Source organism: Gopherus flavomarginatus, chromosome 2, assembly GCF_025201925.1.
Source record: "Gopherus flavomarginatus isolate rGopFla2 chromosome 2, rGopFla2.mat.asm, whole genome shotgun sequence".
Lineage (NCBI taxonomy): Eukaryota > Metazoa > Chordata > Testudines > Testudinidae > Gopherus > Gopherus flavomarginatus.
Window position 1 is genome coordinate 51,255,301 of NC_066618.1, and position 72,089 is coordinate 51,327,389.

The following is a 72,089-nucleotide window of genomic DNA, read 5'->3' on the forward strand; positions in this document are numbered from 1 at the left end:
GTAGAAAACTCATTGAAACATTTGCTTGTTAACCATTCAGTATTATAGATTCTCACCTTGCATGCTGGGCTATCACATCCAACTGAAGTTGTTTTGCAGACGGCTGGTGAAAACTGAAAGAGTGTTTTCAGTAGCTCACTAACACACTATCAGCAGCTCATGTTGTTGCATTATTTAGTATTGAGTGAATCTTTACTGTAATTGCACTTGCACTTCTGCTTGCATTTTTATAGAAATCAAGAAGTCCTTCACAGATGCCATTGTCCTCTGAAAAGCACCTTACTGTTATAGGACAACTGAGGTGTTCTGTGAGAATGGATTCCACTTTGTATTTTCAAAGAGGTGGTCAAGTTGCTTTATTAATCAATGTGTAATACGGGAAAATAATGTTGATGTAATCTGACCACTAACTAATGCTTCAGCTAATGGTGACTACCTTGTGGTCAATTCAAAAGTGCTAGACTGGGAGTTTAGTCTTAATTCCCGCACAAAGCAAGGGGTAGTAAGAAGCTGCTCTGCTCCAGGAGCAGAATCCCCAACACAATTCCTTCGCTGGTTACCCTCTTGGAGTGACGGAAGTAGTCTGTTACTGGTGTAGGTCAGTAGCCAATTATTTCCTCCACTACACTGGCTCATTTAGGTTGGCTAGTGATTTGAAGGAAAGAAGTGGAGCCAGAGTTCTCTCTATCCATTCTTGGCCCCTGCCACCCACTTTTCCAACACTGGGTGAGGGGGACTATCCATAAGAAACAATCTTGCTAACAACGCCTACAGGCCAAAACTCCCCAATTTGTTAATGTCTTGATTTCATTTCATCTTAATTTGGGGAATTATTGAAATAATTTTAAATACTGAATGTTGAGGGAATGTAGTGTCAGAAAAGTTAAGGTGTTTGATTTGAAAAACAGTAAGATAAATTACGATTTAAAAAATAATGGTGTCCTGAATTGGCAAAGGAGTCAGATCAAAGTGTAAATGCGTATTTTCTAAAGTAAGGCCAGATTTGCCCTGCTAAATCTGGAGGCAGATTATGCCAAGAAATATTATTCTGGACTACATAAAATATTAGAAATATTAGAAAGATCCATTGTAGGGAAGTGATATTCAAAGGTGAAAGCTGTTATTCAACCAGAAGAGATGTTTTGTAATTTAAATTACTCTGAATACGCTTGAACAAGCTTATATTATAACAGGAAGGGGGCTTGGGTTTTTTTAAAAAACACATATAACTTCAGTTAATGTACTTTGAAAATACTGGGTTTTTTTTAAATAAGTTCATTTCCATGCAGATTAACTTGTACAAAAAACCTAATAAGCTTTTACAAACTTTGCAGTTTGAAAATGGTAATTTTCAGCCTCATTTCCTGAAGGATAAGTCATTATATGCAGACAAATGTATTTGCTTCCTTGATAAAGACTTGCAAAATTTTCAAACCAGTGCATTCACTGTACATAATTTGATGTAAGGAGGTTTTACTTTTCAACTGAAATCCTCTTTTCATTTTTAGAAACTGCTCAATTTGCTACTGCCTCCTCTGAGTTAGATACAGCCCAGATACTATAGTTTTGAGCTTTTTTGTCTCTTTTAACTAGTTAAGTTAACTTGGAGTTCTACTTCAGTTGTCATTTCTCAGGAACAGGAATAGGTTTTGAAACTGTCTTAGGCTGAGATCCAGATCCTGCGGAAGTTAATGAGAGTCTTTCTATTGACTTCAAGGAGAGTTAGGCCTATAAAGACAGAGCAATGAGAAAGCTGGTTGGCATAAAAACGGATTTCAATTTTTGTCTGAAATGTGAACCAGCCCAAAATAGGCTGCATGCCTCTGGTAGAAATATTATGAGAAAAATGTCTCCTGACTCTTCTGGCCCATCTGAAACTGAGACAAGCCTGATTGTTCTGTTTTGACTGAAGGATGTGAGCAGTCAATAGGATTACATTAGATTTAACCTAATTCACAAAATGGAACCAGTCTCCAAAGTCTATTTCTGACCAGACTTCTCCAAACTCACTCTAGTGTTCTCAAGTATGTATTGCATTGAAAAGCTCAGTTTGTATTAGCTACAGCACTGAATTATAGCTGAAAGGAATTCAGATAAAGCTGAGATAACTATTCACAAATTTGGGCTTCTCGCTGTCACCCCAAGCAAACCAATTTGCCGAAGCTCTGAAGGTTTGCTCATTTGTATTGCAGTCACCATCTGGTGGACAAAAGGACATTCTCACCAGCAGCTATCTGATGATGTTGACAATGGACCTGCATGCAGTCTTGAGTTGTAGATGTCTTCTAACAACCAAAGAATTGTGAAAGTAACCAGTATAAAATTGCTAGCATTTGTAGAGTGGTCCTCTTTCTCAGTTATACAGCCTTGAGCAAGTGGGTACAATTCTGCTCTCACTGACACCCCTGTCACACCAGCATAAATCAGTTGACTTCAGTGACGTTGCTTTTGCTTTGCCTCAGTGTAAAAGACCTCAGAATCAAGCCAGCCATCTGCAGGTGAGGAGGATTTTCTCTGTTGCTGGATAGTGAATCCAAAGTTTTCTGTAGCATATTCATTGGAGCTAACAAACCACATGGACTGAAGGTTTTTTTCCAAAACTGATAGGGTTTTTCAAGGATGTTGGTCTTCAACTGAAAAATAGCAAAATTCATAGTATCTGACATTTGTATTATTGTAGTGCAGACAACATATAAAATAAGGCAAGACTGAGCTTAGATATGTGATTTTGGGAGTTTTTAAAGCTCAGTGCTGTTTATCTGAACTGCTTGACTTAAAAGCAAACAGTGGTGTGTTTTGTTGGTGGTGGTGTTTTTTTTGTTTGTTTTTTTTTGTAGTTGGATTTAACATTCCTACAATATCGTATAATTTTGACAATGCTTGTTCCTAAATCTTTGTCATCTTTTCAAGGTTTAAATCTGAAAACCCATGATAAAAAAATAAAATATGGATGCTTTTTAAAACTACTGTACTAGTTACTCATGACCAGCCTGTTGATTCAGATATTCATGACATTTTTGGACTCCTGAATCTGAACACTATCTGAACAAACAAATCTACCCTTACTACATTAATCAGGCCCCAGGACCTTCTGAAATGAACACCTTAACAGACACCAGAACCTTACCCCCTTGCTGTTATCTTCAGAGGGAGTGGGCCAATGAAGTTAGTGACACAACCAAAGGGGCAGGAAAGCCCAGGAAATATTCACTGGGAGAATCAGTAAAGGCCCAACTTGCTGGTCTTCCCAAAGATGAAGGATGAGAGAAATGGCCAGCCAGTCACCCCTGAAAGATTTAAAAGGGAGTGCACGGGTTTAGTCAACTGTCCCTGGAGGATGTCAGGAGACAAGCAGATAAAGGCTACCAAACCAGACCTAGATTCTAGGGCCTAGAAGATAAAACCAATTAAGAGAGAGTGCCCAGGAGAGAAAGGGAGAGCAGACATAAGATGATCCAATGGCTGGAAGTTATCATGAGTAAAATTTAACCTTGAAATGAGATGCAATTTCCTATCAATGAGGGTAATTAAACATTGGAACGGTTTACTAGGGGAAGTGGTGGACTCATCATTTGAAGTCCTTAAAGCAAGATTCGGTCTCTTTCTGCAATAAAGTATCAGAGGGCTAGCCGTGTTAGTCTGGATCTGTAAAAGCAGCAAAGAATCCTGTGGCACCTTATAGACTAACAGACGTTTTGGAGCATGAGCTTTCGTGGGTGAATACCCACTTCGTCAGATGCATGCTCATGCTCCAAAACGTCTGTTAGTCTATAAGGTGCCACAGGACTCTGCTGCTTCTAGGATAAACGCTTTTATCCAGCATCTGGGAAAAAATCTGTGCCCTTTGTGTGCTGGGCTGGAGGGTCATAGTGGTCCCTTCTCACTTTGGAGTTTCTGAATCTATGTATTCCCCTGTTCATTCCCTTCCATCATGGGCCATGGAGAGAACAGGAAGCTCTGCATTGCCCACAACACACTCATAACACTTGCAGCAATGCATTCATGCTTCAGTCAGTCTCCTGTAGGCATCAATGAGGATTTTTTCTCCAGGGATTGGCCACAGCTACAGACAGGACACTGGATGGGGAAGACCAGTGATACAGAAAAATATCTTTCTCAGATGCTTGGCTGATGTATCTTTGTCATAAACAGCTTGTTAAGGATTAATGTCTCTTGTACCTGTAAAGGGTTACAAGCAGGGAATGGGACACCTGACCAGAAGACCAATCAGAAGACAAGATACTTTTAAATTTGGGCGGAGGGAAGCTTTTGTTTGTGTTCTTTGTCTGTTGTGTGTTCTTCTCTCGGAGGGTCTGAGAGAGACCAGACATTACTACAGGATCTCTAAGTTTCTTTTCTAATAGTAAGTAAAAACAGGCAGTTTAGGTTTTTTTGATTGTTTTACTCTATTTGCAATTGTGGATCTGGCTGGTTAACTTTTATATGTGTAGTTGCTGGGAATATTTTGATTTGTATTGGTACTGGGGGGACAGTCTCTTTCTGGTGTCTGTAAGCTATAGGACCCTGTAATATTTACATCTTGAAGTTACAGAGATAATTCTTTACTTTTTCCTTTCTTTTATTAAAAGATTTCTTTTTTTTAGAGAACCTGATTGATTTTTTTTCTTTGTTTCCCTTGTGTTATTCCAGGGGATTGGGATAACTCACCATGATGGGTGGGGGGGAGAGATGGGAGGGGGAGGGATAGAATCTCTCTTTGTTTTCCTTGAATCTGTTTGCCTCTTTGTGGAAGGGAAGGGAGATGCTTCTCTGTATGGTGATTTAGAGGTTGGATCAGTATCTCTCAGGATAGCCCAGGGAGGGAAATTCTGGGAGGGGGAAAGGTGGAGGAATGGTTTATTTCTCCTTGTTTTAAGAATCCAAGGCATCTGGGTTCTTGGGGTCCCCAGGGAAGGTTGGGGAGGTCAGAGTGCCCCAAAACACTATATTTTTGGGTGGTGGCAGTGCTATCAGATCTAAGCTGGTAATTAAGCTTAGAGGATTCAGGTGCTAGTATCTCATTTTCTGAACTCTAAGGTTCAGATCTGAGAAGGAATGCTATGACATGGTTGGCAGCTCAGTGGGATAGATAAGAATCCAAAAGCCAGTAAGATTATAAATTTGCTTCTCTGCTAGCTGGTTATAAGCAGAGGGAAGGGTTTATTTTTTTAAACTGCAGCCAGAGAAATTTTTTTTTCCTTGCTCCATTCTAGCTGTGCATAGGGAGGGCTATTAAAGTTTAACGACGGTCGTTTGTTAGACAAAGCAGCCTGAAGTGGTCAGCAACGCACTCCAGCCAGGACACATTTGTAAATGAAAGAGAGTTTTCTTTTGCTTTTTAACTCTTTCGGGAGAGGCTAGTAAGTTAAAAAGGACTCTGTTGCTAAGCAACCCCAGGAAGCCAACAGAGAACCAGCAGTTCAGGCAGTAAACACCAGAGGGCACCCCAACACAAGAGAACAGGAACCATGACTAGCAAGGACCTGAAACAGGAACTGGCAAGACTAGAGGCAGAGAAACAAATCAGAAATGCAGACCACAAGCGAGACATGGAAAAGAAACTACAAGAACTAGAAATAAAACAAAAAGAGATGGAACTGAGAGAAAGAGAAGAAAAAATCAAAGAGGAAACCTACAAAAGAGAGCAAGCAGCCAAAGAGGAAGCCTTCAAAAGAGAGCAAGCAGCCATAGAGGCTGCCCACAGGAGGGCGCTGGAACTCCAGAGGGAGATCCACCGGCAGGCCCTGGAATTAGAACAGGCTAAGCAACAGAACACAGCCAATCCTAACAACACTTCACCAGTTGTTCCACATTCCAAGAAATTCCCCACCTCCAAGGCAGGTGATGACACTGAGGCCTTCTTAGAAAATTTTGAAAGAGCCTGCCTTGGGTACAGCATCTCTGAAGACCAGTACATGGTAGAATTGAGGCCACTGCTCAGTGAACCCTTAGCAGAGGTGGCGGCTGAAATGCCTAAGGAGAAAATGAATGATTATAAACTTTTTCAAACCAAGGCCAGATACAGAATGGGGATAACACCTGAACATGCCCGTCGGCTGTTCAGAAACCTAAAGTGGAAACCAGATGTGTCATTCCCCTGACACGCCTACCACATTGCAAAGAATTATGAAGCCTGGATATCAGGAACAAAAGTTAACAATATGGATGAGCTGCATCTCCTGATACAAATGGAGAAGTTCTTAGATGGTATTCCTGAGGAAATAGAGAGGTACAACCTAGATGGGAAACCCAAAATGGTAATCGAGGTGGGGGAGATTGGAGCCAAATCGATGGAAGTGGCAGAAAAGAAAAAAGCTACTGTCAAGGGGAATGAATACCCCAGAGGGCACACCGACAATAAACCCTACAACCGAGGGCAGCCAAAGACCCTACCTACAACCCAAGGAAAGCCACAGACACTCTATTCTTCCACTTCACCAGTCTCCAGTAACCCACCTCGACCCAGTGACTAGTCAGCTGGAAGATGTTTGAGTGTAATGAACTGGGACATATAAAGGCCAACTGCCAAAAGAACCCCAACTGAGTGCAGTTCATTACACCACCATCACACCAAAGATCCTCAGGCCCAGATGCCTCTCAAATACCCTTAGAGCGAAGGGAAATTTTGAGAGTGGGCGGAAAGAAGGTTACCGTGTGGAGAGACACGGGGGCACAAGTGTCAGCTATCCACCAATCCTTCATTGACCCCAAATTCATCAACCCAAAGGCCAAAGTGACAATTTACCCCTTCATGTCACAAGCTGTAGACTTGCCTACAGCTGAACTTCCTGTCCAGTACAAAGGCTGGTCAGGAATGTGGACTTTTCAGTCTATGACAATTATCCCATCCCCATGCTACTGGGGGAAGATTTGGCCAACCAGGTGAAGAGGGCCAAGAGAGTGGGAATGGTTACACGTAGCCGAACCAGGCAAGCTTCCAGACCCATTCCTGTTCCTGAGCCGTCCACTGAGGCCCCGACTGTGTTAACAGAGACCCAGACAGAGATAGTGGACCCGGATCCCCTGCCAACAACTGAAACAGCCACAGTGACTCCAGTCCCAAACCAGGAACTGGAAAAGCAGCCAGCACCAGAACCGGTGCCAGCACTGACGACAGTGCTTGCAAATCCATCTTCAACCCCAACGCCAGAGGGCGCCAGTGAGCCTGAAGTGGCAGAAGCAGCAGACAACCACACCCAAGAGGCTCAACCAGAGCCTGAAATATCCTCTGGTGCACCAGTGGAGAGCGGTTCACCAGCAACGGAAACAACCCCATCACCTACATCGCTTCCAGAGGGACCAAGCCCAAGTCCACAGTCTAAGGAAGAACTGGTGTCTCCAGCTTCAAGGGAACAGTTCCAGACTGAGCAGGAAGCAGATGACAGCCCTCAGAAAGCTTGGGCAGCGGCACGGAGCACCCCACCAACTCTCAGCTCTTCTAATCGATCCCGGTTTGTTGTAGAACAAGGACTTTTATACAAGGAGACTCTTTCTGGTGGACACCAGGAAGACTGGCATCCGTAAAAACAGTTGGTGGTTCCAACTAAGTACCGGGAAAAGCTCTTAAGCTTAGCCCATGATCATCCCAGTGGCCATGCTGGGGTGAACAGAACCAAGGACTGGTTGGGGAAGTCCTTCCACTGGGAGGAGATGGGCAAGGATGTTGCCAAGTATGTCCGGTCTTGTGAGGTGTGCCAAAGAGTGGGAAAGCCCCAAGACCAGGTCAAGGCCCCTCTCCAGCCACTCCCCATAATTGAGGTCCCATATCAGCAAGTAGCTGTGGATATTCTGGGTCCTTTCCCAAAAAAGATACACAGAGGAAAGCAGTACGTACTGACTTTCGTGGACTTTGCTACCCGATGGCCGGAAGCAGTAGCCCTAGGCAACACCAGGGCTAAAGCTGTGTGCCTGGCCCTAACAGACATTTTTGCCAGGGTAGGTTGGCCCTCTGACATCCTTACAGATTCAGGATCTAATTTCCTGGCAGGGATCATGAAAGAACTGTGGGACACTCCTGGGGTGAACCACTTGGTTGCCACCCTGTACCACTATCAAACCAATGGCCTGGAGGGGAAAGGTTTAATGGAACTTTGGGGGCCATGATACGTAAATTTGTCAATGAACACTCCAATGATTGGGACCTAGTGTTGCAACAGTTGCTTTTTGCCTACAGGGCTGTACCACATCCCAGTTTAGGGTTTTCACCATTTGAACTTGTGTATGGTCATGAGGTTAAGGGGCCATTACAGCTGGTGAAGCAGCAATGGGAGGGGTTTACGCCTTCTCCAGGGACTAACATTCTGGACTTTGTAAGCAACCTACAAAACACCTTCCAACACTCTTTAGCCCTTGCTAAAGAAAACCTAAAGGATGCTCAAAAAGAGCAAAAGGCCTGGTATGACAGACATACCAGAGAACGTTCCTTCAAGGTAGGAGACCAGGTTATGGTCTTGAAGGCGCAACAGGCCCATAAGATGGAAGCATCATGGGAAGGGCCATTCACGGTCCAAGAGCACCTGGGAGCTGTTAGCTACCTCGACAATCTTGCTCACATGATCAGCATCAAACTGACCACCAAATTTGGGTTCAGGAAGTAATTCCCCTCCCCAGGTTGGATTGGCAAGGAACTCAGGGGGTGTCATAAACAGATAGCTAAGGGTTAATGTTCTTTTACCTGTAAAGGGTTAACACAGGGAACCTGAAACACCTGACCAGAGGACCAATCAGGAAACAAGACTTTTTCAAATCTGGGTGGAGGGAAGTTTTGGGTGTGAGTTCTTTGTTCTTTGTCTTGTGTCTGTACCCTCTCGGCTCTGAGAGTGATTTTTCTACCTCCAGGCTTTCTAACCTTCTATTTCCAAGTTGTAAGTACAAGGATAGTAAGACAATAGGTTTATATTGTTTTCTTTTGTATTTACATGTGTGTAGTTGCTGGAAGGTTTTAAATTGTATTCTTTTTGGATAAGGCTGTTTATTCATTTTTCTTTTAAGCAATTGACCCTGTATATTGTCATCTTATTACAGAGACTATTTTTAATGTCTTTTTCTTTCTTTTTATATAAAGCTTTCTTTTTAAGACCTGTTGGAGTTTTTCTTTAGTGGGGACTCCAGGGAATTGAGTCTGCAGCTCACCAGGGAATTGGTTGGAGGAAGAAGTCAAGGGGAAAATCTCTTTGTGTTAGATTTACTAAGCCTGACTTTGCATTCCCTCTGGGTGAGGGGGAGAGATTAGATCTCTCGGTACTTGTGTTTCCAGGACTGGAAGCAGGGAATCTCCTAGGGTCTTCCAGGGAGGGGAGCCTGGGAGGAAGTAACCAGGAAACAAGGGGCGGGGGTTATTTCCCATTGTTGTAAGACTCAAGGCATCTGAGTCTGGGGGTCCCCCAGGGAAGGTTTTGGGGATGCCACAGTGAGCTAGGCACTGTATAATTCCTGGCTGGTGGAAGCTTTACCAGGTCCAAGCTGGTAACTAAGCTTGGAGGTTTTCATGCTAACACCCATATTTTGGACGCTAAGGTCCAGATCTGGGAAAAAATGTTATGACAGGGGGCTTGTCCTTCTGCTGCAGCACAGACTGGATTGCTTGCTAGGATCATGTGGAGATACCTCATCTAATCAGTTCCCTGCCATTGAAGGGGCCTTGGGCATAGCTGGCATCTCAGTCTCTCTTGTTCTCTGTCTATGGCATATAACAATTTAGTCTCCTGAGGACTGAAATTCTTTAGTCTCACACAAGTTATTGGGCTCATAATAGGAGTAGCTGGGTGAAATTTGATGGTCTGTGATATACAGGAGAGCAGAATACACAATCTCTTGATCCTGTCTAACCTTAAACTCTGTGAAAATATTCATGGGTGTTCTGGGATCTTTTGAGTGATCCTGTGAAAAAAGGGCTCAAGATAACTTCTTTCACTGGGGGTTGCCTCACTCCTGAAGTCCATAGGAGTAGACTAGTTGGGGCTGCCTCCAGGGAGCCTTTTCTCTCCCTCAGATGCTAGAGGACTGTCCGAGAGGCATTTCCTCCCACTCTATATTGAAGCTAGGGAAAGAGAGTGGTGGCTCTTCTCCCTCCTGTTGGAGGCAGAGAGTATGGTGTGTCCATTCAAAGGGGAGGAGGGCTTTTTTCTCCTGCCCCCCCCAGTGGAGACCAGCATGGTGGTTGTGTGCTGTGGTGAAATTAGGCCATTCATTTCCTCCTCTACAACTGATACGGGGAGGTGGGCTCAGCCAGGCAGCAAAGAATTAGCATGAGTCCCATGTTGGTCAGCAGAATATCATGCAAGCAAAAAGCATTAATATTCATGCTGTTTGAAAAACTTCATGTTCAATAATTCATTCATTCATTCCCAATGGCTATATAAACCGATTAGTTGATTTATCTTATGATGAAGGCCAGATATGTGGTGTCAGCAATTCATTTTACAGTTTTCTTTATTCAAAGATTATCTGCAAGCACTGACAGAACTATCTGAATCCAATATTCTAGAATTTTATCAGTGGTGACGTTCTAGCGGTTCTATTTAGACATGAGAATAGGCACCGTGAAGTATACTGTTTGGAGGTCAATGACTCCACTCTGTGTCTTTCATTACAAGGAAGCCTCAATAAGACATATATTCTGAGTTTCACGCTCCCTGATATATAGTTCGCTGTATTCTGGGATAAATTGCTACTGCTCTTTAACATGTCCATTTATCTGAAGCATAGAAATTGCCATAATGAATCAAAGCAGTGCTCCATGTAGTCCAGTATCACGTCTCCAACAATGGCCAATACACATGTTCGGAAGAGGATGTGGAGTATTAGATGGACTACATGGGCCAAAGTTACTGTAACATAACCCAGTTACTGTCCAACATTAAACCGTGTTCAACAACATCTTTGTTTTGTATACAGAGACCTCAGCCTGCTTAGTACCATGGCAAACACACTATTAAAATCCTTTTAACCTTTTATTAAAGATACCAAAAAGAAGGAAAATTAGTTAAAGCATTTACAATGTGAAATATTAAGTAAGGTTTTCATTTTAACAACATTTCTGTTCCCTTTTCCTTTAGCTGGAGAGAATTTTTAGATGGAAACTCCCCTTGTTTAATACTCTCTTAGATGGATTCAGGATGGTAATAGCAGTTCTTTCAGGGGAAAAGAGAAGAAGCTGGTTGAGCTGGGCTGGAGCTGCAGCTACTGCTGCTGTTAAAGTCTGATCCCATTTCATCCCAGATGGTGGTTGGGATTCAGCTGGAGCTGGAGCTGGTGAAATATCTGGATCCATCTCTCTGGCCTGGTCTGGTCAAGAGAAGGGCAAAGAAGATGAGGAGTCCCAGTAGATGGTGGGAGTGGCAGCCATGATAGTGAAGCTCTTTCCAGTAGCCTCTGTCTGTTCTTTCTGTTCTTTCCCCCCAAAGTCTCTTTAAGGACCCTGTCATGGTATAATTCCCCACTCTGAACCTTAGCGTCCAAAAGATGGGGTACCAGCATGAATTCCTTTAAGCTTAATTACCAGCTTAGTACTTGTAGCGCTGCCACCAACCAGGAATTACAGTGCCTGGTACACTCTGGTCTCCCCAAAACCTTGCCTGGGGACCCCAAGACCCAGACCCTCTGGATCTTAACACAAGGAAAGTAAACCCTTTCCCTCACTGTTGCCTCTCCTAGGCTTCCTCTCCCTGGGTTCCCCTGGAAGATTACTGTGATTCAAACTCCTTGAATCTTAAAACAGAGAGGAAAATGCACCTTCTCCCTTCCTTCTCTCTTCCCCTCCCAGATTCTCCCTGAGAGAGAAAGTAATCCTAACACAGAGAGAAAATAACCTCTCTCCCCCTTCCCTCCTTTCTCCCCACCAGTTCCCTGGTGGATCCAGACCCCATCCCCTGGGGTCTCAACCAGAATAAAAAAATACAATCAGGTTCTTAAACAAGAAACTTTTAATTAAAGAAAGAAAAAACAGTAAAAATTATCTTTGTAAATTTAAGATGGAATAGGTACAGGGTTTTTCAGCTATAGACACTGGGAATACCCTCCCAGCCTAAGTATACAACTACCAATTAAAATCCTTTCAGCAAAATACACATTTGCAAATAAAGAAAACAACCATAAGCCTAACTTGCTTTATCTACCTAGTACTCACTATTCTGAACTTATAAAAGCCTGTTTTAGAGAGATTGGAGAGAAACCTGGTTGCACGTCTGATCCCTCTGAGCCCCCAGAGTGAACAACAACCAAAAACTAACAGCACACACAAAAACTTCCCTCCCTCAAGATTTGAAAGTATCCTGTCCCCTGATTGGTCCTCTGGTCAGGTGACAGCCTGGCTCACTGATCTTGTTAACCCTTTACAGGCAAAAGAGATATGAAGTACTTCTGTTCCATTAACTCTTAACTATCCGTTTATGACAGACCCCAAAAAGGAGCTAGTGTGTGGCATATTTTACCCTCATTATTTTGTCCACCAATTAAATCCATTTCCATAAGGTCAAAGTTGGCTTTGGTAGCTTTGTTTCCATGTTTTCTTGTTTACCAAGTATGATCTTATGACAGTCCTTGACTCAAATCAGAAGGTCATTTTTGTTTGGACTAATTAAATTTGTCTGGCTTTCTTGCACCTGTTCATAACATTTATTTATTGAAAACAACTTGATTATTTTCCAAGTTTAATTTTTAGGCAGGCAAAAATCAGATTATTATGACATCTTATGAACTTTCACATACTTTTCATAGTTGAGTTTAAGGTAAATGTTTAGATCCAATAATCACAGAAGTTGTAAAGCCACCCATAGTGACAATTATGCAATAACTTGTTCATGGAGAAGTTTTCTCCAGGCAATTAACAAATTGACACATATGTCAATCTATAACACATCTAAAAATGCTGAAATCTGGCAAGGCAATTCTGGAATGCCAAAAATTCAAAAGTCCGAAGCGCAGTCAATGCGATGCAACAAGAATAGACTTTTGGGACAAACAGTATCAGGTGTCTGTCTGGGGAATCTCAAGGGGGAGCTGAATGCAAATGCTCAATTTTAGTTATGCAAAAACCTATCCTTTTGAAACTATGCCATGAAACAGGGACCGTTGTCTGCTGATTACCTTTTCCCCGAGTCTGAAGACGAAGCTGTATAAAGGAAAGACTAAAATATTCTTGGGGATGCTTTTTCTGTGCTAAGGCTGTTATGAACTTGTAACCACAGGAAAATCCTCTGTGGGGTTTGAAGAACTGAGTCCTACCAGAACCCTTGTTGTAGCTGATCTCTGGTAAGCTTATTAGCATGTGTGGGGTTCTTTTACTGATTTTTTAATACGTTTTTTCTCTAATGCTTTCACCATAAGAATAAGGTGCTTGCTTATAAAGGCCTATGTGATAACTTTTAACTGCTGCATTACATTGTTTGCAAGCCTCCAGAGAGAAAGCAAAGTGCAGATGCTGGCCTTTTTAGGCAACCTGGGTCACTGAGAATATCACAGAGTAGGCAGGGAACTGTGCAGCCTGGAAAACCCCCAGTCAGAAGAGAGAGAGACTCTCTACTCAAGAGAGGTGATGGCTAAGGAGCTGGGAAACTGGAGTATATGCCCTTGGTTGACCACAGAGGGAAACACAAGTGTAGTTGCCCTGAATTGTGATGCATATATTTCAGTGAATACTGAGGGGGGGGGAAGGAAATTCCCAGTCTTTCTGCCACATTGACAAGTAAAGCCCCATAATCCCTACTCAAACCTTGTCTACATAAAATACCATATTTGTCTAAGGCCTAGTCTTCACTACGGAGAGATTAACTCTGCTCAATCAATGCAGCAAGGGTCAATTTAGCGGGTCTAGTGAAGACTCACTAAATAGATGACAGAGCATTCTCTGGTTGACCCTGGTACTCCACCTCTCCAAGAAGAATAAGAGAAGTCGACTGGAGCGTGTCTCCCATTGATGCAGCTCAGTGAAGACACCGGGGTAGGGTGACCAGGCAGCAAGTGTGAAAAATCTGGACGGGGGGTGGGGGGTAATAGGTGCCTATGTAAGAAAAAGCTCCCAAAATTGGGACTGTCCCTATAAAATCGGGACATCTGGTCACCCTACGCTGGGGTAAGTCAACCTAAGCTATGTCGACTCCAGCTACGTTATTCAAGCCCTGAGTTTTGTAAAAGACTGTATACAATATACCACAGTCGCTCTGTGCATCTAATGTATAATTCAATCTTACATGGAGCTGGGTCAATATCATTCAAGGTAGGTCAAAATTCAATTTACCTGTTGACTAAATGTTAAAGGGATATATGGGAAGTCATGTAAAAGCTGCTTCATACTCACTGTTGATGTTGCAGACAGGGACTGTGAAAAGCAGAAGAAAGTTTTACATGAAATATATAACTTTCCTTAAGGAAATAGTGGTGCTTGGAGAAAATTGCATGATTGACAGCCCTGAAGACTAAGGTCCAGATAAGGTCTGTATGTGGCGTGTTCAGCACAATTCAGAAAGGGTTGAGGGCATGAGTACTTTTTCCTGAAGCCTCAAGAACTTTCAGGTTAGAGGGGTTGGATCTGCATACCCCTGGACTTGATCTCACTGTTATGAAATTTATGAGATCTGCCAGGGAAAGCAGGCCAGGGACCAAGGGGCAGAAAGGTAATTGCTTTTCTGGATAGACAACTGGTGTTCTAGCTGGGATTTCAGCACGTGCAGTTACCTGTGTAAACTTGCTGCTGCTTTTAACCATCTCTGTTCAAGGTAAAACAAGACTTTTGTAAATAATCAGACAAGGAAATATCCATCGCTCGATAACATTTCTTCCAGACAGATATTGACCTATCCACAAAATGCTAATATTCAACAATAGAAGAACAAAATCAGTGAAAAAAAATCATGCCTAATGGCCAACTTCCCCCTACTTTATTGGGAAGCACTTTTGTTGAAGACTGGAAAGCACAAGAGATCCTCAAATAATGAGCACTCTGCAGAATGCATATGAATGACTTGGAGGTGGCCTTTTAATAAAGGTGGGGCAGAAATGTAATCAGGAGACTTGGGGATGCTTTTGGGTGTCCTTAAGATGGGCTATTACCTGTCTTTTTTACAGTTTTCACTGTGGTGCCTGTGATGAAGCAAGCATTAATATGTTCGTGGCATTTTCTCTAGTTAATGTGACATGACTTCTCTCCTTTCATTAAAAGTTTTTCTTCTACATTCAGACTCTGTACTTGAGAGAGAGGAAGTATTGCTTCTCAGAGACGCTCAGGGATGGTGTGTAATTGTCCCAGGTTACTGGGTGGGGGCCCGAGCTGGTTCTGTGTTGTATTGTTGAAAAGAAATCCCTAGATATTGAACCCAGCCCTGGTTGCTGCCGGCTCTACTTGGCAGAAGGGTATTATATTTATGAGATCATCTCATTTTGAAAGTATTAAGGAAACAACACACTATCTTGACAGATCCAAAAAGGAGAGTACAGATAATTAAAAGTGCTATGTGAGAGAGTAGGAGAGTTCTTCTCTCATGGAGAGAGAAGACTCTTGAGTTCAGGGAGCTCTAAAGTGCAGCAGCTATTTACTGCTATTTCTGATGTAGTTTCAAGTCAATTCTCTTGAAAGTTGCCATTGATTTTTCTAAATGCCAAAAGACTGACTTATGAACCTCCTCGGTTCTGTTTTTATGTAAAACTCAAGCTATGGTTGGAAAGACAAAAATATTTAATATGCTCAAAGGGATCTTCATTAAACAGGAGATTTCCAAATTGTTACATGAGGAAGGGAGAAAAAAAACTGAAAAAGGCAGATTGTTTGCATTCTGATTTCCATTACAGATTTAAAAGATAGATGGTGAATAATCTGAGAACTGGGTATTTAAATAAAGATAATTTGATTTCCCCTCTGATTTGCGGATTAATTTCTCCCATCCATTTCCTCTTTGTGGCTCTTTATTCCCAATGGAGATGTATGCTAACAGAAGAGGAACAAACTGTCATGTTTCCTGCCAATACCAGTCATTAATCCATAGCTATTTTATAATCTCCTTGACTTTTTTTTCAACAGTTACATTCAGTCTTGCACAAATATTTTTGTGCCAGCATGCCAGGCATATTCAGAGCTAATGTGGCTCATTACAGTTTTGTAAGCTGTGATGTTGTAGCCATGTTGGTCACAGGATATGAGAGAGATGAGCTGGGTGAGGTGATCTTTTATTGGACATGTTGTGATATAGGCATATGTAAGACCCATGGATCTTTAAAAATGTGTTGATCAGCGTAGCAGTGGAGATATGTCTACAGGTTTTGCATATGTTGTTCTGGCAGGGGTCTGGTGCCACTTTGAGGTAGTATGTCCTGGTTTCTGGGGAGCTTGCTTCTATGATGGGTTCAGAGAGGTTGGCGGGGGAGGATTGTTTGAAGGCCAGAAGGTGGGGCTCAGGAAAGATTTATTTCAAGATGTGGTCCCCATCGAGTATGGATTGTGTTTGATGATACCCTGTATGGCTTCCAGTGTGGGGAGGTAGGTGACAACTAGAGTTGTATGTTGTAGGCTGTTTTATTTCTGTACTGAAGCAGTTTCTCTTGGGGTAAATTGCATCATAGAACATGCCACTGAATACCTAGTGTAGTTCTGGATCTCGCTCATATTCTGCCAACATCGGATGACCACTGCCAAGATAAAGGCCAGGACCAATATAATCCACAAACTAGCCAGGATGGCTGGGGAGCAGATGCTGACACCTTGAAGCTTCCTTGGCCCTTGTTTTCTCAGCAGCTGAATATTGCACACCAGTAGGGGCAGGTAGCATACATACAAAACTTGTTGATGTGCAATTAAACATTGCTACAAGAACCCCCATAGGAGTATTTAAGTCAGTATGGCTTGTCTGGCTCCCTGTTCACACATATCTTACCACCATCCCTCTGAAGAGCAGCATCAATGTATGAGAATATAAATGCACAAAAGTGAACCCAGACTTGCCCATCTATGAAGATCTCCATCCCTTCCCCCCCCCCCCCCCCCCCCCACCCAAGATGCCACCTTAAGTCCAGGAACTCCTTCTGGTTAGCAGCCAAATCTTTAAAAACATTGGGACTGTCACCAAAAAATAAGTGGCAGAGGCCATGGGGCACTAGCAGGGTCAAGAATCAAGACCTGATCAAGGATCCTACAGACCAACCTTCTGGCTTCACCAAATCACATATGGATCACAGCAAACCACATCAGAATCTCAGATGCACATAGCAGTTACTTACTACACAAATGGAAAATGAAGGACAGCCTACTATAGGAATCTAGAGAAGACATCCAAACCATGGAACATCCAGTCAACTGCTGCCCTCTGAGATCTTTCTCTGGAGGGACAGCCTTCCATGTAACCAGAAGCTCTAGAGTCAATGACAAACTTCAACGTCGACTTTTTATGTTGCTTTTTAAGTTCACCATATGAAAGAAGACTGTAGTATCACAGTGCCCTGACGACAAAAATCTTGATCTTTTTATAGAGATGGGTGGGAGATTTTAGAGTGGGAAAGATTTTTATTTTTTTGTGCTCTACAAAAATAATTGCGATGAAAGTGCTCATGCAGTGTGTGGGTTTCCAAATGTACTAAGTGTTTCTAAATACCGATGCTTTTGTCTCAGTTTTTGTTTCACAAAAGACCTTTTGAACAGTTTTGTCAGTAATTAAAATATATTTAACAATTATTAGAAGTTTTAGAGGCAGAGATTGATTTTTATATAGTTGACATACAGTATAAGTCATTAGCTTAGTGTCTTTACTACATATATGTCATCCATCTCAAGTTTTCATTTTGTTCTGTTGCTATGCTTTGCTTGGGTGCACATGTTGGGGTCTAGGCAAATGAATTTCAAGATTTTAGTTCACAAAAATCAAAGTTTTGCCTGTGCAAGAGAGAGGTAAGGAATAGGGAATAGAGCTCTGTACAGCGAAGTACAGAACAATGTGGCTGAGTTAGTACTGCTGAAAGAACCACACATTATGTATTTTTATTCTGCTATGAATATTTAAGCCATAACTTTACATTGACTCATGAGCAAATCCTTTCCATGTTCCTGTGCAGAGTCCCATGAAACCATTGGGAGCAAAGCAAACTGGGTTTGGCCCCTAGTTTTTGCATTTCTTTATTTAATTTCCCAGAGGGGGAAAAAAAGAAAAGTACATTTACTGAGTGCACGTTCAAACAAATAACTTCCATTTACAATATTTTTTATACTAGAAATGAATTCTGCTATTAGTTCCCAGATCCTTTGCTTGTTTGAGTAAATAACATCATTCTACAAGGACTAAAAATGACTCAAAACAGCAAAGAAAAGAGACATTTTAATATAATTCAAAGCTAAAAACTGCCTATTCTGTCATAGATCAAATCCTGATGTCCTTAATTAGGGAAAGATTATCTCTTGCCCTATATCTCCTTGTCTCCTACAGTATGGCTCCATGGACCATCATCTGCAGGGCCATTATTCCCTTCCCATGCAGGTGGGTGGGGAGTGAACAGCTTTGGTTCTGCATCCCTTCCCTGTCAAGGTGTTGGTTCTGTGGCAAATTAGTTCCTCCTTTGCACAGGCTCAGCTCCACTGGCTGACACAGCAGGAGAGGGGGAAGCCAAGGCTATACTTGTTCCTATACTCACAGTGGATTACTTCTTTCCTGGAGCAAGGAGAGAACCAGAGAATGAATTGTAACTCTGAGTCACAATTCGGCTTCCTGGTCTGCACCTGGAACAGGGCGGCTATGTGCTTCTCTCTCACGGCAAATTATAACACAATGCACCATCGGCTTCTGTTTATTCAGTTTGTTTACTTATTACCCGGAGTTCAGAAATCACTTCCACGGGAGTCTGCTCAAATGAGGACTAAGGGGAGGAAATGAATAAGGACTTCAGTCTTTGGCCCTTTCAAAATCAAAAGAACTCCTCTGGCAGTACAAAGGACAGAAATACAGTCCAATACCAGTAGCTAAGTGTGCACACCTCAGAAAAGTAGCCTATCAAGGAAAAATGGTATTTTTCTGTTCTAGTTCTAAGCCCTTGTGTGTTCTGACAGTGGAAAGACTGACACAACTATAATTGTGGCTGTGCTGGAGCCTCGAGAATATTTTGTAATGTGGAAGGCTGAAGATAGGTTAAAAGGGGTTATTAGGCTACAGTGTGCTTTCCTGTGTGGACTTTACCCAGCATATTCCAAACACTGTTTATTAAATAGCTGCCTTTATGTTCAGCATTCTTGAGTAAACAGAAGCGGAGAATGGTTTAAATTGAACCTGCTGTTGGCAGCACCACTGTAATATATCACTTGGTCATATTAATCAAAACTCTAGCCTTTCAGAATGGTCCCATTTTCTCCTCTACACCAGGAATCTCTCATTCCCTTTTCGTATTAAAACATTTTAAATAAGATGTTGCTGGGGAACTTGGCAAAAAATGTGATTTTTGAGAGTAACCTTAATTTTGCAAAATAAAAAAAAAAGGCAAATAAGCTTAGCTTTGTACTCCCAGTCCTGCTTTTTTAAAGCCCAATTTAATTTTTATAGTAATGGTAAAGTTTTTTGAATCCTACTGCGAAATCTTACTTCATGAGCAAGTTGTTGATGCTTCACTGGAACTTTTTGAAATAGTCCATTTAGAAATGCAAGGTTGTTTATGCTGTATGTACATCATAGGCCCATAAAGATAATGGAGCAAATAATTAAGCAATCAATTTGCAAACACCTAGAAGATAAATAAGGTGATAAATAACAGTCAACATAGATTTGTCAAGAAGAAATTATGTCAAACCAACTGAATAGCTTTCTTTGGCAGGGTAACAAGCCTTGTAGATGGGGGAAGTAATATGTCGTATATCTTGACTTTAGCAAGGCTTTTGATACTGTCTCGCATGACCAGCTCACAAACAAACTAGGGAAATACAGCCTAGATGGAGCTACACCTCTACCCCGATATAACGCTGTCCTTGGGAGCCAAAAAATCTTATCACGTTATAGGTGAAACTGCATTATATCAAACTTGCTTTGATCCATCAGAGTGCGCAGCCTCACCCCCCTGGAGCACTGCTTTTACTGCATTATATCTGAATTCATGGGGTATAGTACAGTGCTACCCCATTATATCGGGGTAAGGTGTACTATAAAGTAAGAGTATAACTGGTTGGAAAACAGTTCCCAGAGAGTAGTTATCAGTGGTTCACAGTCATGCTGGAAGGACATAACAAGTGGGGTCCTGCAGGGATTAGTTCTGGGTCTGGTTCTGTTCAATGTCTTCATCAGTGATTTAGATAATGCCATAGAGAGTACACTTATAAAGTTTGTGAATGATACCAAATTGGAAGGGGTTGCAAGTGCTTTGGAGGATAGAATTAAAATTCAAAATGATCTGGACAAACTGGAGAAATGGTCTGAAGTAAATAGGATGAAATTCAATAAAGACAAATGCTAAGTACTCCATTTAGGAAGGAACAATCAGTTGAAAACATGCAAAATGGGAAATGACAGCCTAGGAAGGAGTGCTGCAAAAAGGGATCTGGGGGTCATACTGAATGACAGGCTAAATATGAGTCAACAGTGCAGCACTGTTGCAAAAAAAGCAAACATAATTCTGGGATGTATTAGCAGGAGTGTTGTAAGCAAGACACAAGTAATTCTTCTGCTCTACTCCACACTGATAAGGGTCTCAACTGAAGTATTGTGTCCAGTTCTGGGTCCCATATTGCAGGAAAGACGTGGACAAATTGGAGAAAGTCCAAAGAAGAGCAACAAAAATAATTAAAGTACTAGAAAACATGATCTATGACAGAAGATGGAAAAAATTGAGTTTGTTTAGTCTGGAGAAGAGAAGACAGAGAGGATATGATAACAGTTTTTAAGTACATAAAAAGGTTGCTACAAGGAAGAGGGAGAAAAATTGTTCTCCTTAGCCTATGAGAATAGGACAAGAAACAATGGGCTTAAATTGCAGCAAGTAGGGTTTAGGTTGGACATTAGGAAAAAATTCCTAACTGTCAGAGTGGTTAAGCACTGGAATAAATTGCCTAGGGAGGTTGTGGAATCTCCATCATTGGAGATTTTTAAGAGCAGGTTAGAAAAACACCTGTCAAGGATGATCTAGAAGATAATACTTAATCCTGCCATGGGTGCAGGGGACTGGACTAGATGACCTCTTGAGGTCCCTTCCAGTCCTATGATTCTATGCTTCTATAATATAGTTGTCCTTTTTACTAAAAGAGTAAGAACACATGCTTTTCCTTTAATAATAATATGCTCTATCTGCATGTTCTCGTCTTTGGTCATAAACTACTATTTGTTATATTCTATTTCCACCATAATGTCTGATAGTGTTATTGATTCTGGCAGGGCAAAAAGGGCAGGAAGAAATTAACTCTTAAATAGCAGAGATTATATCTATAAAATGTATAGAATTTATATAATTTCAAACAACTCAGGCTCCTTGATCATTAAGAATGAACAGGGAAATACAGAATCTGTTTTCCAATTTTAATTATAATTTTCTTATTTGAGAAAAATCCTTATGAGACCGGGAGAAAAAGGTGAAACACTAACAGTTTAATAGCACAATGTGTTGTTTAGACTTAAGAGAACACTAGCTTTCATTATTTCAGAGACTGACTCTACTTTGGAGCAGTTAAACTTGACATTGGTAAAGGGGTAACAACTCCAGCCAGCTATGACAGACCCTTTAATTCCATGAAATGACAGGGTTCCTTCAGCACCTCGCACCAAGGAGCAGACCTCCAGGGTGGAAGAAGTTTAACCAGTTGGAAGTAGCTGGTAGATCATGATTGGAAAAACTGCCTGGGTTTTCTAAAGAAAAGGGAGGAGGTAGAATGGGAACATTGTGTGGTTATCTCTCTTGCCCTTTCATTACTTTGACTTTGCAGCTCCTGAATTCTTGAAGGTGAGAGTTTGTAAGTTTATACAATATATTTTACCTCTTATTTGTAAGTTTCTTCCTGCAATGCCAAAAACCATAATTTTTAGTAGTGTTTTCTGTACAGTCTAATTTGATTTTAACCTGACCTCTATTGCACTGTGGTCTAAAATAATGGAAATGCTCTATTTATAGTCCCTTGTGACTGCATCATACTTTATGGGCATTCACTCTCAAAATGGCTTTTGAAGGCACATGGCCAAAGCACTGAGATTGGATTGGTTGTTCCCCATTAGTGTCACACACAGGAATTAGATACTAAAGCTGCAAAGGGCTCCTATTGATTTAGTTCCATAAGAAGATAGGGAGTCTGTACTGTGGTTCAATCTCCATTAAAAGTTTGGGACTTTGTCATAAGAGGTATGGCACGAGCTCTACAAGAGATGTCTACCAGATGGATTCTTCTGAGTTTTCCATGAGGTATCTCAAGTTCTTCAAGTAGACAAAGCTATAAAAGTAAACTATTTACAGGTAGATGATACAATATCGTAACTTCTTCAGACACCCACACTTCTCAGTTGTACCTCATCTTAGTCTCAGAGTAACCTATATTCCACACAAGTGTAGTGTTTGCTCACTTTTCTCATTGGAAGTTATTTCTCAGCAATGAAAAAAAGATATCCTGAAAGCCTTAAGGGGCCTGTGTGTGTGTGTGTGTGTGTGTGTGTTTGTGTGTGTGTGTGTGTTTGTGTGGTATTTTCCTTTTAAGTTCTGAGTCATCAGCAATATGAATGTGAAGGCAACTAGCAGTAGCAATGCTCAAGTTGAATCTGATATGGTATTGGAAGGGGAGACGCAGAGGAAAACAAAGACATGCAATGGGAACAATGACCACAGAAGGAGATGAAAATGGAAAGATGTAGACTGTGCGTTCATAACATGTATACCTAGGCACACCCCCGGATATTTCTATCTAATGAAAGGTGTTCACATTTTTCATTCTGACCAGTCCTCTCACACCTCTAGCTGTGTGTGCTACTCATTCCCTTATCCTTGCTTCCATTGTTATTAATGTATTTATTTACATTCTGGTACTACCTAAATGCTCCAACCAGTAGAGCTCCATTGTGCTAGTGTCATAAACAGATAGCTAAGGGTTAATGTCTCTTTCACCTGAAACACCTGACCAGAGGACCAATCAGGAAACCGGATTTTTTCAACTCTGGGTGGAGGGAAGTTTGTGTCTGAGGGTATGTCTACATCTACAATTTTGCAGCGCTGGTTGTTACAGCTGTATTAGTACAGCTGTATAGGGCCAGTGCTGCAGAGTGGCCACACTTACAGCAACCAGCGCTGCAAGTGGTGTTAGATGTGGCCACACTGCAGCGCTGTTGGGCGGCTTCAAGGGGGGTTCGGGGAACGCGAGAGCAAACCGGGGAAGGAGACCAGCTTCTCCGCGGTTTGCTCTCGCGTTCCCCGAACCACCCTGCAAACCGCAGGGAAGGAGACCTGCTTGCTCGGGGGTTCGGGGAACGCGAGAGCAAACCGGGGAAGGAGACCTGCTTGATTACCAGAGGCTTCCTCAGGTATACTGGGATACCTGCTTATTCCACGGAGGTCAAGAAAAGCGCTGGTAAGTGTCTACACTTGATTACCAGCGCTGGATCACCAGCGCTGGATCCTCTACACCCGAGACAAAACGGGAGTACGGCCAGCGCTGCAAACAGGGAGTTGCAGCGCTGGTGTTGCCCTGCAGATGTGTACACCTCCTAAGTTGCAGCGCTGTAACCCCCTCACCAGCGCTGCAACTTTGTGATGTAGACAAGCCCTGAGTCTTTGTTTTCTGTCTACCTGCTTTCTCTGAGCTTTGGAGAAGTATTTCTGCTTTCTAATCTTCTGTTTCCAAGTTGTGAGTACCAAAGAGTTTGTTTCTTTTGTATTTACATGAATATAGTGCTGGAGTGCTTTGATTTGTATTCTTTTTGAATAAGGCTATTTATTCAATATTCTTTTAAGCAATTGACCCTGTATTTGTCACCTTAATGCAGAGAGACTATTTGTATGTATTTTTCTTTCTTTCTTATATAAAGCTTTCTTTTAAGACCTGTTGAAGTTTTCTTTACTGGGAAACTTCAGGGAAATTGAGTCTGTACTCACCAGGGAATTGGTGGGAGGAAGAAGTCAGAGGGAGATCTGTGTGTGTTAGATTTACTAGTCTGATTTTGCATTCCCTCTGGGTGAAGAGGAAAGTGCTTTTGTTTCCAGGACTGGAATTACAGAGGGTGGACTCCCTCTGCTTGGATTCACGGAGGTTGCTTCTGTGTATCTCTCCAGGAGCACCTGGAGGGGGGAAGGGGAAAAGGATTATTTCCCTTTGTTGTGAGACTCAAGGGATTTGGGTCTTGGGGTCCCCAGGGAAGGTTTTTCAGGGGGACCAGAGTGCCCCAAAACACTCTGATTTTTTGGGTGGTGGCAGCAGTACCATCTCCAAGATGGTAACTAAGCTTGGAGGTTTTCATGCTAACCCCCATATTTTGGACGCTAAGGTCCAAATGCACTGTACAGACATGGAAGAGACGACAACCCCACCCAAAGAATTTATAATCTAAAAACAAAAGACAGACAGACAATTTCTCTTGCTACATACTCTTTCCCTAATATGAGTTTGTACCATCCATGTTATGGAAGTTTATCCATTTTTTCAAACTTTCAGATACAAGTATCAATGCTGAAATTTCAGAGGAATTCTATACAACAGGAAATTTTTGTGAAGTCATAGTTAAGGCTATGATTTAGTCATGGGTACTTTTAGTAAAAGTCATGAACAGGTCACATGACCTGCCCTTGACTTATATTACAAATATTCCTGACTAAATCTTGTGGAGCCTGTGCCTGGGGGGATGCTCTGGGGAGCCACTGGAGGGGCCTCCAGGGGGCTACTGCTGGAGGGGGAGGCTGCTGACTAGCGGCTGCCCCTGCCGCCCTGAAACCACTGCCTGGTGCTGCTGAGCAGTGGCTGCTTCAACCACCTGGGAACTGCTATCAGGGGCTGCCTCACAGTGGCTGCTCTGGCCACCCTGGGACTGCTGCTCAGGCGGTTCCCAGGGCTAGCTGCCTGAGAACCACCTGAGCGGCAGCCAGTGCAACTGGCTCCGGGGTGGCCCCAGAGACTGGCTGCAGAGTCAAACACATCAAACATGTGACAAACACAGAGCCCTAGTCATAGGAAATAACTCAAAGTTCAACATCCAAGGAAGTTAGAAGGTGGAAAAGAGCTATGAGGTCATCCAGTACGTCTCCTTGCAAAATGGGATATTTCCCTACAGCATTTTTTTCGTCTAGCCACGTTTGAAAAATCATAATGATGGAGCTTCCACAGATGCCCCTGATGACTATTCCATAGCAAAAAGGATATAATTGCAAGAATTTTTTCCTGATAGACTGCATGCCAAACATTTGCTGCTCCAATGTTAAGTAGAAAAATAATCTCTCTCTTACTGGGCCTGTAGAAAATATTTTGTACATTTTCATGCTAGTTTAGCATTTGAAAAATAATTATTTACATGAGTCAGAGAGAGAGGCTGTAGAGTATGGCACACAAAGCCAATCTATGTAATATTCAAACTACTGCATCAATTCTGATGATGAATGTAAATTTGTCAAGTAGCAAAATAAGTCTTCAGCTAAACAAACCTAATTTCATTCTCATATTTTAAAACAGTGCATAAGATCACTTGCTGTTCTATGTTACAAACAGGAGGTCAATGCTTGGGAATAAATATTGTATTCCTTCTTGCCAAACTCATGGGGAAACAAAAGGGAAAGTGGTACTTACCCTGGTAGCACCCAGCTCCGAGAATGTTGCTGGTGTCCATTCAGAGTGAACTACCTAGTTATGAACTCAGTGGTAAGGTGCCATCAGAGGAGACCATCAGCAAGCGCATGCCCCCTAGGACCTGAGTCCCCTGTAGTCAACGGAAATCTTTGGAAGAAACAAAACTAAAGGATAATTCTGTGTAAAAAGAAACAGAATTATCCCACTACACTTAGGAGTTTCTTGTTGTCGTCCTGCTTAAATATATTCTGAAAATGTTTCTTTGGATCTATTTGGTTGGAAAGAGGTGATGGTCCAAATTCTTTGCAAAAGGGTTTCATCATCATTGTTTCATATTGATTGTTAGGGTAAACAGAAAATGCTAACTGCTTTCCTACACATTCTTCTATGGTAGCAATTCATATGTTTTGATTCTGAAGGATATTGCTGGCAAAATGCTTCTGTTCGTTATGGCAATGATGTAGTGGAAGTAATCACAGTTTGGCTTGGTTTCAATTAGTTGGGTTTTTTTTCTTTTTGCCCTGCTGATAGAGGGCCTGAGCGAAAGCTCCTTTGAAGGCAGTAACTCTCATAGACTTCAGCAGACAATGGATTAGATCCATATAGCTCCACTTCAGTACCAGTGATGGGCTTCTAGAACAAAACAATTGTATGATGTGCTGATTAGTGTGTGAGACCATGTTCTTGAAGTGAGTGAATTTTGTGTTCCTGTTAGGTAATGAATAACAATAAACAGCACAAGTGGGAGATAGTCCTCTGAGGTTTAGAGACCAGAAAGGAATATAGATACGTGTAAGGCAACCAAACAATAAATTAGGTACAGCCAATCTACTATTTACTATGCTGATGCCGATGACAGTTTCAGATACAGGAAATCCTCAACATGACCTTGAAGACAAAAAAGCAACCGTCTTCACATTTTTTTAGACCTCAAAGATTTGATTCAGCTTCTAGGTTTAGGCAAAGGTTGAGGTCAGTCAGGGCTTGTCTATAGAAACAGTCAGTGTGTGACAAGCTGGAATGTAAATCTACCTCACACTAGCCTGCCACACACTAGCTGTGCATGTGGGCCCTGCTGCATCCCACTAAAAGTTCCCTTGTATGTTTGGATGCACTCCAGCTGGATCAGGATGGTACACAGTAGATTGACACCTCTGTTTGCCATACACTAGCTGTTCATATATATGTGTGTGACCGAAAGCACCAATGTACATATTCTTTTAATAATCTTGTACAAAATATGCCTTGTGGGGTATCATTTGAGAACTAATAACTTACTGGTTAATATGTTGAAATGTATGAAACAACATTATATGTAAAGGTATGAATTCCCACATACTCAAACCCACACAGCCTGACTAGGCAAAAGCTGTTAAACATGTCTGTCCTAAACAAAGGAATGTGTGTTTACCTCAATTTCCATATAAGTGGTATACAGGGTGCTTGAGACAGCAAGAGGGGGAAAGGGCAGGACACAAGGCAAATCTGCATTTCAGCATATACAGGAGAGAAGAAAGAGCCTGGAGTCACCTTCACCACCAGACTCCATGTCACCTTCTTTACTGTTTAAATAAACTGTGCTTTAAGGGGTAATCCTCTGAAGAATCCACTTCAAAGGGTTATTGGACTATAAAAGTAAGACAAAAACACACCAAAGGCATCTCTCCCTCTCCCTATCTTTCTGTCTTACACCTAAGATGACAAAGGAACCAGCCCTTTGACTTGAGGGTTGATCCTGACCTGTGGATTCGGTCAGCCTTGTTGCTGGGAACATGTGGTAAGGATTTCACCTTGAACCAAGTCTAGCCTGTTAAGTTTGTTACTAGACAGCCTTTTTTTTCCTCTTGTAACCATTTCTCCATTTCTAACTTAGTTCTGGACACTTGAATTCACCTAAAATCTATCTTTGTGGTTCAATAAACTTTTTTATTTTTTAATCAAAACTAATCCAATGCAGTGTTTAAACTGAACTGTTTGGTAATTCCAGTTAAAGTTGCAAACTCTTGAATATTGACCCTTTACAAGGACAATGGGCCTCTAATCTCTGAACTGTCCAGGAGAGGGCTGGACAGTGCAGAACACACGTTTTTGGGGGAAATTGGGACTCTGAGTCTAGTAACCAAGGCTGGTGGAAGCCAGAGTGTGACTGGAGTGTTGCTGGCAGGCTGCTGGGGTCAGAGCTCCTGGGCCAGAGTTGCAGCTATACACAGACATTCAGGGTGTGACCTGCATGTTAGGCTGTTTGTCAGAAGCCCAGGTTGGGAGCTACAACAGCAAAACATTGTGCGGTGTCCACGGTTACAGGGCAGGCAGTGACAACCTGTCACTTATCTGGATTGTATCCCCAAAATGTGACAATAAACACTCAGTATTTGGGTAGGACAAGAGAAAGAACGAACCACACATGACATACTATTCACTTGACCTAACGTACTGCTGGAAGTATTAATGACACTACAGTGATGAAGGTGATATAAGAAGCTGTATAGAACAGAATAGAATATTTTATCCAAACCAGTTTGACCATTCCTGTTTTCACAAACATAGTATAAATACGTGTATGGAAAGACAGCTTGTATGTATTGTAACATTTAGTTGCCTTTTTTTTTAACTCTCTCACAGCACCTGATGATTCATGTTTGAACATAGTTTGTAATACCTACCCTTTAACTTGTGCTGCAATGTACAGCAAATGTATCAATTTATCTTAACACATCACATTATCAGTGCCTTAAAAAACTTTGTTACAGTAAATCAGACATTTGGCTAAAATAACTACTATTTAGTGGGCCACTTAAAATCCCTAGATTTTTCCACCTAGTCAAATAGAAAATTAACTGAAGTCAATGGAGTTGTGTCCAGCTATGGCAGCAGTTAGTTTGGCCGTTTAAGTGCAGAATATCATTTTAGCTATCATGGAACAATGGAGTTAGACTAGCAGTGAATTTGGCCCCAGATATTTTAACACCTCTGCAAACAGATCAAATGATGGAAAATAATTTCATTTTCAGACGTGTGGAACACTCAACTCCCCTGAGGCCAATGACCGTTGTGGGTGCTTAGCACCTGTGAAAGTTAGGTCAAAATATTATTGTTCATTAAATAGCTCTGTCTATGTGATCCTGGATGAAACGATACAAAGCCAGTCTCTGAATTCCCTCCTTCCCAACTCTTCCCTTGGATGTATATGCAGAATTCTCAAGAGCATTGCATCTATTAGGATAACAATGAAAGTTTGAATACATGAGTTCCTATACTGGATACTTTACTTTTCTAAATCAATCCATCTCCCCTAATTAATGATTTTTTTTAATCCTGAGGAGAAGCTACTAGGAAATTAGCTAAGAGTGTTATTCATGGGTCCCTCTTCAGTGTTGTCTCCTAACTCCTGTTCATCCCAAGGTATAACTTTGCAGTGAAATTTAACTGTTTCTCATCGCAGCCAACCCACCCATCTTCTCGCACACAAAAATCCCCCAACGTCCAAAAATCATGGATTTATAGACAACTGCCCATGGATTTATGTACATATTGGGCCTAATTATACTCTTATGCTACTGTGAATAAGCGGTAATCTCGCTGAAATCAGTGGAGTCACACTGGTGATTAACTTAGTGTGTGTGGAGAATGAAATGTCATGGTGATGAGCAAAATATAGGGACTAGAATAGAATCAGCGACTTATGCGCATTTGCATGCATTGTTGAAAGAAATACTATTTGTAAAATACTTTGGGAGCAGAGGGGATGAAAAGCACTAGTGCACATGTAAGAACTTACTTTTTATTTTTATTTTACACATATACTAGCTTTAACCTCAGCTTTGATTTATTCTTTAGTTTGATTGTCAGGTGTCAGCTTCTCATATCCTTCCATCTTGGTGGACGGAAGAGCAGATCATTAAACAGTCAAGGCCACGTATCAATCTTTTCAACAGCCTGCTTCTCAAGTGTCACTGCTCTAATCAGCTATGAGTCTGTACGTTCACCCCATAGCTGAGCCTGCTTTTTTGTTTCTTTCCATTCTGTTTTCCAGTCCTAACTTTTAAACACTGAGGGCCGGCTCCTGCAAGGTTCTAGGTGCCCACAATTGCTGCAGTATGGAATGGTGATGGAGGGTGCTCTGCATCTTGCAGAATCAAGACTCAAAAGAACAAGAAGAGCCCACACTTCTTGAATGTTTTGGCTCTTTATGACGTATTTAGTACAAAGCAACACAGTAAGTGCTTTTGGTTCCCGTTGCCAAGGTGCATTAAAAAGACGCTGCTGGCCGAATTGACTAGCCGCTTCATTTGTGCAGCACAGAATCTGCTGAGCGATAGAGGAACATACAAACAACGAGTTGGAGTTAAGCAAAGAAAATAAAGGTGACCACAGTTGTATGAATTTTGGCTCTGGTTTTATAAATGCCAACTTTGTCTCAATATGTGCCCCTCTCCTTTTTTAAATTTCTCGTCTCTTTTTCTTTCCTTAGGTGAGAGATTAGTCAGTACTGCCATCATTATTTGCATCAGAGAAGCACCCACAGGCCTCAGCTGAGAGTGAAGTCCCATGGGGTTAGGCACTGTACATACACACAGTAAGAGGTAGCTACTGCCCTGTAGAAACTGCAACTCAAAAGAAACAAGACAGACAAGGGAAAATGGGAACATTTTTTTATCATTCAATAAGTGTCAGAAAAAAATCTGTAATTTCTGAACGTTTTTCCCCCCTGGCTCTTCAGAGACTTATAACTGCAGATATTAGCATAATGGTCACAGAAAAATATATGGAGGCAGAGTCCTCAATTCCTTACTGTCCTCACAGATTCAATTTTATCTTTCTTTAACAAGGTAACAGCAGCCACCTATTTTCCATTTTTTCTATCAAACTTCCCATGAATCAGAGATATTTGACAGCTAGGAATAAGGAACATGAAGTGGGCAAGCTAAGCAAATAAACACACTTCACCTCAGTTAATACTTGAGGACTCCAATTCACTTCCTAGAGGTTAACAGAAAGTAGTCATTTATTTACTGGAGTGTCAGAGGAGAGCTCATGCGTTTTATATGTGGAACATGACTTGGATTTCTTAATGACTGAGGAGAGGTGAACCATGCAATAAACAGTTGTCGATAACTAGCTTCCCCTCCCCCCCCCCCACTACCTCTGTCTATACAATCAGGGAAATTACAGCACAGAAGGAAACATTAAAAAAAAAGACTGCCTGCTTGGTGAAATCACTTATTTGTGACAATTGGTTTGGAACGTCAATTGCTCTGGAAAGTGTGTATTTAAAAATGAGTATATGGTATATGTGAACTTTTGTAAAGAAAATCGTAGGACGAATCACTTAAGTATAACAAATAAAGTGTAAAACAAAACACAGAGAAACAATGCTAATCAACAGAATTAACCTTACTAGATCTTTATCCGGTATTCTTTGTATGGATGATTTCCATCTAGCTGGTTCTGTTACAGTGGTTGTTGGGTGTAGTCTATAGTTAGGGAAATACAAACAGTGCTTGTAAAGTTCACTTTAACATATTTCTACTACAATGCATCCATTTCAGATGTCCTTAATGCACTCACTCTAACTAGAATATCTCCACATTAGTTTGCTCACAATCACAAAACACTTAACAGCCTAAGCGGGAGTCATACCTTTAATAGGCAGCAGGTTTAAAGCAAACAAAAGGAAGTATTTCTTCACACAACGCACAGCCAACCTGTGGAACTCTTTGCCAGAGGATGTTGTGAAGGCCAAGACTATGACAGGGTTCAAAAAAGAACTAGAAAAGTTCATGGAGGATAGGTCCATCAATGGTCATTAGCCAGGATGGGCAGGGATGGTGTCCCTAGCCTCTCTTTGCCAGAAGCTGGGAATGGGTGACAGGGGATGGATCACTTGATGATTCCCTGATCTGTTCATTCCCTCTGAAGCACCTGGCATTGGCCACTGTCAGAAGGCAGGATACTGGGCTAGATGGACCTTTGGTCTAATCCAGTTTGGTCATTCTTATTATTTATTGGCCAATGTCTGTATTAGTAAGAGTCTGAGACAGTGAAATCAATTGTCTCTACCAATGCGATACTTTTGCTTTGTATGTAATTTACTAGTTTTTTTAAAAAAAAAATTCTATCATGTGGAATTATATTGATACCCATGTGGGTCATCAGCAGTGTTGGAACCTTTAGATGCACAGCACAGTCCTCTGCCACTTGAGCTAATGGAGTAACTGATAGCAGTAGTAGGTTGTAATCATCTAGAAGAAGATGAGAAGCACACTTTGCCACAGGGTTTCACAGATATTTGCTGACAGCAGAGCAATATTGAGACTCAGGAATAGTGAGTTCAGTCACAGATTCTGAAAAATTGTTCTCTAGTAGGCACAGACCTTTCTGCCCTGTGTCCTCCAGCCTGTATCTGTGCCAGTCCTGCCTCTTTCTTCCCTACCCCATAGGCTCTTCAGAGACTTATAACTGCAGATATTAGCATAATGGTCACAGAAATGGTCACAGAAAAATCTACTCTTTCTGACCCCCAACCCACAGAGAACACTTATCCTCTCCATCACTTCCTCCTCCATTCTGTCTGGGTGCAAGAAGAGGGGGAGGACCACTGGGAGCACAGGAGAATGTTTCTCTGCTCTCAGTTCTTGTGTCTGGTGCCATGAAGTCCTATCAGGAGCAGTAATTGTAGGGAAAATCCTGCTTAGTTCCTGCAGCCCTGGGTCAGTGCGGATTGACTCTTCAGGGAGGTTAGCTGCCAAATGCTAACAAGTCTTTACCGTACATGTGCAAACTGCTATTTTTTCTAAGGCCCAGGCAATAAGGGAACATGACAAGTACCCGTAGCATGGAGCTGCTGGCATCTGCCACCTCTTTGTCCTAACAAGCAGCTGTGCAGCCACGCCGGCAGGTTCAAATAAGGGGACCAGCAGCATGCTGGTTTAAAAAGTTATATGGCACACAGATCCTTATGTGACAGGGCAACTTATTATGTTTGGCTGGCTAGCCCGCTCCTGCCACCTGACTCTTCATCTGACCTTTTACTTGCTTATGAGACTGTCCAATAGGCCTAATGTCCTACCCCACAAATCAATGCTGGAGGCATCTTTTTCAGGGGTGAGGAGGTATTCTCTCACCTCAGCACACAGCCTTGAGACTGAGAGCTCTATTCACCCCTCTCCAGCCTTTGCCACTGTCCCTTTGACTCTGAGCCTGACAGTTGTCTCTGAGTGCACGAGGTAGAAGGAAATTCCCATTTGTGTGTAGCAGAGGTGCCAGTGATAATTGATTAGAAATGATCAAATGTTTGCATGAAACCCTGCAAGGTGAAAGCAGCAAGTTGTGCATCTCTCTGCTGCTGCCCCTCTCCCTGGCTGCTGGGGGTGATTCTGGCCCATAAGCAGTGAAAGGAAGAATAATAACACTGCTCTACAGCCAAATTGCTTCTGAAATAAATGTAATCCAACTTTACTAATTCTGGGTCACTGAGAACAAAAATGATGCTTAAAATTGTTGATTGGCTCTAGTTTTCAAGATATGCTATTGGGTCAGTATATACGACCCTTGACTTGGGAATGGCGGAGGATAAGTGAGTTATAAAGGGAAAGGATCTCAATTTAAACCAGAAATGACTAAAATACATCTTTGACTGGATCTATGAATAAATCTATGACTGGGTTTGGACAGTACTTGCTTTTTAGGCAAAACAATGAATGATGCAATCTGAAGCTAGTATTGCATCATACATGCTATGAATTGCATCATGTTATTCCTAGAAGTCATGGATGATGCAATCATAATGAAGCTTACATCACTCTGCTGAATAAATTATATCAGCTCTAGAAATCATACAGTGTTGTGCTCTCTTATTTGTCAGTGTTTGATTTTGCAAAGGGACACATTTCTGTTTAGCCAAAGTGAGCAGAGATGCCTCGTACTTGTGTGAACAGTGCAGATAACTTCTGCTATGTTTGTGGTGAAGTGACTTTTGCATCACAGAAGCGCAGTATAACCACTATGGTTAAGAAAGCCTATCACCTTTATTTTGGCTGCAAAATTGGAGATCAGGACAAGAGATGGGCCCCACACATATGCTGCAACACTTGTGCAACAAATCTTGGCCAGTGGTTGAACAGGAAAAGGAAATCTATGCCTTTTGCAGTGCCAATGATTTGGAGAGAGCCAACAGATCATATCAGCAATTGTTACTTCTGCATGGTGCCTCCAGTTGGGAAAGGTGTGTCAAAGAAGAAAAAGTGGACGGTGCATTATCCAAACATTCCATCAGCTATACGCCCAGTACCCCACGGAGAAGGACTGCCGGTTCCTGATGCACCAGAATCATTCTCACTTGAGTCAGACGAGGAAGAGGAAGAGGAAGAGGATGAAACTTCTGGTCCTGAACCATCAATGTCACAGGACCCACATTTTCTCCCATCCTCCTCCTCTGAACCACACCTCATAACACAAGGTGAACTGAATGACCTTGTCAGGGATTTGGAACTACCTAAGAGTAAGGCAGAGCTGTTTGGCTCCAGACTACAGCAGTGGAATCTCCTGGCAGGCTATCAGGGCAAATGGAGCCCATCAGTGCTTGCAGACTATAGCTGGACAGTGACAAGAGATGCTCCATTTAATGAATACAAGAGACAAGCCAAGAAGCGCCGAGTAGACACTGAATAGGACTAAACTCTATACATAATAATTTTTTGTCTTTTGTTTCATAATAAATTTTATTTATATAACCCTTTTGCTGATTTTTAAAGTGTTACATAAACAGGACAGGTGAAATATTATCATGTAAAGCAACCATAAACACATGAAAAGACCTAGGTTTACAATTTATGATTTAAACTCTACTATCTACACAATGTACATAGACATAAAATGTAAAAACTTAAATATCTTAGAAACAGTAGCCAATCAGTTGTTTCAATTGTCATATTTGAATTCAGCACATCAAAATACATAATAAATATCACATTTTATCTCTGAAGCAGACAACTTCTCAAAAATTGTAGACCAGTGTAATTAATACAAAGATTCAGAACCAGTGAAAATCTGGAACAGACTAAGATTAAGTTTTCATTCATCCTGACCTGTATTTCTAAAACATGAAGTTAGTTACATCTGCTTGCCTTTAAATATTCCAATGGATATTAAACCACATGAATTTTCAGTATATCAGCAAACACAAGTTCAGCAGAAACCTGCTCCCAGTGCTCAATGGTTTACAGGCCCACATCCTAAGATATCTATAACCTGTATAATGTATAGTTCTATATAAACATGTACACTATATCTCCTAGGTGATGCTCATGTCTAATTCATAACAAACGAGTTCCCCAATGCACTAATCAGTCATAAATCAAGAGATGTTTTAGATATTTAAGTAAAAGAGATTTTTTTTCTTCCTCAAAGACCATAACGTGGTATACAACCAGTATGATCTAGTGGTTAGTACACTTGACTACACATCATGAGTTCTTATCCCAGCTCCATCACTGACCTGCTGTCTGACCTTGGCCTTGTCACTTCCCCATTCTAGTCCTTTGTTTCTCCTCATTACCTTTGTCTCTTGTCTATTTAAATTGTAAACTCTTCTGGGCAGGAACTGTCTTTTACTCTGTGTTTGTGCAGTGCCCATTCAGCTTGGTTGGGGCTATTAGGTGTTACTGTAATACAAATAATACCCACAGTACTGAGCGATGTAGGGAGGCAACAGACCATTCCAATACTAGAGCATGGGATGGGGAGTCAGGAGATCTGGAGTACAGTCGTAGCTCTAACACTAACTAGATGTGACTTTGATCAAATCACTCACAGTACTCCCATCTATGAACAAAAATTATGAAAATGATCTATACTGTGTTAGTTTGCCTAGGGAAGTTAAGCATAATGAAAAGTACACTGCATCTGGAATAGTTGTTTGGAGCTGTTAAAGTGAATGTCAACAATACATTAAATGCTCTTTACCCTAAAATAATTAAAATGGAGGACTTTGTAGATTCTAATGTACCTTTAAAACTGACATTAAAGAACATGAAATTGCTCCAGCTGAAGATACCCTTAAAGCTTTTACACGTGCATTTAATCAAGAAAGTACACTGCTCCGCACAAACTGAGTTTTTAGTGAACAGCTCTTCCAATAAAAGTTAGCAAATATTGGAATTGCCAAGGCATGATGTGCTGCTAGTCTGTACCAGCAGCTGATGAACACCCTATGTCTGTTTAGCTGTTCTTGTTGGTGAATGGAGTGCAGAGTCACTCCCCTGTCCACTTGCTCTCATTGAAGGTTAACAGGTGGAATGGCCCAGTGACAACTGAACCATATATTTCCAAGTCTGCTTTTCTTTATAATTTTAAGAATATTTTTCTCTTTTCTGTTTTTATGGCTGTTGCTGTTTACGATAAGAAGAAGAATGTTACTTAAGATTGCTGATGTGATTCCAAACAGCTTCGTTCAGATCTACCTGAGTTTGATAACTCAAACTGCTGTTTCTCAGCCGAATGGTTCTAATTATTTTGTCAAGTTCACGGTTTAATTACTGTATTGTATGTGTTTAATGGGGACTGGTCCTAGAGGGTTCAAGTCCAGTACCTGTCAAGGCTTAGGGTGTGTCTGCTTTGCAAGCAGAGGCATACTGCTGCATATGTGGACATACCTGAGCTAGCTTTGATCTAACTATAGCAGTGAAGCTGCCTGAACCCACTCAGGACCCTGGTTAAGTACTTGAGCAGCTAATCTGTGCTGCTGTGGCTTCACTAGTGTGGTTGTTTGAGCTAGCTAGATCAAAGCTAGTTAGGTGTGTCTACCCATACTGCAGTTACAAGGCCTGACAGCAGTACACTTTGAGATACAAGGAGGGGCTTGGCTGCAGCGGGTCTGAGCATGATCTCTGCCCTCCCCAAGGTTAGCCCTCCTCATGCTGGTCTGACCAAACTTACCCTCGCTAAGCAGAGAAGGAAATTTTGCAAATGGAGATGTGCCAACAAGAAGCTAATACTTTGAAATCATTGGCTAAAAGGTGCTATGTAAGTGTAAAGTGTTAATGGTGATATAGATTTTTATTCATTTTATACAAACTAGGTCCTCCATCCCGGGCTAAAAACAGCTAAAGTTAGATTTTCAAAATAGTTCCTACAAAATCCCCTGTTTAGGTACCTATATGAACTAGACAGATTTTCAAAAGTGCTCAGCCACCATTAGCTCCTGTTGTTTTCACTGAGCACTTCTGAAAATCCAGCCCCAATTGTATAAGCTAAGCACTTTTGAAAGTCTGCCCCTTGTTCTTTATCTGGCTATTGTTGAAACATTTAAGCTCAGTGAACCTGTACTGAATGAAGAGAGACAAGTATTGGTGGATATCTAATTTTTATATATATATATATATATATACATATATATATATATATATATATATATATATATATATATATATATATATATGTATATATATATATATATAGTATCACTAAAACAATTTCTTTTTCAATAAGAAGACCATTTTTGGAAATAGAAGAATAAATATGTATAAACATTTAGAGATATGGTACATACATACATTTACCTGATTAAGAAGAAGTCAGATACATAGCAAGTTGGTAGTCAAAAGCATGAAACCAAAGGTGTATGTATCTGCATAATATTGGATGTCGACTACAGAGGGCACTGTCTAATGTGCCAAATTCATCCCTGGTATAATCCCAATGATTTCAATGGTCTAATGCCAGATATAAATGTGGCCCAAGAATGTAAGAAGTTCAAATACATAAAGAGATATTAGTATAGAATTCAAAGATATTAAACCTTACCTTCTGCTTTAACATTACGCCTGAAATTCAAGAACTGCAGACACATACATAATTCACAGCTCAAGAGAGTTTCAGAAAACAGCCTTTCGACGTTCCTAGGGGAAATGTGATGATGCTGGTGTGTTCTTACAAATAAGCCTTTTGGAGTTGTTTCATGATTTCCAGCCCATCTTACACTGAAGCAGCATTTTCCAGCCTCCCAGAAAAAAGTTAAGTCTTTGGTCTATTTTTGTCTCAAGATGAAGATATTCTGTATACACTTCAAAGCAATTTTTAAATGAAGATACTAAAGCCCTGATCAAAAGCAGATACTGGAAAAAGAAATAAGTTTGCATGTTCGTTTGATTTATGACTTTCTCACCAACATTTGACCTTTCTTAACTCTATTCTTTGAACAGTTGCTTGTATTGTTTGCACCGGACACTTCTTTAATATTTGCTGTAGCTAACCTTAAACTGGGGGAAGTTGTGGTTCATCCCTGAAATCCTCATATTATACAGCATTGGAACATGTATGCTTGGGCTAAGAGTATTGTTAGGTTTGTGTTTCTTGGCTTTATCTAGGGGTAGTGGATGCTGTCTGAAGATTCAGGGTGAAAAAGCTGTCAGGGATTGATTAGAATCAGGGTCCCTTCTACTAGGTACTTCACTAATGCAAAGGAAAGATAATCCCACTCCAAAAAGTTTACAAATAAATAACGATACTTAGCATATATGTACATGGCACACCCCTCTGACCTCTCATAACAATACTTACCTCTTATACAATGCTTTTCATCCATTGACCTCAACATGCTTTACGAAGCTCAATATCATTATCCCCGTTTTACAGATGGGGAAACAGATAAAGGTTATGTAACTCAGTTCTCCCATGGCAGAGTTGGGAATAGAACCTAAATTTGCTGAGTCCTAATCTAGTGTGCTAGCCACTATACCCCACTGCCTTCTATATTTTGTCTTATTGGCTTGTATTGTGTACATTGTGCTGTATATTGTTACGAATTAGGCCAAAAGGCCACACGTAGTTCATTGCTAGGCTGAGGCATAAAGACCAAAGTTACGCAGAATGTCTGAATACCACAAATATTTTATTACACTCAAGCGAGGTGCCGCCCTGCATCAGAAGCTTTTATAAGGGTTTATATACCTTTCAGTAGTACATGCTGCCCCCGTGCATCATAAGCTTTAGCCAATAAACAAGTCATTTAGCTATTCAACCTATCATAACCGAATGTTTTTGCATGTCAGTTAGTGCTTAGGCAAGCAGTTATTTTACACACCAGAACCTTCCTGAACCGTTAAGTTGTTTTTTTCCTTTTTATCTTATCTTAACATCTTTCTTCCTTTTATGGTTTTATTATGTTTCAGCATTGCCCTAGTGCCGACCCCGGTAGGTGATGTGCTTGCTTTCCCTTAATGGCATCCCTATGCTGCCAAAATGGAGTTACTTATGCTAACCGCCCTTAACAATATAAAGGCTCAATGTAGGGGTGTCATAAACAGATAGTCAAGGGTTCATAGAACAGAAGTACTTCATGTCTGTTTTGCCTGTAAAGGGTTAAGTTCAGTGAGCCTGGCTGTCACCTGACCAGAAGACCAATCAGGGGACAGGATACTTTCAAATCTTGAGGGAGGGAAGTTTGTGCATGTGCTGTTAGTTTTTGGTTGTTGTTCACTTTGGGGGCTCAGAGGGACCAGACATGCAACCAGGTTTCTCTCCAATCTCTCCGATACAGGCTCTTATAAGTTCAGAATAGTGAGTACTAGGTAGATAAAGTGAGATAGACTTATGGTTGTTTTCTTTATTTGCAAATGTGTATTTGGCTGGAAGGAGTTCAAATTTGTATTTTGCTAAAAGGATTTTAATTTGTGCTTGTATACTTAGGCTGGGAGGGTATTCCCAGTGTCTGTAGCTGAAAGATCCTGTAACATATTCCATCTTAAATTAACAAAGATAATTTTTACTGTTTTTCCCTCTTTAATTAAAAGCTTTTCTTGTTTAAGAACCTGATTGTTTTTTTATTCTGGTGAGACCCTAGGGGACTGGGTCTGGATCCACCAGGAAATTGGTGGGGAGAAAGGAGGGACGGGGGAGAGAAAGGTTAATTTTCTCTCTGTGTTAGGATTACTTTCTCTCTCAGGGAGAGTCTGGGAGGGGGAGAGAGAAGGAGGGGGGAAGGTGGATTTCCTCTCTGTTTTAAGATTCAAGGAGTTTAAATCACAGTGATCTTCCAGGGTAACCCAGGGAGGGGAAGCCTGGGAGAGGCAACGATGGGGGAAAGGGTTTACTTTCCTTGTGGTAAGAACCATAGGGTCTGGGTCTTGGGGTTCCCTGGGCAAGGTCTTGGGGGGACCAGAGTGTACCTGGAATTCCTGCTTGGTGGCAGCGCTACAGGTTCTAAGCTGGTAATTAAGCTTAGAGGAATTCATGCTGGTGCCCCATCTTTTGGACACTAAGGTTCAGAGTGGGGAATTATACCATGACAAGGCGTTCAAAGAGTTCTTCAGAGAAAACTAGCTTGTTTGTGTATGTTGTGAAGACAGTTGTCTGGTATATTAATTCTTTCTGAAAATATGTGAACTCAGCCGTTGCAATTATTACCCAGCTTTGTCACACCTCTCTCTGCATTCCAAGATGACCCATTGCTAACAATGGATGTTAGCAACAGATGCAGCTGAGCCATTGCTTAGCATGATGTGTCCTTGCAGTTAAATCACGTTTAGCATCAGTTCAGCTTCATCTGTTGTCAGCAATGCTTAATTTTCATAGTGTGGACAAGGCTTCTGAGTGGTTTGCAATGAGATGCAAGGCTGTGTGATCCCATTGTGAACTAAAGTTGGAAAGGTTTGTTGTATAGTCAGTCAATTAGATCAGAAGCGCTATCTGAAATCACAGTAGAAAGGAGCTCAAAAGACCTGGCTAGCTTTCTGTAGCTTGTCTTTTAATCTTTCAAAAAAGAAATCCAATATTTTTATTATTATTGTTTCAAAGAGACTGTGCTGAACTAGTAGGAAATTTTGGATTAATCAGTAAAGAGAAAATATTGGTGAAGGCAGTGAGAGAAACTACTTTTTCCTGAGGACAGTTTAAACAGAAGAGGCCTGAGAGAAGGATCAGAAGGGTGGCTGCTAGAGGTGGCAAGGGATGATGAAGAGGCTAATGGAGCCAGACAGTTACAGGAGTTTTGTTCCTTTTTCCTAAGATGTGCTGAATATTCTATTCCCATTTGCTTTAGTGGGAGTTGAGCATACACAGCACCTCACAGGATAAATCCACTGGTGAGAGAGAGAAAAACCTACTGTTAATAATACAATGTTATACAATGCTTTTCATCCATCGATCTCAATGTGCTTTACAAAGCACAGTATCATTATCCCCATTTTACAGACGGGGAAACAGATAAAGTTATGTAACTCAGTTCTCCTATGGCAGAGTTGAGAATAGAACCTACATTTGCTGAGTCCTAATTCAGTGTGTAAACATCATTAATCAATGAATAATAAGGTGTCCTAGACACATACTTGAAGAAGATAGATAACTTGAAAGGAATGTAACTGGAGCAAAATCTTCCCATACAAAGCTTAAACGTCATAGTTGCCATATCAGTATTTGTTGGAACTGTAGTTTGCTGATTCAGAGTCACTTAAAACCCATAATGAATCTGACTAGACCTAGATTCTGTTCTTAGTTACATTCATATTGAAATCATTGAGGTTGCATGGATGTAAAAGACTAGAATTTGGCCTAGAGATATTCAAGACTAATGATCTTCTAATGATTACTTCCTTCTAATAAGCTCATTTTAGTCTCCTTGCTGCTGTTTCTACGGCTTGGCTCCCAAGCCCTCAAGAATTCATTCCTGCCATGTTTGTTTATTTATGTAGTTGATGGCACTACTCTATAAATAGACAGTTTTGCATCTTCTTTTCTTGTTTTCACCTAAACCCTGCAGGATGGAGCCCTTGTTAGTCTGTGGACACTAACCCTCATTCTTGTAGTCTCAGAAGCAAAAAGCTTTATCGTTGGAGCTCAAAATAGTTAACAATGATCCCTCTGAGTGAACATTTCCATGAGAGGGTATAGTGTAGTGTTCTTGCCACCAGCGCACTCCCTTGTGTCAAGATGTGATGTTGCAGGATTTTCATCTCCAGTGCCCTCTACAGGATATCTATTTTGGCACTAGGGTTACCAGGTGTCCAGTTTTCAACCCAAACACCCAGTCGAAAAGGGATCCTGGTGGCTCCAGTAAGCACCATTGACCGGGCTCTTAAAAGTCCGGTCAGCAGCACAGTGGGGCTAAGGCAGGCTCCTTGCCTGCCCTGGCTCTGTGTGGCTCCCAGAAGCAGCCGTCATTTCTCTCCAGATCCTAGGCAGAGGCGCAGCCAGAGGGGCTCTGTGCATTGCCCCTTCCCTGAGCGCTGACTCCAGAGCTCCCATTGGCTGGGAACCACAGCCGATGGGAGCTGCAAGGACAGCACCTGCGGATGGGGGCAGCACGCTGAACTGCTTGGCCATGCCTCCACCTAGGAGCTGGACATGCTGGCCACTTCCAGGAGCCACCTGATGTGAGCGCCGCCCAGAGCCCGCACCTCAAACCGCCTACTTCACCCCAACCCTTTGCTCCAGGTTGGAACCCCTTCCCGCATCCTTACTCCCTTCTAGAGCCTCCACCCCTCCCACGCACCAACCCCCTGCCCCATCCTTGAGCCCCCCCGCACCCAGACTCCCTCCCAGAGCCCACACCCCCTTCTGCACTCCGAACCCCTCAGCTCCAACCCCACACCAGAGACTGTACCCGCAGCCAAATCCCTCGCTGCCCCCTGCACCCCAACCCCCTGCCCCAGCTCAGAGCCCCACCCCTGCCGCAGCCCCCCACACCCTGAATCCCTCATTTTTGGCCCCACCCCAGAGCCCACACCCCCTCCCACACCCCAAACTCCTGCCCAGCGAGGGTGGGGGACAGCAAGTGATGGAAAGAGTGGGAGTATGGCCTTGGAGAAGGGGTGAGATGGGGCCTCAGGAGGGTAGGGCAGGGGCGTTCGGTTTTCTGCAATCAGAAAGATGGCAACCCTACTTGGCACATCACTCAGTCTTCCAGCTGAGAAGCAGTTTGTCCAAACCCCTTCTGGGGTAACAAATATCCAGGTATAGTTTAAAGTCCCAAAAATTCAACTTCTGAGCCCTGTGCTCAACCCTTTCCTAGGTCTCTCTCATGTCTTTCTGCAGCTCTGTTCTCAAGCACTCCTACCTAGACAAAGTTTTTCTGAGGCCTCCAGTGATTTCTGGTCCTTCATACACTAGACTTCCTGTAGCTTCTCCCTTCAAACTGAATGCTCTTAGCCTATTTATAAGGCCCAGGTGCCTATTGTGCTGTCCCCTGATCCTTCCTTAGTTCCCTCTTCCTTGTCTAACAAGTAATTGCCTAATTACTATCCAGGTGAAGTGAATGTCATTAACCAGGCCTTTAATCCTTTCTTGTCCATGATAGGTTTCACTCCATCACAAGGCCTTTGTGAGGGCATTGGCCAGTTAGAAGAGCATGACAGCAGAGCTCTTGAGGACAGAGAAGGCCAAGAAGCAATACAGGGACTTTGGTTATGGACTGCTGTCCTGAGATTCATATGGACCTTGTGACATCCATAGGCAGGGCTGGCCCTACACCAAATTACATCCCAAAAACAGTACCCTGAGCCCAATGCCCCCCAAGCCTGCCCTCTAGACAGTTGCATGGGTCACTTGCCCCTAAATCCAGCCCTGTCCACAGGTTTAGGGGGCAAAGCTCCTCTTTGTTTTACTGGAGGAGTGGGGCCAAGTCCTGCTCAAAGAACTCTGAGAATTTTGAAATGTCATCTTCTACTTTTCTGTATAGATTTACAGACCCAAATAGATTTGTCAAGTAGTTTCAATTATATAGTGAACATTATAACCATCACATGAAAATCATAAAGCAAATTATGTCCTTTCCTATGGGTAATAATTTATGTCTCTGAGTTCATTTAATCGTTGAAAGTCAGCTTCCTGCAATAGTTCCGTCATATAGAAGGTCTAATGTCAAAATGCCTCTTTGCATTTCTGTAAATGAGTTTGCAAAAAAGAGTGCAGATATTGTTTGTGATCAAAAATCTATTAAGCGTTAAAAAATAAGAATGGGCCAGATCTTCAGCTGGTATAAATCTGTGTAGCTCCATTGACTCCAATCATGCTATGATGAGTTTCTGGTTTTAAAACCCATGGTTTTAAACCTATGTAAATGAAGACAATAATTACTTTAGAGTGTATCGTAAAATAATGTCTTTTTTTAAAATAACTCCAGATATACATGTACAGGCAGACTCTTTCAGCTATTTTACCAAGATCTGACCTTGCCATGATCAATATACATAACTTCCATTGACACCAGTCTGAGTTCTACACATGGTCTCCTAGCTTTTGAGTCAAGAAAAAATATGGTTCATTTAATAAGATTGTTCAAAAAAATTGACATAGGCAAGATTTTCTCTTTTTAAAGCATCTTAGCTATTAATAGTTTTTCCTGAAGCACAAGTTACTGCAGTCATACAGTTCAGGAGCAACACACACGCACACACTCTGTGGAACTTACTCTGATTTTAGAACCTAGTTCTCTTAGTGCCTCCTTCCTGTAATATTTGGTCTTTTCTATTACCATTGTCAGCACTGTTTATGTTCCCTACCAATGAAGGACAATTTGAAGTCTTTTAAATAGAGCTATATTTTTAAGTAGTGACTAACTGTTGTTTTAGAAAATTATTTGCACTAGATCCTCAGTAGAAAATGTAACCACAGTATTTCTGTGAAATTGGGTATTTCCTTCCTTGTTGCTCTGTATGGTTTCTGTGATGTGGTGAAATATACATTGTTTCAAAGTTCATAAATACATTTTTAAAAAAAAATAAAATAATTTATTTTGGATCCCTGAAGTAGTCGACTCTTCAAACCTGGTCACTCTTCTAATCCTCAGCCTCATGACCTCAAGTTTCATAAAGTGTCCAACCTATGTTAAAAAGCAATGACAGAATAGCACAAATAGCAGAGAAACAATAGATCTGTTCTAATGGTGCAGCAATGGCCAAATGATTTTGGGAAGAAAAAGAAAATTGAAAGCACATAATACTGTTCTTGGCCCAAATTGGTTTTAACTGGGCTGCTTTGACTAATCAGCTATGGCAGAGATACACGAAGGTCAAAGGTTCATCAATGCAAAGTGATCAAAAGAAGCCCTTTGAAAAATGTATTCTTGCCTTTGTCACTGTAATGCTACTTTTAATTTCATTAAGTTTAGTGACAACTACGTAAACAGAATTCTCTTTAAGAGACTAATGCTGTATCAGAGGATATTATGAGCTTTTAATGAACTAACTTACCTTTTCTCTCTTTCAAAAAATAACGCTGTAATCTGAGAAACAAATATATAGTTTTGATCTTTCAGTACTGTGGTCCATGTAGCTGGAAAAGGTACTTAGCCATATTAACGTTTCCCATCAAAAGAAAGTTTCTTTCAAAATACTATCACTAAAAAGGACATAAAAAAAACAAAGAAAGAATGTTCCCATTTTTCCCCCTGTAATACAGAAGTTTGGGTGGATACATTAGCAATTTATACACTCCAATAAGATGTGACTTTTTAATTACATGATTTGACAAGAAACAGAGAATGAGGACAAAGCAATCATCAAAAAAATCCAGATACAGAGAAAGATAGTATATGGCAATAGATAAATCTAATTAATTTCATCTGCATACCAAAGGATCTGAGTCCCTTTAAATATATTAATTTTATTTGATTACCTTAGTTACATTGTTAGCAAAAATTTAGCCATGTGGCTGATGGTACAACTAGCTTCTCTTTGGTAATCAAGTATAACTGAAGTATGATTTTACAGCTCCCTAATCCACTAAAATACATTTTTGCCTATTCTAGCAGTTAATAAAATATTAGATTCAGAACAGTATCTTTTAAACAGGCTTATGTGCCATTAACAATTTTTGTTCGCTCTTCATAAATAACAAGACCCTCTGGCATTAAGTCTGTCTTATGAAAGTCCTTTCACTCTTCCAAACACAGAGAACAGGCTGATCCTGTATGCCGAGCACTAAGGCAATATAATAAAAGGAGACGCTGCTTGTGGCAATCCAGAACTGTCATCAATTTGGATTCTGCCAAACATGGGAACATATGCACACTCACTAATAAAACCCAACTGATAGTTAAGAATCAGGCAGTGACCAACTGTTCAATACCACCTAAAGTCATCTCAAAACAAAACTTGGAAGGGGGTGAACACTTGAGATTTCACCAACCTTTCAAAATTGTCTGTGGGTGGGGAGGGTTCACAAAACTAGCTCATGTTTGTGAACCTTTCCCCCTGTTATTTAAAACATCTTTCCTTGATTTTCCAACTATATGGAAGGCAAGGCAATAAAAGGAAGAAAGGCACAAAGGAGTGCTCTATCTAGCATATATTTACTGTACTTTCCAGTAGACCAGACAATGTATTTTTCTCCCTTTTCTGCTCCTTTTCTTTGATTTTAATTCGGATGCCTTTCTGCTCCATTTGCCACTTCTTTTTCCTCCATGCTGCCTCCCAGATTCCCTTTTTGCAGTAGCTCCTTAGGGAACATTTCTCAATGACAGCAGCTGAGTTGAAATTTTGACCTCATGGTTTTCAAGTGGGTTCAGAATTGTGCACACTGAGATCATCCATTCCTACACAAACATCCTGACATTTTTCTCAACCTATTTCTTCTAATTGCAAGGCTTCATCTTGCAAATACCATCAAGCATAGTCCTGTAAGTTGTAGTCAGTGTGGAATTACTTATGGTAGTAAGGATTATACACAGTGTTAGCAGGCCCAGACCCTATGTTTGTAAAGGAGGGGGAAGGAGGGCAAGGTAACAAAAATATGATCACACAGTTACATGGTTTAGCTCAGGGGTCGGCAGCCTATCAGAAGTGGTGTGCTGAGTCTTCATTTATTAACTCTGATTTAAGGTTTCACGTGCCAGTAACACATTTTAACGTTTTTAGAAGGTCTCTTTCTGTAAGCCTATAATATATAACTATTGTTGTATGTAAAGTAAATAAAATTTTTAAAATGTTTAAGAAGCTTCTTTTAAAAGTAATTTAAAATTCAGAGCCCCCTGGACCAGGGGCCAGGACCTGGGCAGTGAGTGACACTGAAAATCAGCTCATGTGCCGCCTTCGGGTAGGTTGCCTACCCCTGGTTTAGCTATTGAATAATTTGTTGGTTCTAAATCAGCTTACGTTTCGTTTAATACAGGAATTCAGCTATCTTCAACTGCAATTCAACCTAGCCATCATTGATCCGGTAGAGCTGATTTCTCTAGTGAGTCTCAAGTGCTCAACTTGACATAAATCTGGATGTCAGTCTTTCACTGTGTGCTTGTTCGAATGCAGTCCCATAGACCAAATTGATTCAATTGGCAAACAAAATATACTGTAATATACTTGGAAAAAATTTTGAAGGAGAAAGTAGTTAAGGACATTGAGGTCAATGGTAATTGGGACAAATTACAACATGGTTTTACTAAAGGTAGATCATGCCAAACCAACCTGATCTCCTTCTTTGAGAAGCTGACAGATTATTTAGACAAAGGAAATGTGGTAGACCTAATTTACCTCGATTTCAGTAAGGCATTTGACACGGTTCCACATGTGGAATTATTAGTCAAATTGGAAAAGATGGGGATCAATATGAAAATTGAAAGGTGGATAAGGAACTGGTTAAAGGGGAGACTACAACGGGTTGTACTGAAGGGTGAACTGTCAGGCTGGAAGGAGGTTACTAGTGGAGTTCCTCAAGGATCGGTTTTGGAACCAATCTTGTTTAACCTTTTTATTACTGACCTTGGCACAAAAAGTGAGAATGTGCTAATAAAGTTTGCGGATAACATGAATCTGGGGGGTATTGCTAACACGGAGATGGACTGTGACATCATACAGGAAGATCTGGATGACTTTGTAAACTGGAGTAATAGTAATCGGATGAAATTTAATAGTGAAAAGTGCAAGGTCATGCACTTAGGGATTAATAAGAACTTTAGATATACATTGGGGACACATCAGTTGGAAGCGACAGAGGAGGAGAAGGACCTTTGGGTATTGGTAGATCGCAGGATGACTATGAGCCGCCAATGTGATATGGCCGTTAAAAAAGCTAATGCGGTTTTAGGATGCATCAGGTGAGGTATTTCCAGCAAAGATAAGGAGGTGTTAGTACCGTTATATAAGGCACTGGTGAGACCCCACCTGGAATACTGTGTGCAGTTCTGGTCTCCCATGTTTAAGAAGGATGAATTCAAACTGGAACAGGTTCAGAGATGGGCTACTAGTATGATCTGAGGAATGGAAAACCTGTCATATGAAAGGCGATTCAAAGAGCTTGGCTTGTTTAGTCTAGCCAAAAGAAGGCTGAGGGGGGATATGCTTGCTCTTTATAAATATATCAGAGGGATTAATATTAGGGAGGGAGAGGAATTATTTAAGCTTAGTACCAATGTAGATACAAGAACAAATGGGTATAAACTGGACACTAGGAAGTTTAGCCTTGAAATTAGACAAAGGTTTCTAACCATTAGAGGAGTGAAGTTCTGGAACAGCCTTCCAAGGGGAGTAGTGGGGGCAAAAGACATATCTGGCTTTAAGATTAAGCTTGGTAAGTTTATGGAAGGGATGGCATGATGGGAGAGCCTAATTTTGGCAATTGATCTTTGATTATCAGCCGATAAGTATGCCCAGTGGTCGGTGATGGGATGTTGGATGGGATGGGATCTGAGTTACTGCAGAGAATTCTTTTCTGAGTGCTGGCTAGTGAGTCTTGCCCACATGCTCAGGGTTTAGCTGATCGCCATATTTGGGGTTTGGGAAGGAATTTTCCTCCAGGGAAGATTGGCAGAGGCCCTGGAGGTTTTTCACCTTCCTCTGCAGCGTGGGGCATGGGTCACTTGCTGGTGGATTCTCTGCAGCTTGAGGTCTTCAAACCACAATTTGAAGACTTCAATAACTCAGACATAGGTTAGGGGTTTGTTAGAGAAGTGGATGGGTAGGGTTCTGTGGCCTGCTTTGTGCAGGGGGTTGGACTAGATGATCACATTGGTCCCTTCTGACCCTAGAATCTATGAGTCTATGAGTCTATAACAACAAATCAGAGTCAGTGGGCATCACATTGTCCAACATCCTTCCACAATCCAACATGCACAGTACTATATAGGCAATAATTGGTATGCTGGCATTCTTTATTTCTAGAGATATATTAACATGAGTAGAAATAGAATTGACAATGTTACCCTTACAGAGGTCAGCTGTGTAATGCTATGATACACAAGTTTGAGAAATGAACACTCATGCAGTTTTCTGAAAACCACCATTAAAAAAAAAAGCGATTTCACCCATATTCAATGTAGCTGGAGAAAAGTTGCCGAAGGGCTCATTTTCTGGCAGAAATATGGCTCAGATATTTGCTGGTTTTTGTGGCTCTCGAGCAGATACCTTGAAACCACCATGCTAAGTGCTTTAGAAATGCCTTTTGTTAGGCAGAAGTATGTAAAGGAGACAGAGTTTTTAACCATTAGGAACTGGACCAACCACTCCTATGGGATTGGTTCAGGGAGGTGAACTTTTGCTTTTCATGATAATTCCCCCCTTTGCACACAGTTCAGAGTGGTGTTGGGAGCACAGCCTCCAACCCCATAAATGTTAAAAATCTCCAGGGAAGGGGACCCTCCCCCCAAGGTGTGGAGGCAGGAGGAAGCCACAATGTGGAGCGCTCTGTGCTGCTACTTCACTGCAGTGTTTTCCCGAGGAATTGAAATTAGAACGGGTGTTCAAATTTATGGGGCAGTGGAGGGGCAGGGGTGAGGGCCAAGACGGGAGACTGTGAGAGGCCAAAGGTGTGCTGTACATTTTCATCAGAAAGGCAACTTGGCACTACATTTTAAACATCATGAAACATCAATATACCTCAGCATTTGAATGCATGATGATTTATTGTTGTTTATAGATCATAATTTGAAATTATTTGGTCAGCCAACATCGCCGAAACAAATGCACCGACATTGTCATAACAAACACAGCTGTGTGAGGAAGCTAGGTTTTTTTCAATACTTTTCAAACCTATTATGCTTTTTCAGGTACAAGTATTTTACCATATACTGTATATGCTTTTAAAGTGTATTAATGTTTCAATTTCAATTCAAATTTCCAACCAACTAAACTAGAAAATGTTTAAAACAACTAGAGCTAGCTCAAACATGACTAAATTGGCAACACTGCATGTAACTAGTTGGCCACTGGGGGTAGGAGGAGTTGAGGTGTGTGTGTAGGGAAATCCCTGGTTCACTGCCTGCCCAAATCAGAGGGACAGCAGCTGCTGAGGATCCAGCCAAAGGCATCACTACCCCGTATTCACCCATTTAATCCTTGATCCACTATTTGTTTTATTTCTGCATGCAAAGTTGAAGTGGGTGAGCTAGTCGTATCTCTAACTGCTGCATCAAGATCTAAGTACTTTCGAGCAAATTCATATGTTCAGATGTTCAATCTTTTTAGCCTTATGGTATTTTATTTTTCTTTGTGTGTGGAATAGGGATACATTCTTTCCTCCTTTGAGCAGCTCTCCTTTCAACAGTTTCCTCCTCTTCCCCCTCTTCTCCTGCCCTTTTTGATTTGTGTGCCCATTAGAGAAGATGCCACATTTGCCTAGTTGAAAGAGACTTTAATGACTCGTGAAAGTATCAACCACATGACTGATGTGGTTTTTCAATGTAACTTTGCAACAGAGAGAATCCAAAAACCAGGATACTAATCACAGTATCACAGAGACTTCAATTCCTATCAGTGTGATAAAACAGCATTGGGGATTTTGTGTACAACTCGACACCTAGAGGAATGGTTGGATAATTGCCACCCACAATGTTTGAAAGTATGTATGACTAACAACCTCAAGTGTCAGTCAAGGAGACAGTTTAGTGGGAAGGATGATTCATAAGAGAACTACACAATAGTTTCTTGCCCACCAGCCAAGACACTGAGAATAATTTAGTAGCTAACAGTAGAAACAACTGCAGCACTTTCAACAGCTTGAAAAAGAGGATCCAGGTTTTAATTTAGTGGTGTTGGCTGTTTTCATGCTCACTGGAAAGGATTACAGGTCCTCTAGATAAATGACTAAGATTTAGAATCACACAATTAGAGATAACATTGTAGGGCAGAAAGAAAACGACCTTAAAAGCAAGAGATGAAGGGTAACCACAGATGGAACTTTTAAGAGTAAAGCAGAGATTAGTTCTAGGACTTCTACTCTTCACAACACACAGAAATAATATGGATAATAGTGCTAACATTCTGCAGATAGTTCTAAAAAAGGAGGCAGGACAAATAACAAGGAACTATACTATATATAAGACATTGGGATATCAGATGGCCAATGCAGATTAATATAGAAAAATGTAAAATAGCTAGTCTGGGAGAAAGAATAATTGCCTGTTTGCCTGCAGCCATGCAGGATCTTTAATTGTTGTATGTAGTGTTGTTGTAGCTGCGTTGGTCTCAGGACATTACAGACACAAGGTGGGAGAGATAATATCCCAGACCTAAAGAAGAACTCCATGTAAGCTTGAAAGCTTGTCTCTCTCACCAACAGAAGTTCATCCAATAAAAGATATTACCTCACCCACCTTGCGTCAAGATCTTTACTTTAATATCTATTTTAAAAGATCAGAATTTTTCATGGCATTTCTAGTATTTTCCACTTTGGGGCCATAAAAAGCAACCTCTGTTCTGGTATTTTACTCTATCACTTCCCTTCCCAGCTAGAACCAGATAGCATAGTTGTACAGCCATGAAATATAGCAATTAAAAAATTAAGTGAAGTTTTAAAATGTCAAAAAAGCAATAAAAGATTTGGTTTGAGCTTTGGGAAAGATGTAGGTCATTTCTCACACACTGCATATTAAACAGATCTCTGTCCTCTCCAGATCTCTAAGTCTGAATATTGTGTATTGAGGTCATGCACCACTGAAATCAATGGGCGTTTTGCCAGTGTATTCAACAAAAGCAGGTTCATTTCTCTTAGGCCTCAATCCTGAGACTGGATCTATACATATAGATCCTTTTACACACCTAAAGCCCAACTGAGATTAGCACAGCTACACTCAGCTACAGGGGTCCACCTGCTAAGATCACATGATAGGCTCTGGGCAGGGCCGGCTCCAGGCACCAGCATTCCAAGCTGGTACTTGGATCGGCATTCTGCAAGGGGCGGCAGTCCCTGTTGTTTAGCCCCCAAGCAGCGCGCCGAATTGCCGCCGCGGAGGGAGAGGGCAGTCCATGTGCCCTTAGGGAGGCAGGCGCATTTCCGCGGTGAAGGCAATTTGGCGGCAGCTTCTATATTTAGCTGTCCCTGGCTGCTTCAGCTAAACATAGAAGCTGCCGCCGAATTGCCAACTCTGCGGAAACGCGCCTGCCTCCCTAAGGGCACATGGACTGACCACGCCCTCTGCAGTGGCAATTTGGCGTGCTGCTTGGGGCTGCAAAAACTGTAGAGCTGGCTCTGGCTCTGGGCTTTGCACTGTCTACACAAATAATTGCTTTTTCAAGTTCACTGGCTGAACTGAAAAAAATGGAAGTAAAAATGGAGTAAAAAAAAAAAAGAAGCTAGTTTTAGGTTGAACTAAACTTTCCAAACATTTCATTTCATTTTTGACTCTTTACCTTTTTAAATTTGTAATGTGGAGAAGTATTTTTGAATTGAAATATTTTCATTTAGAAAATGTGGAAATGCATTGTTTAGCTCTTTTAAAAAATATTTTGTTTCACTTTTTTTAATTGAAATTTGACATGAATTCATGACATGTTTTGGTCAACCCAAGTCTACACTTTTTAAAAGAAAAAAGTTATCTGAAAAATTTTGCCGAGATCTACGGGGAGCCCTTAGTCTTCATACTTATTAAAAACAGCCAGCACTGCATTTTCAAACATTGGTACCTAAATTTAGGTAACCAAATCCATATTTAGATGCTTTAACAAGTGGCTTGATTTTCAATGGCACTGAGGACTTGCAGCTTGCATTTACTTAAATAAACAGGCCGCTATAACTTAAGTACCTCTGTAGAGATTTCGGTAATTAACTTTGGACACCCCCAAATTTTAAAGCATTGACCCTGTGATGTTGTACCCCATAATGCTTTATAGAAATATGCTTATGAGTGTAAATATGACATAACTGGAATATGTTTTATGCTAGATATGCCATGTAACACATCTCTGCAAAGGTTATGTTCTACTGAATGTATTCATCCTATTGATATGCATGTATCATTTTTATATCTGAAGTTATGAATGTTGGCTCTATGCTTGTATTTAAAGTGTTTGCAGTAGGAAGCACTTAAGGCAGATTTGGTCAACATAGTGTGAAGGGGTTAGTCAAGTAATTGGGAGTACTCAGCTAACAATGGACCTTGATAGATGCCAATCCACATCTGAGCTTTCCTGGGAAACTTTTGGGCTAACATGTGAGTAAGGCGTTGGCCTGTAGAGAACTGAGTCATGCATGGACATGTGACTTGCCCATGTGACTCCAAAACTCCATCTTGTAGCTGTGATTCTACACAGGGGGAGAGAGGGTTTCCATCCACAAGAGAGAGACTGTACAAGCCCCTGGAAACCCCTCCATTTTGTCTTCAGCTGGCTCAAGCGATAGCCTCTCCACCCCCAAAGAGATGCCTGAAAGAAACTGGAACAAAGGACTTTACTACAGAGGTATGAGTGACTGCTGGACCCAGACTAGGAGGAAGTCTAATCTGTAAAAGAAGCTTATTGGAACATCTCTGAGGGTGAGATTTACCTGCATTTAGTTTCTTACTGGCTTAGACTTGCGTGTTTTATTTTATTTTGCTTGGTAATATACTTTGTTCTGTCTGTTTTTACTTGAAACCACTTAAATCTTACTTTTTATATTTAATAAAATCATGTTTTAGTTATTAATGAACCCAGAGCTAGCATTAATACTTGGTGGCGGGTGGAGTGGGGGACATCTGTGCATCTGTCTCTATTAGTCTTATAGAGGGTGAACAATTTGAGTTTACCGTGTACAAGCTTTATACAGAGTAAAATGGATTTATTTGAGGTTTGGACCCCATTGGGAACTGGGTATCTGAGTGCTAAAGACAAGAGCACTTCTTAAGCTGTTTTCAGTTAAGCAGCAGCTTTTGGGGGATGTGTTTCAGACCTGGGTCTGTGTTTGTAGCAGGCTAGTGTGTCTGGCACAACCAGGCAAGGTACTGAAGTCCCAAACTGCCAGGGAAAACAGGCTCAGAGGTAGTCCAAGCACATCAGGTGGCAGTTCCCAAGAGGGTTTCTGTGACCCAACTCACTTAAGCAGAGTGAGTTAACAATCCATAATGCAATATAGTAACACATTAAATTAACAATATTCACTCATTTACGGAGTCATGATTACAGGGTTAGCTCTACTTTTGGCCTCTCCTTCAATGTCTCCCTGCTTACCAACTGTGTCTCCTTAGCAGACCCAACTGGGCTTTGGCACTTGCTAGATACTTCCCTTTGGGAGCTGTGATCAGCAGGAAATTGCAGTGACACCAGACAGTTTCTTCAAAGCAAAGTATTATTTATTTATCTAGAGTAACGTAGCAAGCAGAAAGAAAAGGTTTAAAACAGCAAAAGACCTACATGCGTGTTGTGTTATCTACAGCTTTGCATTTATTTCCCTCAAGATTTAGCCAGATCCAACTAGCCGGCTTTTCTGGGCACCCAGGGTCCTCTCTGATTTTCTGCAGATCTTGCCTCTCTGTCTTCACTGAGCTTTAGGAAGTGTGTCTTTTTAAAACCAAGCATGCCCCTTGGTCTCTATGTCCACCTATTGCCCCATTATACCATTTGTTGCACAACTCAGGAGGCTGTTGAACCCAGCATGGACAGAGACAACACTCCAAAGTCCTTGAAACCTGAATAGTCAATTAAGCACTTGTGACTGGGCTATCTAAAGCCATTGACTTTGGTTCTGCAGATATTTGAAACCAACTAAGAATGACTTAGAACTTGGTTATTCATAAGCAGGCAGCACAGTAACTATCAAGCAGACAGAGGGTCATGTAATAGTCATGGAAACATTACAGATCTCCCATTTTCTACTCTTTATATTTACTCTCTCTGATTCTTCAGTTTTCTTTTTCTGTTTTTAGTTCACATCTCCTCAGTAAGATATGTAGTCATCTCATAATTCATGAGATAACATGATCTGAATGGGATTCTGAGAAGTTCAGTTCACTGAATCACAGTTCTATGGTATGTAATCATATGCCAACAACTTGCTACTTAATATAAACAGATTACTGTATTCATTTCCATTTGCCAAAGTTATTTGCATCACACAATAAAACTAATGCTACTATAACAGGAAGTAGATTTTTTTCTAATGGAGATTACAGGTCTCCAAAATCTCTTTTCATATTGAGTCAGAGTCCTGGAAATTTACAGTAGGTGAAATAAGCAACTGCATACAAATATGTGTAATTTTCATTTGGGACCCTCAGATGTTTCTTTATAAGGTTTGATATTGTTTTCATTGAAGATGGATTTACATATGTTGGTAGTACTTGCTAGTCAGATTGTTCAAAAGCTCAGCGCTAACATCACTGCTGAATACTGAAGTAAAGATTTTCCAATAACTAAGGTATTGAAGCCCTACTCTAGCACAGCAGATAAACATATGTTCAAATCCACCCACGTTCAGCACAGCATTTAAACACATGCTTAATTTCAGCTTGTGAGTAGTCCCACTAAATGAATGTAAATTAAGTATGTGCTTAAAATTAAGCACACGTTCAGGTGCTTTTCTGAATACAGATGGAATTAAGCACATGCTTAAAATTAAGCACAAAGCTCTGTACTGAAACAGGGTCTGAATTATAATTTAATACTAGCACTATGGAGCTAGCTGTAGCTAACCCTACACTGTCTGGGGCCTGGTCTACACTACGCATTTATACTGAATTTAGCAGCGTTAAATCGATTTAACCCTGCACCCATCCACAATGAAGACCTTTATATCGATATAAGGGGCTCTTAAAACCTATTTCTGTACTCCTCCCCTTCGAGAGGAGTAGCGCTGAAATCGGCATTATCATGTCGGATTAGGGTTAGTGTGGCCGCAATTTGACGGTATTGGCCTCCGGGCAGTATCCCACAGTGCACCATTGTGACCGCTCTGGAAAGCCATCTGAACTCGGATGCACTGGCCAGGTAGACAGGAAAAGCCCTGCGAACTTTTGAATTTCATTTCCTGTTTGGCCAGCGTGGAGAGTTCACCAGCACAGGTAACCACGCAGAGCTCATCAGCACAGGTAACAATGCAGTCTCCTGAGAATCGAAAAAGAGCTCCAGCATGGACCACACAGGAGGTACTGGATCTGATCGCTGTATGGGGAGAGGATTCAGTGCTAACAGAACTCCATTCCAAAAGATGAAATGAAAAAACATTTGAAAAAATTTCCAAGGTCATGATGTAGAGAGGCCACAGCAGGGACTCAGTACAGTGCTATGTGAAAGTTAAGTAACTCAGACAAGCCTACCAGAAAACCAAAGAAGCAAATGGAAGGTCCGAGGCAGGGCCGAAAACATGCCGCTTCTACGCTGAGCTGCATGCAATTCTCGGGGAGTCCGCCACCACTACCCCACCCCTGTCCGTGGATTCCGAGGTGGATGTGGTAATCTCAGCCATGCCTGAGGATTCTGCGGAAGGGAAAGATGAGAAGGAGGAAGAGAAGGATGAGCTTGCAAAGAGCACGCAGCACTCTGTTCTCCCCAACAGCCAGGAGCTTTTTCTCACCCTGACAGAATTACCCTCCCAGCCCTCCCACACCATGAAGCCATGGAAGGGACCTCTGGTGAGCGTACCTTTGTAAATATAAAACATGGTTTAAAAGCAAGCTTTTTTAAATGATTTATTTGCCCTGAGGACTTGGGATGCATTCACGGCCAGTACAGTTACTGGAAAAGTCTGTTAACATGTCTGGGGATGGAGCGGAAATCCTCCAGGGACATCTCCATGAAGCTCTCCTGGAGGTACTCCAAAAGCCTTTGCAGAAGGTTTCTGAGCAGGGCAGCCTTATTCCATCCTCCATGGCAGGACACTTGACCACGCCATTCATGTAGCAAGTAATCTGGTATCATTGCATGACAAAGCCTAGCTGCATATGGTCCTGGTGTTTGCTGGTATTGAAGCAACATCCGTTCTTTATCTCGCTGTGTTATCCTCAAGAGAGTGATATCCTTCATGGTAACCTGGTTGAAATTCTGGAATTTAATTAAGGGGACAGAGATGGCCATTCCTACTGGGCTGTTTGCCTGTTGCTTAAAAGAAATCCTTCCTTGCAGGTAACCAAGCAGGGGGAAGGGGGGCGGGTGATTGGTGCTGAGCTTTTTCGCGTTTGGGTAGCAGGGAAGGAGGTGTTTAGCAGCGATCTTCCATGACACCAGCCATGCGGTGGGAGGAGGGATAAAGCGATCATCCCAGAGAATTGGATGAGAGGGTGGTTTCTGCTGCTGCAAGTTAACAGGAAAGAAGTAGCACTGAACAGGCTTTGCTTGCTATTTGGTAAAGGAGGGCGCTGGGTATATGAAGGCTGCAGAAGACAATGGCTTAGTATGACCGCATGCAAGCTGAATTCTGCTGCCTGGACCTGCGTCTGTGAGATCTCTAACACCAGAGCCGCAGGCACTCAATATTAAGATGCAAAATGCGACCTTGTAGTCAAATCACATGTGCTATGTAAGGTGAATAGTGTTGTTCACTGTGAAAGAGTATAAGCATTGTTCTGTAAAATGTATCTTTTTAAATACTTCTCTCCCTTTTTCCCCTCCCTCATGCAGCTGCAAATTTTTCAAGCCTCCCTACTCCATCCCAAAGGCTATCTCAGATAAGGCGGTGGAAAAAAAAGACACGAGATGAAATGTTCTCAGAAATCACGGAAGTGACCCGCAATGAAAGAGCTCATCTGAATGAGTGGAAGGAAGTGGTATCAAATTATAGGAAAGATGCCAGTGAACGTGAGGACAGGAGGGACGCTCAAGATGAGAGGTGGAGGCAGGAAGATCAGCGGTGGAGGGATGCAACTCTGAGGCTGCTGCGTGATCAAACTGACATGCTCTGGTGTCTGGTGGAGCTTCAGGAACAGCAGCAGGATCACAGAGTGCCGCTGAAGCACTCGTATAACCACCCTCACCCCTCACCATGTTCCATATCCTCCTCACCCAGACATGTAAGAACGCGTGGGGGGAGGCTCCGTGCACCTGCCCACTCCACCTCCGTGGACAGCCCAACCAAAAGGCTGTCATTACTTTGAAATTTTTTTAGTGGCCTTTTCCTTCCCTCCTATCCTCCTCCCAAACCACACCCGGGCAACCGTGTCAGTTCTCTCCCTCTTTTTATAATGAATTAATAAAGAATACATGATTTTTAAACGTTAGTGACTTTATTTCCTTAAGCAAGCTGTAATTTAAGGGGGAGAGTGGGTTGTTTACAGGGAATGAGTCAATCGGGGAGAGGGGGTTCATCAAGGGGAAACAAAGACAGCAGTCACACTGTACCCTGGCCCGTGATAAAACTCGTTTTCAAAGCTTCTCTAATGCGCACCACTTCCTGGTGTGCTCTTCTAATCGCGCTGGTGTCTGGCTGCACGTAATCAGCGGCCAGGTGATTTGCCTCAGCCTCCCACCCCACCATAAAGATCTCCCCCTTACTCTCACAGAGATTGTGGAGCACACAGCAAGCAGCAATAACAAAGGGGACATTGGTTTGGCTGAGGTCTGATCGAGTCAGTAATGTGCGCCAGCGCACCTTTAAAGGGCCAAATGCACATTCTACCACCATTCTGCACTTGCTCAGCCTGTAGTTGAACAACTCCTTACTACTGTCCAGGCTGCCTGTGTATGGCTTCATGAACCATGGCATCAAGGGGTAGGCTGGGTCACCTAGGATAACTACAGGCATTTCAACATCCCCAATTGTTATTTTCTGGTCTGGGAAGTAATTCCCTTGCTGCAGCCGTTTAAACAGAGTAGTGTTCCTGAAGATGCGAGCGTCATGAACTCTTCCTGGCCATCCCACGTGGATGTTGGTGAAACGTCCCTTGTGATCCACCAGTGCTTGCAGCACCATTGAAAAGTACCCTTTGTGGTTTACGTACTGGGTGCCCTTGTGCTCGGGTGCCAAGATAGGGATATGGGTTCTATCGCCCCACAATAGTTAGGGAATCCCATTGCAGCAAAGCCATCCACTATGACCTGCACATTTCCAAGAGTCACAACCTTTCATAGCAGCAGCTTAATGATTGCTTTGGCTACTTGCATCACAGCAGCCCCCACAGTAGATTTTCCCACTCTAAATTGATTCCCAACTGACCGGTAGCTGTCTGGTGTTGCAAGCTTCCAGAGGGCTATTGCCACTTGCTTCTCAACTATGAGGGCTACTCTCATCTTGGTATTCTGGCATTTCAGAGCAGGGGAAAGCAAGTCATAAAGTTTCATGAAAGTGCCCTTACGCATGTGAAAGTTTCGCAGCCACTGGGAATTGTCCCAAACCTGCAAAACTATGCGGTCCCACCAGTCTGTGCTTGTTTCCCAGGCCCAAAATCGGCATTCAATGGCTAGAACCTGCCCCATCACCAGCATGATCTCCAAAGCGCAGGGGCCCGCGGTTTGAGAGAATTCTGTATCCATGTCCTCATCGCTCTCGTCACCGCTCTGCCGTAGCCACCGCCTCCTCGCCTGGTTTTGCAGGTCCTGGTTCAGCATAGACTGCACGATAATGTGTGAGGTGTTTACAACGTCCATGATTGCTGTCTTGAGCTCAGCAGGGTCCATGATTGCTGTGCTATGGCATTTGCACAGTTCATCCAAGAAAAAAGGTGCGAAACGGTTGTCTGCTGCTTTCATGGAGGGAGGGGTGAGGCTGTACCCAGAACCACCCGCGACAATGTTTTTTGTCCCATCAGGCACTGGGATCTCAACCCAGAATCCCAAGAGCGGAGGAGACTGCAGGAACTATGGGATAGCTACGGGATACCTACCCACAGTGCAACGCTCTGGAAATCGACACCAGCCTCGGTACATGGACGCAAACCGCAGAATTAATGTGCTTAGTGTGGCCACGTGCACTCGACTTTACACAAACTGTTTTAAAAAACCGGTTTCTGTAAAATCGGTATAATCCCATAGTGTAGACATACCCTGGTACTTCCAATATATTTACGCTTCTTTTCTGACTGACTATTGAATTGCAACACTTTGTGGGCTTTCGTATTTTATGTATTTAATTGTTTTCTATTATCCATTTAAATCCTCATATCAAAATTTTGTTTAATGCAAATTTAATTTGACATAAAATAAATGAATCTGAATGACTAACAAATGATACAATTCCAACAGCCATTTGAATGGAAATATATTAGATTAATCTATAGTTAGCCATCTGTCTAGCTGAAAGCTATTTGCCGTGTTGTTGTAGCTATGTTGGTCCAAGGCTATTAAAGAGGCAAAGCGGGTGAGGTAATATCTTGAACCTAAAGAAGAGCTCTGTATAGCACAAAATCTTGTCTCTTTCACCAACAGAAGTTTGTCCAATAAAAGATATTACCTCATCCACCTTGTCTCTCTATTTAAAGAATAGTGTATTAGTTATGCAAATCCGGCCTGCTGAATACTGCAGTACAATCTGTTTTGTAAATTCAATTTGATGGAATCTGGCAATTGCATAACAAGGACTCAAACTAGCATAACTACGGGGATTATGAAAATTGAAGGAAGAGAGATATAATAATGAATAATTGTCCTCAAGGTGGGGTATATTGGCAACTTCAGTGCAGTAGAAAACATTCTAGTCTGTAGCTAAGAGCAAAAAGTAACTCATCTAGGTTTAAGAAAAAAAGAAAACTGTCCTAACTTTGCCGTGCCCAGCATCTGCACCTCATATAGATTTCACATGGAACTGCAAGTCAATAGGATTTCTGGGTGTTCAGCACTGTAGTGGGCATAGTCCTCTTGTACGTGAAATTTCAATGTGTCAGAGAAGATATTGAAGACTGAACTATATTTTTATATTTGGAATATTTATCAGGTGACTGGAATTTTTACAGTTACAGCTGGATGCTAAGATTGTAATTCTAAATCCAACTTCAAAATGGCAGGAGGGGTGAAGTCTGTAGTTTGATAAATTAGTTTAATTCCAGATCTTTCTAATCTATTGATTGACTGAATTAATGGTAACGAATGATGGGAAGAAATGAGATTAATAATCCATTTCAGAGGAGGACATTTCCACTAGTAAGATATTCCAAAGAGCTGGACTTCTACATTTTCTTGTCAAACTCAAATGACCCCCAGAACAAGACTTCATGTGCTGGTTTGTCATAAAGGGCCCTATTATTGAGTTAAACTGAACAGTGTGTCAGGTGCAGTACCTAAGAGGAATGATGTTAGTCCCTCATGCTATTTAGCGCAGCCACAGGGCAGCATCAGCATATATCAGTGTAGGTAGACAGGCAGTTTTCAAGGACAACCCCAAATAGAGGATGTTTCAGTTATCCAGTTTAGAGGTTGTCATGCACGGATTGGATAGTCCAGGCACACTGGTTTAAACTACAGTAAGAAAGGTGGTGAATGACCTCTATGGTCAGATATGAACTATGGTATTAAATGTACAGACCAAGGGCAAAACTATCCTCTCAGATCTGTGCTGCAAACCATCTCCTAGAATCACAGATGTTAGAGATGGCCAATCAGAGATTGCCACTGACAATTCAAGATTATTTCCTCCAATACACACACCAGTGCTCTCTTCTGCAGTGCCCATCTCCAGCGCGCTTGCTCTGCATGTATAACCCCCCGAGATCAATGGAGATTTGCAAACAGCAGGAGGCTATGCTGTGTCAGTAAAGATCTGTGGTTCACCCTGTGGAAAAAAAAGGGAATTTTGCCTTTGTTGAAACTAAAACAGAAATGGAATAGCTTAACTAAAGTGAGTGGAAACAAAACAATGAAAGCTCCATCTCCAGGTTTTTATCCTCTCTGTACTTTCCTTATTCTTTTTTCACCAGTCTAAGACAATAATTTTTATTTTCATTATGAGAAATATATTTGATTTCAGACCACTGGCTATGGGGACAGATTCACCAAAAATGGTGCAAGGAGGTGCAAATTTGCACCAGTTAATTGCACCATGTCCCATAAGGATACATCCAGATAGAGGGAAACTGCACTTAGGCCTGCCATGCCATCATTCTATGGGGCAATCTGCCAGGATTGGAAGTTAGGGCTGGGATGCCATACGAGCCCTGTGATGCAGAAAGGATGTACTGAGTCAGCCTGTAGACCTTCCTAAACAGTGCTGTCCACGTTTTGAGCTACAAGGCCCTTTAAGGGCTAGCCAGTAAAATTCAGTTTATGCCACCAAAAGCTCCCCGGTGAGCTTTCCTCCACAGATTCTGTAATGGATAGTCCCGTTGTTAGGATACTAGCTTTGTACATGTGAGAACTGACTTCAAGTCCCCGCTCCTCCATGGGCTTACTGTATGATGCTGGGCAAGTCACAGCTTCTCTATGCCTCAGTTCCCCTATGTAAAATGGGGATAATAGCACTGCCTTACCTCACAGGGGTAATATAAGGATAAACACATTTAAAACATGCTTTGTGATCTACTGATAAAAGGTCCTATATAGGAAATAAGAATTTATGTTGGCAGAAGTCAGCATAAAGTGGAGTTGAATCTGGCCCCATTAATTGTAATATAGAGAACCTGTTAATTAAGGCCATCAGCAGGATGGCTTTTTTTTTATACTTTACTAACATGTTGCTACATAACAGTGCCATTAGTATGGAGAAGTTTCTACAGACCTTGAAATACTAAGTCCATTTTGACAGATGACCATGGTTAATGGCTCAGTATTAGAGCAAATTTCACTATAACATGGTTTTCTCATTTATTATATTTTTCCTAGTCGCTATTTAATTCTAGACAAATCCTATTTTGGGGCCACTGACTCAATATATAAAGAAGAAATTATCTATGTCCATTGTTTCTGTTGTATCATGCCCTTCCAGATTTCTCAATATTTGGGAACTTGAATTCACACCTGATTTCAGTTGTATTGTTATACCCCAAATGCATTTCAGTCTTTCACAACAGCATGATACAGAAAACTTATGGGTCCACATCAATGTGGAAATAACCAATCAGAACTAATTCCTTTGAAGTTGATGAAGCTATGTAGTGGATTAGCAGTAGTCCTTTCCCCATGTTTCCCCCCGGGTCAGTGGTAGGTCCACTCACTATGTCAGTGGGTGTCATCCACAGTCAGGGAATTAATAGAGTAGTAAACAGTCTAATGTTCTGGCCCTTGGGCAGGGCAGAGCACCAAACTGTCTAGAAGCTTCCAGCCCTCAGGCAGGTGTTCTCATTAGTCTGGAGCAACCCCTGCTCTGGTCAGTCAGGGAACAGAAAACTGTTAATCCAGTGGCCAGTATATCTGCCTTCTGCTAGTCTGCTGTACCCAACTGGCCTGAGTCTATCACAAATGTTACAAATCTTTGACAGGGAAATTGCTTGCAAATCCCTGTGGCTGGTTTAACTGTGTCTGCCCAGTGAAAGGACAGTATCAATTTACACAGCTGGCAACCTTTTTACCTGTTAGATTATAAATCACGCATATGACTGCTAATTAAGACTAATGTACCTAAATTTCATAGACTACTATTTAAAAATGTTAAATAACCTTTCTGGACTTTAGATTCAATTGTGTTATTTCACCACTGGACTAAGTGGAAACCCAGTGCAGAGTCACAGCACCCTTGCTGGAGCTTTTGAAGGGACTGTCTTCAAGGAGAATGTACCACCTGTCTTCCTATGGGGTTCAGTGTGCTCTGGTGGGGCACTAACAGATCAGTTTTTGTGCTTCCCTCTGAGCACCGGTGTATCAAACCTGATGGTCATTTGCATGATGTGATGCTGTATGACTGAAATATGACCATTATATCATTAATATTGCCACTGTTATACAATTGCGATAAATCTTACACAAAGTATGTCATGTAAGGTATCAATGGAAAAGTAACAATCTATCAAATATGGTTATCCTGTTTGTATGTATATATCATCATTGAATCTAAAATTATGAATATTGACTATATACCAGTATTTCAAATGTGTTTGCTCCTGGGGTAACACCCACAAGACTTCACATCCAGTCTAGCCAGCACATTGTGGATGGACCATTCAAGAACACTTAACTCTCTCAATGGGCCATAGAGCTTATGGTGAGCCTTCCTGTGGAAGCCTTAGCCAGAGTATGAGTAATGGCTCCTCCTGTGAGTCATATCAAAGCATGTAAGGGCATGTGACTTGCTCATGTGACCCAGGACGACTCCTTGTGCCTGTAATTTTCCACAAACTAAGACTGAGAGCAGTCCCTTCATATGAGAGAAGGTATGCCTCTTTCCTGCTCTGATTTCTGGCCTTGAACGAAAAGGAACATATTGACTGTGGACTTTTTGGAAGTTACCAGAGACTATAAGGCAGCTGTCTGTAACATCACTGCTACAAACCTTATCCAAGAACTTTGCAATGATTATATGTATATGTTTTCCTTGACCATTTTAATTTTCTTCTTCTTTTTTCCCCTTATAAACAAACAGATATTAAATACTAAAGAATTGGCAACACTGTGATTATTGGGTAAAATTTGAGTTATATATTGACCTGGCTATGTGGCTGATCTCTTGGGATTTGAGGAGTCTATATGTGATTAAATTGGTTTTCAGTAGCCACTCATCATAGAGTCCAGGGTCTGGGTGATAAGAAAAGGGTTGGAATGGCTAAGGAGACTGCAATGAGACTCTTGTTAACCAGCATGGTGAGAAAGAGGTTTACTTTTGTTACTGGCTTGGTATAATCTTATGATAGAATAATGACCAGGTGTTTTTTTGGGGGGTGGGGGGGGGAGAGGGTTAGTCTGCCCTATTTCTCGCAGTTTGTTCGGAATCTGGTATTCTCAGCTATGACCCACTGAGGCACAGTGATATATAGGAACAGTGAAATAAGCTGATTATACACTTCCCTATCCACATTGTTTTTGTTGTGGATATAATGGACATTGTGTTGTGCTGGATAGTAGATTAAATGTGTTCATCATTAAATAGGAAAATCTTATGGAGTGAAAGAAGGCAGCACTGTACAATACACTGTTTGACTGAGTTTTCAGCTGTGGTCTGAAAAGATGTTGTGTTTTTCATACTACTAAAATCAATTTCTCAGAGGACATCCTCAATACCCTCTGAGCTAGCTGGCAGATGAATAGTTGTTCCACTACATGGATGGAAAAATCAATTGACTAATATGCACAAGTTATGCCATGACTCAGGATTATGACAATATTCAACAGATATAACAGTATTCAAGTATTGTATGTAAAATGTAGTTATAAAGAGAAGGGAAATATATTGTTCTCCTTAACCACTGAGGACAGGACAAGTAATAGATTTAAATTTCAGCAAGGGGGGTTTAGGTTAGAAATTAGAAAAAAAATTCTGTCAGGGTGGTATGGTACATCCTGGAGTTCTAGGATATTTAAAAAGCTATGTATTAAAAGTACATAAGTTCTATAAGTAACTGACTTATAGAAATACTGACAAGCGAAGGATGATACAGATCAGCCAGTGTGACTTTTTAATTCTTTTCAGGACTTACATGTTTGCCAAAATGTGGGCACAGTTTGTGAACTCATGATTTGTACAAACTTCAGTCAACTTCTCATTTCTGGTTTTATTTGACAAGTCTTTTCATTTTGAAGTGCAGAAGATAGGAAAGTGTGTGGATCACATACATTCATTGGGTATTTTAATTCCTGAATCGAAAATTGGCAATGTGTGCACTTTAATGGAACTTAATGTGCCATAATTGCACAGCAGCGTCACGGTGAATCGATTGCTGATGATGTTCAAGAATGTTCATATCTCAACTGAACTTCAAGCACAGAAACATTCCTATAAGCATAGAATGTTGTAAAAAAACACTTTTATTATCACTGCTAATGAACGTTGGGACTAATGTCATTGGTAAAAACTTGTATCTTTAAAAATATATTATTTCCCTTATTTTTTTTCTGGTACACTTCATTAAAAATCTCTCTGGGATCTGAGAAGCAATTTTATATTTCTTGTGCAGGGCATTAAAGCAACTTGTGTATGTCTTTAAATTGGTATAATTTATTACATTTTAGCTACACCACACTTTACTCATTTTTTTAGAGAGTGACAACATGTAAAACTGACCTTCCTAAATTAGAATTTTTTTTGGCTCTTTCACAAGCTATTATTTTAAATAGACTGTGATAAGTTCCACAACCCAGATGGGCAATGGCAATTTGATAGCTATGAATAGAACAACTGTGATAAAACTGAGTTCTTTCTAGTGAGAAGAAAAAGGCTAAAAAACACAGGTTGCGAGAAATCATTATTACTTCTAGAGACTGGGTCGGAACCAGTACCCTGAATACAACTTAGGGAAAGGTGGGTTTTGGAATCTGAATGTAGATTTGGATCTGAATTTTGCAGTTCAAGCTCTTTTCTAATTATGGCATTTCTTTTCATATTGTAGCTCCTTTGGAAGCTCTGTAGGTCTCTAGGATGGTGGAGATAATTACATGGAACACAACGAAAAAATATGTCTTGAGGTCCTACCAATGGAAGAAGGCAAGATTATTTCCCGTGTGGCTGACCGATCTGTTCCTGATGTCAATCAAGAAGAACCACACAGCATGTGATGGAGGCACACCTCTCACTGTTCAACATTCTACAGCAGGTAGAGAAAGAAATGCAGGGTAAACTATACCATTATCTATGGGCCTTGTCCTTTCATTGACTTCAATAAGCTTTTTGATCAGGCCCCACACCAGGGTATAGCATCCCAGACAACATTAAGCCCTACATCTGGAGAATATTCTACCTAACAGTAAAACAAGTGCATGTATTTGCAAAAGGAACATTTGGAGCATGAGCTGACAGCCTGGACTCTGGCAGCAGTACTGTGTGTGACGCGTGGGCTGCAGAACCACAGTACCTGAACAACAAAATTCAAGACATCGCTGTGGATGGTGAAACATTAGGCAGTATCAGATGCTGGGGTCCACAGTATAGAGACTTGAGTTCTCCACTTCTCTGCTGGTTTTTGTCACTTGAAAGAAAATAATTGAATCATTGAAGTTAGAGATGAAAAAGAAATATAAGATCAGTCTAGTTCTCTGCCAGCTCAGTATTGCTCCTTGCAAGGACCAGACATCTGTGGCCTGCTGACTGTTTACCAAATCAGCCAGTTGGTTCTCATCCAGTTTCAACAGTCTTGCAAGCTGCTGAATGTCAGAAATATTTTGCAACTTGAAATAAGCCTTAATTGAAATGTTTTCACTTATATTTACAGTTATTTAAAGCAGTATATTGTATTTCTCTGGTGCCATTTTCCTTACAAAACAGATGTGATAGGAAAGCAGATCAGACCACTCTGCTACCTGCATTATCCCACAATGATCAAAACACATTTTTGTTCACTTGTATAATCCTAGGAAATGAATTACTTATTCTGTATATCCAATGAGCTGGTGCTGAAGCTGATCAAATATTCTGAGATCTGACATGGCCACTTTGACAATGCAAGCCGACAAAGGACCAGTCTGGTTTAATTGTCTTAGAGTCTATTAGCACTCCCTTTTGGAAGCCTGCTTTTTGACTTGTATTTGAAGTATCTTTACTATCTCATCTCTTCACAAGTACATCTTTTCTTTCTGCTGTGAGATGTTATTAATCAACCTAACCTTCATGTTTCTTTAACAATTGATCCAGGACTGAGAAATAAAGAATAGGCTAGTGAAGTCTGAGAGAGGGCTGAAATGCTTTATCGCAGTGAACTCAGAGGGTAAGTAGCTCTGACTGAACTGGAATTATAGCTAAGAGACGTTGGAGCAGATTCTCAGCTCAGCTTTACAGTGGCTTAGCTTCATTACCAATGGAGCTAGTCCATTTTATGCCAATTGAGGATCTGGTCACTGAGCTTTGTTTTTTTTTGTTTTTGTTTTTTCTAGCAAAGAGGGGTATCTATGGGAGTTGTTTTTAATAATGGTCTAAAGAAGTTCTCTAGATTAGCTGAAGTCTTTACAAGGTTATGTGATAGGATGTCCAAAAGATTTTTGTGACTTTGCAGCACTTTTAAATCGGTCCTTACAACAAAATAATGTGATCTACTTGATCAGGTATTCCCCATCTTCTCCTACCCATGGCTACCAATTCACTTTCTTTTTTCTTTCCATCGTCATCTATCCCAAATCCGTTGTGTTTATATCCCAGAATCTTTCAAGCTGTTACAGCCCAAGGGATCAAAAATGATCCATTGTATAATGGATTATATAAGGCTTGCCTTACTCATGAGAATAGACCCAAATGAATGGGAACTGATCATGTGAATAAGCCTGATAAATAAGTAAATAAAATAAAAAATAGTTGTGTTAATTACAGTTGATGGTCCAAATTCAACCCTAACCTGGATGTTATAATTCCACTGATTTAACAGAGTTACTCAGTTGTTCCCACTCAGAGCAGGGCTTCATTTAACAGAATTTGCCTGGTAAACTCAGTTACAAAAAACATGAAAGTAAAATTTACATGCTCTTTTTACATGTATCCCATACAATCCTTAGTATGTTTTCATTTATTATTATTACACATTGTCAAATCCTGGGCTAGAAGTGTTGCAAAATTAAGACCTGATAATAAATCACATTACTTAATCGGTTATTATATATGCACTTCTTTTTGTAGTTAGTTGGATGTGTTAAGCCTGCTCATTAACTATAAACATTAACATAAAATGTTGCAAGAAAATATCCACCGGTTATCAGCCAAATTCTCCTGTCCTCACTCGTGGTGGAGAGGATCTGACTGCTTGAGTGCTCTCATTCTCCTCAGAGTGACTATTATACATAAAGTAATCGCCACACCCACAACCTGAGATCAGGGCGAAGGGCTGCAGTTCAGCTCACCACAGTAGCTACTGTAGGCAGTAGGTTGGAGTGACAGTCACAGCCCTTCTGCAATTCTTTTATGGTGTGGTGTGGCACCAAATCAATGTGACTCTGGATCCTGTGGGCCTTCCCCTGCACCAGGCCCATCTGTGTTAGGACAGTAGGTAGATCCTTTGTGGTACACAGACGTATAGCCCCCCTGTTGGGTGTACAATAGCACATCCTCAATGCATAGTTTAAGGGGTGTGGAAGACCGTGAATTATTCATTCTCTGGACCATGATAAATTTCATTCCCTTATTGCAGTAGGTGCTCACAATTTCCATCCCATTTAGGCACCAGTTAAACAGAGGTTACCCCTTTATTCACAAGGGTTGTCAGTTATTCCCAGTAGCACTCCTGTGGGATCACTCCTATAACTGCTAACCACTAGAAATAAGGGGGTGTCAATCTGATCGTTAACCAATTAAACTATTGACGGAGCTAATGTGGGTGGTGCATTGGGCCCTATGTAGTTCTCAGGAGTCAGGTAAAATCTTGCTTCAGTCCTTAAACAGGGTTACATAAGACTTCTTTGGAATATGGATTTACCCTCTTTATTTCCGGCTACTCAAACTTTCTATTTTAGCAGCTGGGTACAGCTGATGTATATTTGTTTATCATATAAATGAATATAGGGTACATTAGAGAAAAAATTATATAATGTATATAAAAATTGTACTTATTTTGACTGTGTTCCTCTCTCCCACAATTCCTGTTTTTCTTTCATCTTAGGGTATGTCTACACTATGGGATTATTCCGATTTTACATAAACCGGTTTTGTAAAACAGATTGTATAAAGTCGAGTGCACGCGGCCACACTAAGCACATTAATTCGGCAGTGTGCGTCCATGGTCCAAGGCTAGCGTAGATTTCCGGAGCGTTGCACTGTAGGTAGCTATTCCATAGCTATCCCATAGTTCCCGCAGTCTCCTCTGCCCCTTGGAATTCTGGGTTGAGATCCCAATGCCTGATGGGGCAAAAATCATTGTCGCGGGTGGTTCTGGGTAAATGTCATCAGTCATTCCTTCCTCCGGGAAAACAACGACAGACGATCATTTTGCGCCCTTTTTCCCTGGATTGCCCTGGCAGACACCATAGCATGGCAACCATGGAGCCTGTTTTGCCTTTTGTCACTGTCACCGTATGTGTACTGGATGCCGCTGACAGAGGCGATATACACAGCAGCATTAATTTGCTTTTGCATGATAGCAGAGACGGTTATCAGTCGTTCTGTAACATCTGCTGCCATTGTAAATTGGCAATGAGATGACGGCTATCTGTCGTTCTGTACTGTCTGCTGCTATTATGGGTGCCCCTGGCTGAGGTCAGCCAGGGGTACAAAGGCAAAAATGGGAATGACTCCCCAAGTCAATCCCTCCTTTATGGTATCTAAAAATAGAGTCAGTCCTGCCTAGAATATGGGGCAAGTGTACTACAGAACCAGTGTATCAGAGAACCAGAGAGCACAGCTGCTCTGTGTCAGATCCGGCAGGAATGATGAGCTGCATGCCATTCACAGGGGGTGCCCCTGCAACAACCCCATCCATTGCTTCCCTCCTCCCCCAACCTTCCTAGGCTACCGTGGCAGAGGTGGGGGGGAGAGGAGCCCAGCATCCCACTGCTATGATAGTCCAGGCAGTACAGAATCTTTTCTTTACACATGAAAGGGAGGGGGCTGATGGAGCTCAGCACCCAGTTGCTATGATGAAGACGGTTACCAGCCGTTCTGTACCATCTACTGGGAATGACCAGGAATCATTCCTATTTTTACCCAGACGCCCCCAGCCAGCCTCACCTGAGACCAGCCAGGAGTACTCAGCAGCTATCAAGCATATTGTACCATCTGCTACCGGGGAGGGAAGAGAAGCGGATACCGCTCTTCACTGCCACGGCATCGCGTCTACCAGCAGCATTCAGTACACATAGGGTGACATTAAAAAAAGTCAAGAAACAATTTTTTCCCTTTTCTTTCACGTGGGGGGGGAGGGAGTAAATTGACAAGCTATACGCTGAACCACGCGGCACAATGTCTTTGAACCTACAGGCATTGGAAGCTCAGCCAAGAATGCAAATACTTTTTGGAGACTGCTGTGGACTGTGGGATAGCTGGAGTTCTCAGTACCCCCTCCTTCCCTCCATGAGCGTCCATTTGATTCTTTGGCTTTCTGTTACACTTGTCACGCAGCACTGTGTAGCTTGGAGATTTTTTTCAAACGCTTTGGCATTTCGTCTTCTGTAACGGAGCTCTGATAGAACAGATTTGTCTCCCCATACAGCGATCAGATCCAGTATCTCCCATACGGTCCATGCTGGAGCTCTTTTTGGATTTGGGACTGCATCGCCACCCGTGCTGATCGGAGCTCTATGCTGGGCAAACAGGAAATGAAATTCAAAAGTTCGAGGGGCTTTTCCTGTCTACCTGGCCACTGCATCCGAGTTCAGATTGCTGTCCAGAGCGGTCACAATGGAGCACTGTGGGATACCTCCCAGAGGCCAATACCATCGATTTGCTGCCACACTAACCCTAATCCGATATGGTAATACTGATTTTAGCGCTACTCCTCTCGTTGGGGAGGAGTACAGAAACTGATTTAAAGAGCCCTTTATATCGATATAAAGGGCCTCGTAGTGTGGACGGGTGCGACGTTAAATCAGTTTAACACTGCTAAAATCAGTTTAAACGCATAGTGTAGACCAGGCCTTAGACTGGGGCAGGCAAACTTTTTGGCCTGAAGGCCACATCGGGTTTCTGAAATTGTATAGGGTTGGGTAGCCTCCTCAGACAGATAGTCATGGCCTGGACCCTGCCCCCTATCTGATCCCTCTGTTTCTTGCCCCCTGACAACCCCTCGTGGGACTCCTTCCCCACCAACCCCCCGGTTACCTGTCCCCTGATGGCCCCCCTGGGACCCCTGCCCCATCCACCCCTCTCTGTTCCCCTCCCACTTCTGGACCCTCCACCCCTGACTACGCCCCGCCACCCCATCCAACCCCTCCTCTCATTCCTGATTGCCCCCCAGGACACCTGCCCCATCCAGCCATCCCTTTTCCCTGTCCCCGATCACCCCTGGAACCCCTGCCCTGGACTGCCCCCTGCTGCCCCATCCAACCCTCCTCTCATTCCTGACTGCCACCCCTGGGACTCCTGCCCCATCCAATCCCCCTGTTCCCCAGCCTCAGACCGACCCGATCCCATCCACATCCCAGCCCCCTGACCACCACCCTGAACTCCCCTTCCCTCTATTTGACACGCTTGTTGCCTGACCCCTTACCGCGCTGCCTGGAGCTCCAGTGGCTGGCAGCGCTACAGCCGTGCTGCCCAGAGCACCAGGACAGGCAGCCACACTGCCCGGCTGGAACCAGCCATGCCACCACGCAGCACAGAGCACCGGGTCAGGCAGCGGCTCTGCAGCGGCTCTGTCCGGCAAGAGCTCGCC

General features: G+C 41.8%; 1 long non-coding RNA gene across 1 annotated transcript; it reads left to right on the forward strand.

Annotated features, from left to right (window-relative positions):
- Positions 1–8,173: 8,173 nt before the first annotated feature.
- Positions 8,174–24,182, forward strand: LOC127045569 (uncharacterized). The gene is made up of 3 exons (XR_007772776.1): positions 8,174–8,218; positions 22,990–23,105; positions 23,689–24,182. It is a non-coding gene; the product is annotated as an uncharacterized LOC127045569 (long non-coding RNA).
- The last annotated feature ends 47,907 nt before the right edge of the window (positions 24,183–72,089 follow it).